The sequence below is a fragment of the Dendrobates tinctorius genome, unplaced genomic scaffold (genome assembly GCF_039654945.1).
Source record: "Dendrobates tinctorius isolate UK_male_01 unplaced genomic scaffold, ASM3965494v1 ptg000151l, whole genome shotgun sequence".
Lineage (NCBI taxonomy): Eukaryota > Metazoa > Chordata > Amphibia > Anura > Dendrobatidae > Dendrobates > Dendrobates tinctorius.
In genome coordinates, this window is record NW_027361818.1 from 620552 (window position 1) to 692640 (window position 72089).

At 45.5% G+C, this 72089-nt stretch overlaps 3 non-coding genes across 3 annotated transcripts; 2 read left to right on the plus strand and 1 right to left on the minus strand.

The window, feature by feature from the left end:
• Positions 1-20322: 20322 nt before the first annotated feature.
• On the minus strand, positions 20323-20396 carry TRNAI-AAU (transfer RNA isoleucine (anticodon AAU)). Its single transcript has one exon. It is a non-coding gene; the product is annotated as a tRNA-Ile (tRNA).
• Positions 20397-28338: 7942 nt separating this feature from the next.
• Positions 28339-28420, plus strand: TRNAS-UGA (transfer RNA serine (anticodon UGA)). The gene has a single exon. It is a non-coding gene; the product is annotated as a tRNA-Ser (tRNA).
• Positions 28421-30007: 1587 nt separating this feature from the next.
• On the plus strand, positions 30008-30089 carry TRNAS-CGA (transfer RNA serine (anticodon CGA)). The gene has a single exon. It is a non-coding gene; the product is annotated as a tRNA-Ser (tRNA).
• Positions 30090-72089: the final 42000 nt, after the last annotated feature.

The window sequence follows — 72089 nt, forward strand, 5'->3', positions numbered from 1 at the left end:
CAGGATCCGATTTTGTGTCCGGGGCCCCTCAGGGTCCGATTTTGTGGCCGGTGCCTCTCAGTGTCCGATTTTGTGGATGGGGCCCCTCAGGGTCTGATTTTGCAGCCGGAGCCTCTCAGGGTCCGATTTTGTGGTTGGGGCCCCTCAGGATCTGATTTTGTGGCCGGGGTCCCTCAGGGTCCGATTTTGTGGCCGGGGCCCCTGAGGGTCCAATTTTGTGGGTGGGGCTCCTCAGGGTCCGATTTTGTGGGTGGGGCCCCTCAGGATCCGATTTTGTGGTTGGGGCCCCTCAGGGTTCAATTTTGTAGGTGGGGTCCCTCAGGGTCCGATTTTGTGGCCGGGGCCCGTCATGGTCCGATTTTGCGGCCGGGGCCCGTCAGGGTCCGATTTTGTGGGTAGGGCCCCTCAGGGTCCGATTTTGTGGGTAGGGCCCCTCAGGGTCCGATTTTGTGAGTGGGGCCACTCAGGGTCCGATGTTGTGGCCGGATCCCCTCAGGGTCCGATTTTGTGGGTGGGGCCCCTCAGGGTCCAATTTTGTGGTCGGGGCCCCTCAGGGTCCAATTTTGTGGGTGGGGCCCCTTAGGGTCCGATTTTGTGGGTTGGGCCCCTCAGGGTACAATTTGGTGGGCGGGGCCACTCTGGGTCTGATTTGGTGGGCGGGGCCACTCTGGGTCCAATTTGGTGGGCGGGGCCACTCTGGGTCTGATTTGGTGAGCTGGGCCCCTCAGGGTCTGATTTGGTGGGCGGGATCTATCAGAGTCCGATTTGGTGGGCGGGGCCCCTCAGGGTCCAATTTGGTTGGCGGGGACCCTCGGGGTCCGATTTGGTGGGCGGGATCCCTCGGGGTTCGATTTGGTGGGCGGGATCCCTCGGGGTTCGATTTGGTGGGCGGGGCCCCTCAGAGTTCAATTTGGTCAGCGGGGACCCTCAGGGTCCGATTTTGTGGTTGGGGCCTTTCAGAATCCGATTTAGTGGGCGGGGCCCCTCAGGGTCTGATTTGGTGGGCGGGGCCCCTCATGGTCCAATTTGGTGGGCGGGGCCCCTCAGGGTCCAATTTGGTGGGCGGGGCCCCTCAGGGTCCAATTTGGCGGGAGGGGCTACTCTGGGTCTGATTTGGTGGGCGGTGCCACTTTGGGTCCGATTTGGTGGATGGGGCCCTTCAGGGTCCAATTTGGTGGGCGGGGACACTGAGTCTGATTTTGTGGGTTGGGCCCCTCAGGGTCCGATTTTGTGGCCGGGGCCCCTCAGGGTCCGATTTCGTGTCCGGGGCCCCTCAGGGTCCGATTTTGTAGCCGGTGCCTCTCAGGGTCCGATTTTGCGGTTGGGGCCCCTCAGGGTCCGATTTTTGGGGCCGGGGCCCCTCAGGGTCCGATTTTGCGGGTGGATCCCCTCAGGGTCCGATTTTGCGGGTGGTGCCCCTCAGGGTCCGATTTTGCGGGTGGGGCCCCTCAGGGTCCGATTTTGCGGGTGGGGCCCCTCAGGGTCCGATTTTGCTGATGGGGCCCCTCAGGGTCTGATTTTGTGGCTGGGGTCCCTCAGGGACCGATTTTGAGGGTGGGGCCCCTCAGGGTCTAATTTTGTGGGCGGGGCCCCTCAGGGTCCGATTTTGTGGGTGGGGCCCCTCAGGGTCCGATTTTGTGGCTGGGGCCCCTCAGGGTCTGATTTTGTGGCTGGGGTCCCTCAGGGTCTGATTTTGTGGGTGGGGCCCCTCAGGGTCCGATTTTGTGACCGGGGCCCCTCTGGGTCTGATTTTGTGGTTGGGGCCCCTCAGGGTCCGATTTTGTGGCCGGGGTCTCTCAGGGTCCGATTTTGTGGCTGGGGCCCCTCAGTTTCTGGATTTGTGGGTGGGGCCCATCCGGGTCAGATTTTGTGGGTGGGGCCCCTCAGGGTCCGATTTTGTGGCTGGGGCCCCTCATGGTCTGATTTTGTGGCTGTGGCCCCTCAGGGTCTGATTTTGAGGGTGGGGCCCCTCAGGGTCTAATTTGATGGGCGGGGCCCCTCAGGGTCTGATTTTGTGGGTGGGGCCCCTCAGGGTCTGATTTTGTGGGTGGGGCCCCTCAGGGTCCGATTTTGTGGCTGGGGCCCCTCAGGGTCTGATTTTGTGGATGGGGCCCATCAGGGTCCGATTTTGTGACTGGGGCCCCACAGGGTCTGATTTTGTGGGTGGGGCCCCTCAGGGTCCGATTTTGTGGCTGGGGTCCCTCAGTGTCTGATTTTGTGGGTGAGGCCCCTCAGGGTCCAATTTTGTGGCCGGGGCCCCTTAGGGTCTGATTTTGTGACTGAGGCCCCTCTGGGTTCGATTTTGTGGCCGGGGTCTCTCAGGGTCCGATTTTGTGGGTGGGGCCCCTCAGCGACCGATTTTGAGGGTGGGGCCCCTCAGGGTCTAATTTGGTGGGCGGGGCCCCTCAGGGTCCGATTTTGTGGGTGGGGTCCCTCATGGTCTGATTTTGTGGGTGGGGCCCCTCAGGTTCTGATTTTGTGGTTGGGGCCCCTCAGGTTCTGATTTTGTGGCTGGGGTCCCTCAGGGTCTGATTTTGTGGGTGGGGCACCTCAGGGTCCGATTTTGTGACTGGGGCCCCTCAGGGTCTGATTTTGTGGTTGGGGCCCCTCAGGGTCCGATTTTGTGGCCGGGGTCTCACAGGGTCCGATTTTGTGGCCGGGTCCCCTCAGGGTCTGGATTTGTGGGTGGGGCCCCTCAGGGTCCGATTTTGTGGCCGGGGTCTCTCAGGGTCCGATTTTGTGGCCGGGTCCCCTCAGGGTCTGGATTTGTGGGTGGGGCCCCTCAGGGTCCGATTTTGTGGGTGGGGCCCCTCAGAGTCCGATTTTGTGGGTGGGGCCCCTCAGGGTCTGGATTTGTGGGTGGGGCCCCTCAGGGTCTGATTTTGTGGCTGGGGCCTCTCAGGGTCTGATTTTAAGGGTGGGGCCCCTCAGGGTCTAATTTGGTGGGCGGGGCCCCTCAGGGTCTGATTTTGTGGGTGGGGCCCCTCAGGGTCCGATTTCGGGACCTGGGCCCCTTAGGGTCTGATTTTGTGACTGGGGCCCCTCTAGGTTCGATTTTGTGGCCGGGGTCTCTCAGGGTCCGATTTTATGGTTGGGGCCCCTCAGGGTCTGATTTTGTGGCCGGGCCCACTCAGGGTCCGATTTTGTGGGTGGGGCCCCTTAGGGTCTGATTTTGTGGGTTGAGCCCCCTGGATCCATTTTGGTGGGCGGTGCCCCTCATGGTCCGATTTAGTGGGCGGTGCCCCTCATGGTCTGATTTGGTGGGCGGGGCTCCTCATGGTCCGATTTGGTGGGCGGTGCCCCCTGGGACCGATTTGGTGGGCGGGGCCCCTCTGGGTCCGATTTGGTGGGCGGGGCCCTTCAGGGTCCGATTTGGTGGGCGGGGCACCTCTGGGTCCGATTTGGTGGGCGGGGCCCTTCAGGGTCTGATTTGGTGGGCGGGGTCAATCTGGGTCCGATTTGGTGGGCGGGGCACCTCTGGGTCCGATTTGGTGGGCGGGGTCAATCTGGGTCCGATTTGGTGGGCGGGGCTCCTCAGGTTCCGATTTGGTGAGCGGGGCCCCTCAGGTTCCGATTTGGTGGGTGGGGCCCCTCAGGGTCCGATTTGATAGGCGGGGCCCCTCTGGGTCCGATTTGGTAGGCGGGGCCACTCTGGGTCCGATTCGATCGGCGGGGCCCTTCAGGGTTCGATTTGGTGGGCGGGGTCACTCTGGGTCCGATTTGGTGGGCGGGGCTTCTCAGGGTCTGATTTGGTGGGCGGGGCTCCTCAGGGTCCGATTTGGTGGACGGGGCCCTTCAGGGTCCGATTTGGTGGGCGGGGCCACTCGGAGTCTGATTTGGTGGGCGGGGCCCCTCAGGATCCGATTTGGTGGGCTGTGCTACTCTGGGTCTGATTTTTTGAGCGGGGCCACACTGGGTCCGATTTGGAGGCCAGGGTGGCTCAACCTCCGATTTGGAGGCCGGGGTGGTTCAGCCTCCGATTTGGAGGCCGGGGTGGCTCAGCCTCCGATTTGGAGGCCGGGGTCACTCAGCTTTCGATTTGGCGCGCCGGCCCTTTAAGACTCATTTCGGTGCGCTGGCCCTTTAAGAATCACTGTGGCACGTCGGCCCTTTAAGAGCCAGGGTGGCTCACTGGGTTTCTAAATCCACTTTGTCGCACATTCTATCTCAGGGGCATGTGTCATGTGATGAAGCTAGATTTGCATTTGTGCTGTGGGTTTCACTTTAAGAGCTGATATTATGTGGCAGAAGCTCTGTCCTTGGGATGTCATGTGACGTTCGTAGGCGTTGGCATAGTAACTGGGTCTGCCTGCGCATATCAATGAGCTCAACTGCCATTTCAATCGCCTCAGGGCACGTTTTGCCATTACCCATTGAAAAGCATTGGAGACAGTGCATTCCAATGACGGGAAAAAAAATTTTCAAACGCAAATTGCGCAAAAACTACAAATCCGATCGACACGAAAAATACTTAGCACACCTCTCATGGACGCTGGCTTCGAAACGACACCTCAACGGAGTCTGTGCGTGTAGCGGTTCGGGCTGTATTAATTGCGGAAATCAACTTAATAATAATAATAAGAAGAAGAAGAAGAATAAGTTAGCAGCGTTCGGATTACAATATAGTGGTTTTTTCAAACCACTATAATTATCAATGTAAATCAAAATGAGTATGTCATGATCAAGTACAGAGTTTATTTTCTGCTGCCTTCACTCTGGACTGGTCATGCAGGGGTTAATCTCCTCAGCCTCGTTCTGGTGCCAGTTGGGCTATTTCAGTCTCTCACAGCCTGCTGACCAGTGTTAGTGATATCTCAAGCTTCCAGTTTAGAGCCTCTGACCCTAGTACCTTGGTGATCCTCCTGCCTTTGACTTGCATCCACGTGTATGCCCTGGATTGATCTGTGACCCCATCTCTTGGTATTCGTCTCTGCTGCTACGTTCCCTCTCTGGCATTTGATTCCCCGGCTTGTACCCCGACCACGTATTTTGCCTCACGTTTTTGGACGCCATGCTCATGTTTTGGTTTTCTGACCCTCGCTTGGTATTTTGACTACGTGTATTTCTGCTGCTTCTGGTACGTCTGCTCCTGATAGTTTCTGACTCGGTTCATCTGACCATTCTCTCTCATTACCTGTGACACCTGTGCTGTTGATCAGTGTTGCTACTCTTAGTGTGTAACCTCGCTTCCCTCACCAGCTCCCCCTGGTGGAGGTTTCACTGCAGAATATCCCATGGACGTCTGGATATGGAATGATACTCAAAATCAAAGTGTAAAATCAAATTACAGGCTGATCCAACTTCAGTGGAAATGCCTCATGACAAGAAAAAGATGCTCATTATTGTGTGTGGCCTCCACGTGCCTGTATAACCTCCCTACTAGAGTTGAGCGATACCGTCCGATACTTCAAAATATCGGATCGGAATGGATCGGCCGATCTTTAAAAAAAGTATCGGTATCGCCGATGCCGATACCAGAAGTCCCATTCAAGTCTATGAGACTTCCGGTATCGGAATTGGAAAAACCCTTTCCTGCCCTTGTACAGCCTCTCAGGGGTCTGTACGGGCCTTCCGGGGGTCTCTGCCGGGGGTCTGTGCCGGCCTGCCGGTGGGCTGTGCGGACTGCCCGGGGTCTACGCACCCTGTGGGGGTCTGTACCGGCCTGCCGGGGGGCTGTGCTGATGTCCGGGAGTCTGTGCAGGCATCGTCCGATGGGACTACAAGTCCCATCGGGCGATGCCTGCTACCATGACAGTGATTGACACATTAGCCAATGATGGGACAGTAGTAGTCCCATCATCCGGCTAATGTGTTAAATGTAAAAAAAAAAAAAAAATACTACATACATACTACATGCATACTACATGCATGCTACATACATACCACATATATACTACATGCATGCTACATACATACTACATGCTACATACTGTACATACCACATATATACTACATACATACTACATACATGCTACATACATACTACATGCATGCTACATACAATACATTCATACAATACATACATAGACATACAGTACATATAACATAGAGTAACATACTTACCAATACTTGTCACATTGTTCCCCGAAGCCATTGTCGTCTACGGAATAAATATTAACATAACAAACCACAAAAATACTCACCCATGATCCGAAGCAGTCCACGAGTGTGTCCCACGACGATCTTGGGTAGAGAACTGCAGCATCAGCTGATGCTGCCGCTCTCTACGGGCTGCAGGAATCCAATGACGGAAGGTAGGTATCCTTCCGCACTGTATTCCTCCGCCACTTAAAAAAAAAAAGTCCCTAGTCTCACTTTATGGTAAAAGCTGTGTGGGACTTTTTTTTTTAAGTGGCGGAGGAATACAGTGCGGAAGGATACCTACCTTCCGTCATTGGATTCCTGCAGCCCGTAGAGAGCGGCAGCATCAGCTGATGCTGCAGTTCTCTACCCAAGATCGTCGTGGGACACACTCGTGGACTGCTTCGGATCATGGGTGAGTATTTTTGTGGTTTGTTAAGTTAATATTTATTCCGTAGACGACAATGGCTTCGGGGAACAATGTGACAAGTATTGGTAAGTATGTTACTCTATGTTATATGTACTGTATGTCTATGTATGTATTGTATGAATGTATTGTATGTAGCATGCATGTAGTATGTATGTAGCATGTATGTAGTATGTATGTAGTATATATGTGGTATGTATGTAGCATGTAGTATGTATGTAGCATGCATGTAGTATGTATGTATGTAGTATGTATGTAGCATGTAGCATGTATGTAGCATGCATGTAGTATATATGTGGTATGTATGTAGCATGTAGTATGTAGCATGCATGTAGTATGTATGTAGTATGTATGTAGTATGTATGTAGCATGTAGTATGTATGTAGCATGCTTGTAGCATGTAGTATGTATGTAGCATGCATGTAGTATATATGTAGTGTGTATGTAGCATGTAGTATGTATGTAGCATGCATGTAGTATGTATGTAGTATATATGTGGTATGTATGTAGCATGTAGTATGTATGTAGCATGCATGTAGTATGTATGTAGTATATATGTGGTATGTATGTAGTATATATGTGGTATGTATGTAGTATGTATGTAGTATGTATGTAGCATGCATGTAGCATGCAGTATGTATGTAGCATGCATGTAGTATGTATGTAGTATGTATGTAGTATGTATGTAGCATGTAGTATGTATGCAGCATGCATGTAGTATATATGTAGTATGTATGTAGCATGTAGTATGTATGTAGCATGCATGTAGTATATATGTAGTATGTATGTAGCATGTAGTATGTATGTAGCATGCATATAGTATATATGTAGTATGTATGTAGCATGTAGTATGTATGTAGCATGCATGTAGTATATATGTAGTATGTTGCATGTAGTATGTATGTAGCATGCATGTAGTATATATGTGGTATGTATGTAGCATGTAGCATGCATGTAGTATGCATGTAGTATGTATGTAGTATTTTTTTTTTTTTTTTTACATTTAACACATTAGCCGGATGATGGGACTACTACTGTCCCATCATTGGCTAATGTGTCAATCACTGTCATGGTAGCAGGCATCGCCCGATGGGACTTGTAGTCCCATCGGACGATGCCTGCACAGACTCCCGAACATCAGCACAGCCCCCCGGCAGGCCGGCACAGCCCCCCGGCAGGCCGGTACAGACCCCCACAGGGTGCACAGACCACCGGCAGGCCGGCACAGCCCCCCGGCAGGCTGGTACAGACCCCGGGCAGTCCACACAGCCCCCCGGCAGGCCGGCACAGCCCCCCCGGCAGGCCGGCAGAGACCCCCGGAAGGCCCGAAATGACGGTGCATCATGATGCGCACACACCGCGCATCATGATGACGTCATTTCGGCTGTCAATCAACTTTGAACTTCCGATTCCGATTCCGGAATCTGATATGACAAAAGTATCGGAAGTCAGTATCGGAATTCCGATACCGCTAATATCGGCCGATACCCGATACTTGCGGTATCGGAATGCTCAACACTACTCCCTACTGTACAAAGCCTGGGCATGCTCCTGATGAGGCGGCAGATGGTCTCCTGAGGCATCTCCTCCCAGACTTGGACTAAAGCATCCACCAACTCCTGGACAGTCTGTGGTGCAACGTGACGCTGGTGGATGGAGCGAGACATGATTTCCCAGATGTGCTCAATCGGATTCAGGTCTGGGGAACAGGCAGGCCAGTCCATAGCTTCAATGCCTTCATCTTGCAGGAACTGCTGACATACTCCAGCCACATCAGGTCTGGCATTGTCCTGCATTAAGAGGAGGAACCCAGGGCCAACCGCACCAGCTTATGGTCTCACAAGGGGTCGAGGATCTCATCTTGGTACCTAATGGCAGTCAGGCTACCTCTGGCGAGCACATGGAGGGCTGTGCGGCCCTCCAAAGAAATGCCACCCCACACCATTACTCACCCACTGCTAAACTGGTCATGCTGAAGGACATTGCAGGCAGCAGAACATACTCCACGGCATTTTCAGACTCTGTCATGTCTGTCAAATGTGCTCAGTGTGAACCTGCTTTCATCAGTGAAGTGCAGAGGGTGCCAGTGGTGAATTTGCCAATCCTGTTGTTCTGTGGCAAATACAAAGCATCCTGCATGGTGTTGGGCTGTGAGCACACAACCCCCATCTGTGGACATCAGGTCCTCAGACAATCCTTATGGAGTTGGTTTCTAACCATGTGTGCAGACACATGCACATTTGTGGCCTGCTGGAGGTTATTTTGCAGGCCTCTGGCAGTGCTCCTCCTGTTTCTTCTTGCAGAAGAGCAGAGGTAGAGGTCCTGTTACTGGGTTGATGGCCCCTCCATGTCTCCTGGTGTACTGGTCTGTCTCCTAGTAGTGACTCTGGACACTATGCTAACAGACTTAGCAAACCTTGCCACAGATCGCATTGATATTCCATCCTGGATGAGCTGCACTACATGAGCCACTTATGGTAGTGGTAATTGTGGATGAGGTTGTTTATTTTGTCGGATGGTAAAGCTACCCACTCTTCTTAGCAAAAAGCTTCCAGTTCCTCTAAATTCCCAGGCTGTCTAGCATAAATTCTGTGCTTGAGATCTCCCCAGAGAGTGGCTCAATTATATTGATGTCAGGAGACTGAGATGCCCACTCCAGAACCTTCACTTTGTTCTGCTGTAGCCAATGACAGGTCAACTTGTGTTTTGGAATCGTTGTCATGTTAGAACATCCAATTACGTCCCATGCGCAGCTTCTGGGCCAATGATTGCAAATTTCCCTCCAGTAATTGCTGATAACGTGCCGCATTCATCTTTCCTTCAACTTCGACCAAGTTTCCTTTGCCTTTGTAGCTCACCCCCAAAATATCAGCAATCCACCTCCAGTAGGAATGGTGTTCCTTTAATCATAGGCCTTGTTGACCTCTCTGTAAGGTTTATGGTTGTGGCCAAAAAGATCAATTTTAGTCTCATCACTCCAAATTACCTTGTTCCAGAAGTTTTGAGGATTGTCTCTGTGCTGTTTTGCATATTCTAGGCGAGATACTTTGTGGCATTTGCACAATAATGGTTTTCTTCTGGTGACTCGACCATGCCGCCTATTTTTCTTCAAGTGCCTCCTTATTGTGCATCTTGAAACAGCCACACTGCCAGTTTTCAGAGAGTCCAGTATTTCTGCTGATGCTATTTGTGGGTTTTTCTTTGCATTCCGATCAATTTTCCTGGCAGTTGTGGACAAAATTTTTGTTGGTGTACCTGACCGTGGTTTTGTTTTTACAGACCCCCTGATTTTTCATTTGTTAATCACAGTTTGAACGCTGCTGACTGGCATTATCAATTCCTTGGATATCTTTTTGTATCCCTTTCCTGTTTCACACAGTTCAGCTACCTTTTCCCACAGATCTGTTGACAATTCTTTTGCTTTCCCCATGACTCACAATCCAGAAACATCAGTGTATGGCTGAAAAATGCAATAGTCTGTCTGGATCCCAGAAACTCACTCAGCTTTTGTGCACACACACTGATTACAAGCAAACAGGTTACAGGTGAGGATGTTACCTTTAGTAGCCGTTCAAACCCATTTGTGTCAACTTCTGTGCATGTTATCAGGCCAAAATCACCAAGGTACAGTGCCTTGCGAAAGTACTTGGCCCCCTGGAAATTTTCAACCTTTTCCCGCATATCATGCTTCAAGCATAAAGATACCAAATGTAAATTTTTGGTGAAGAATCAACAACAAGTGGGACGCAAATGTGAAGTTGATTGAAATTTATTGTTTTTTTTTACATTTCTCCATTTTGCCTGTAAGTCAGTTTAGGTAAAATACACCAGTATTTCGGCAGAAAGAAAACATACAGACCACACATTTTTTGGTGTGGTATCACGGTGCCAACTCATATCTGTGTGGGCTAAAAGTTTGGCCAATTTACGGCTTTTTTCTCTTTTTTACCTGGCTGTCAGTTTTGGTTAAATACACCAGTATTTAGGGCAAAAAAAACCCATACAGGTCACACATTTTTTGCCGTGCTATCTCGGTGCAAGCTCATATCTGTGCGTGCTAAAAGTTTGGCCAGTTTACAACGGTTTTCTTTTTGTGGCCTGGCTGTCACTATCACTATATCCAGCAGTCTTTTATATCCAAAAGATAAAAAAAATATTAATACAGTCTGTTATCTCAGGCTGAGGCCTAGTGTATCTGTGGTGGAAAAACCTTCGCTTTGCAGGAATACTTATCACATCTAATTTTTCTCCAAATCATTATATTTGTATTCAGGTTTTCAAATATTTCAGTAGTCCATTTAAAATGGGCAAGGCATGGGGCAAGGGATGGGGAAGTGGACGTGATGCTGATAGTGCATGCAGAGGACGAGGACGTGACCAGGCTGTAAGTGGGCCACAGCAAAGACCCACATCTTCATACTCGACCTTCCCATCCCAGTTTCTAGGAGACTGCACCACACCACTATTGAGGCCAGAGCAGTTATCCATTTGGAAATTGCGAATTGCGGGCCCTGTGTCAATCAAGGTTGCCCCCACAGTCTACAGCTCCTGCACCTCCTCTTCTTCAGCCTTCATCTCTGAAATGAACACATCAGTCAGAAGCTGGAAGCACTGCAGCACTGCCTCAGCCAAGCAGCAACAGGCTGTGCTGAAGCTAATCTGCAGAGGTGACAAACCACACAATGCAGAAGAGTTGTGGACAGTGCTGAAAGAGCAATCAGATATTTGCCTGACACCACTGAACCTACAGCCAGGCATGGTCGTGTGTGACAATGGCCGGAACCTTTTGGCGGCTCATCATCATCCACCTCTTGTGAATGTGGCTGCTCAAAGATTTGTACATCGCTACATGGAATATCATCTTGTCCCGCTTCAAGTGGAGCGGGTGAGAGGCACGAATCTCCAAATGGATAGCTGAACAGCTCTTTGGAGTGTCCGAGTGTGGTATCAGTTGTCTTAGGGCACTTGGCATGGTGCGTGGAAGGAGGATCAGGGTGAGTAATATCCGGTCAACACTCATGGCTACTCAGACTTGACCGTGTGGAAGACATGGTGGTGGTGGTGGCTAAGTGACTGGAACCATTATCCACTATCCAACCAACAACTGTTTCACACTGCTCTGGCTTCAATAGTGGTGTGGTGCAGTCCCCTAGAAACTGGGACAAGAAGGTCGAGCACGAAGATGGGGGTCTTTGCTGTGGCCCTCTTAGGCTATGTGCACACATTTCGGAATTGTCGCGGAAATTTCCGCGGGAAATATGCGAGAAAACTGCATTTTAATTCCTGCCTATTTCCCATGGAAAAACTAGCGATTTACAAGCGTAATTAGCTTGCAGAATGCTAGTGTTTTCCAAGCGATCTGTAGCATCACTTGGAAAACTGGTTGACAGGCTGGTCACACTCGTCAAACATAGTGTTTGATGTGTGTGACCAACTTTTTACTATTGAGGCTGCCTATGCAGCATCAGTTGTAAAGAGATCCAATGTTAAAAATAATAAAAAAAAATAAAAAATCGTCTTTTTCTCACCTTCCGACGTCCCGCGCAGCATTCCCGATAATAGGGATGCTCCCGGTAGGTCCCATTCCCAGTGATGCATTGCGCCAATGACCTTTGATTATGCCACGGTCTCGTGAGACCACTATGGTATCGCGAGACTGCGACATCAAAGGTCATTGGCGCAATGCATCACTGGGAATGGGACCTACCGGGAGCATCGCTGAGGCCTGCTGACGCTGCGAGTGACATCAAAAGGTGAGAATATGATGATTTTTTTTACTTTAATTCTATTTTTTGCAGGGATATGATACCCAGAGCCTGGAGGAGAATCTCCTCTCCTCCAGACCGTGGGTACCATCTGCAAATGTTCTGCTTACTTTTCACATGTTGGGCACAGCCACATGCGGAAAGTAAGCAGAACAATGCATTCCTATGTGTGCGGATTTTCCCACGATTCCTCACAAAGAATGAGCATGCTGTGTATTTTTATGCGATGCAATTCTGCCACTGGAAAATCCGCAGCATTAGCACAGCATGTGCGGAATGCCGTAGGATTGCATGGGATGCTTTTTTTTTGCATTTTGGCGGCAAAATCGCGCATTTAAAATTGCCGCAAAAATGCAAAAAAAAATGCAATGTGTGAACACAATCTTACCTGGTCACGTCCTCATCCTCTGCATGCACCATCAGCATCATGTCCACTTCCCCATCCCTTGCCTTGCCCATTTTAAATGGACTGGTGAAATATTTGAAAACCTGAATGCAAATTAATTGATTTGGAGAAAAATTAGATGTGATAAGTTTGCCTGAAAAGCGAAGGTTTTTCCACTACAGATACACCAGGCCTCAGCCTGCAAAAAGACTGTATTAATATTTTTTTATTTTTTGGATGCAAAAGATTGCTGGATATAGTGATAGTGACAGCCAGGCCACAAAAAGAAAACCGCTGTAAACTTGCCAAACTTAGCATGCACAGATATGAGTTGGCACCGAGATAGCACGGCAAAAAATGTGTGGCCTGTATTGGTTTTTTTGCCCTAAATACTGGTGTATTTAACCAAAACTGACAGTCAGGTAAAAAAGAGAAAAAAGCTGTAAACTGGCCAAACTTTTAGCCCACACAGATATGAGCTAGCACCGAGATACCACAGCAAAATTTGTGTGGCCTGTATGTTTTTTTTCTGCCTAAATACTGGTGTATGTTAGGCTGGCGGAACGCACCAAATAATAAAATGATAATGAGGTGCATTCGCAGCCTGGGATCCACCATGCAGAGATGTTATACTGCTGCTAGGTAATGGCGGAGTTCTATCTGAACACCAGTGTGTATAGGAGCGAACTCTGTTACTTCACAGAGCCGCTGTAAGTAAACCCAGAGCCTGTTAACCTCACAGGACTCGACTGGGGGAGCGTTGCTATACGGTCACAAGACCCTGCCCCAGAGACAATGGAAAGGGTCCCTCTAGACAAGCAGCATTCGGCGCCAAAGCTGGAAGCACTGCAGCACTGCCTCAGCAAAGTGGCAACAGGCTGTACTGAAGCTAATCAGCATAGGTGACAATCCACACAATGCAGAAGAGTTGTGGACAGCGCTGAAAGAGCAGTCAGATATTTGGCTGACACTGCTGAACCTACAGCCAGGCATGGTCGTGTCCTGATGAAGTGAGCTGGGACTGGCTCAGGAAACGCGTTGGCAATAAAGACATCTTGAATTCTACCACAACAGTGCGGTCTCTTATTGCACTACCAGTCTTCTCTTTGGAAAGAATTTATGAGCAGAAGAGGACAGGTGGTGAGTACCAGCATCAACAAGGCAGTCAATATTTAGTTCCAACTCCACTCATAAGACCTCAGGAGTGGACATGGATGTCAGACATATGTACCATCCTCCATAACTTTGAGGACTTCCCCAAGATGGTGAGTGGCGATGATGCCATAATTAGCATCACCATCCCGCTTCTCAGGATTCTGAAAACCTCTCTGTTCACAATAAAAGAGGGTGCATTGCAGGAAGACCATGAGGACATTCAACCAGGAAACATACCTGGTGATTACACTCAGCCCAGTCTCATGTCGTCGCAACATGGATTGGTAGACAATGAAGAGGAGGAGGAAGAACAGGAGCTACTTTCATGTGCTATAGGTGGTACTACAAGCACAGCTGTCATACTGTCTGTTCAGCAGGGGTGGCCTGAGGACAGGGAGGAGGATGAGGATGAGGAGAAGGAGGACAGCATCGTCAGTTGTCCTGTTGGTGAGGACACAGAAGTCTTGCCCGTTACCAGTCTGGCACACATGGCTGACTTTATGTTGACCTGTCACCCTCGCATTATATAAATTTTCAATGACACTCATTTCTGGTTGGTGACACTTCTAGACCCATGCTACAAGGAGAACTTTCAATCTCTTCTTCCAGAGGCAGAGAGGTGCACAAAAATGTTGCTGTACCATAGGGCCCTTGTATCGGAATTAATGAAAAAATTCCCATGTGAGAACACTGGTAGCAGACGTCAGAGTTTGTTGTACAGCCAAGGAGTCCAAGTGAGAGAAACAGAAGTACAATCCAGCTCAGGCAGGGGAACAATGGCAAAGTTCTGGGACAGTTTTCTCAGACCCTGCCATCGTGCCACCACAGAGGCAAGGGGTGCTGTCACAAGAAGTGCAATGCTTGGGAAGATTGAATCCTCTGTGCCTTTTAATTATTGGGCATCCAAGCTGGACACGTGGCATCAACTGTCTCTCTATGCCTTGGAGGTCCTGGTCTGCCCTGCTGTAGGTGTTCTGTCAGAGCAGAGCTGGTGGAATTATAACAGATAAACGCATCCGAATGTCAACTGACAATGCTGACAAACTGTTTGGTGTTATCCTCCTCATCCTCATTATCCACAACCAGTAGAACACAAGGGTAAACGTATTCTGTGATGCAAAATTCAATCAATTTTTGGCAAAGCTGTTTTTATGACGCCCGTTAATAATTTGAAACCAAAACAAATGTTACTCCCCCAGGTGGAACTGTCATAAAAATGAGATGTTCGTATATTCTTCCCATTTATTCTTATAGTTTCCATTTTTCCTATCTGTGGAACATCCTCTTTTGACCTAGCGTATACCTCTCTAATATAAAAATAGTGAAATCCTGTTATATTATATTTTTATTTAAATCCCTGTCTAAGAGCTGTTGCTAGGGACAAACATATTTTGTTGAACACATTCTGGCTTCATATCTATGAACCGGTGTTCGCCCCTCCCTTTTGTTATTTTCTTTTTTAGGTGGATTCACATTTTTTATTTATTTGATTGATTTAAGTGTGATTTATCATAATGTCTCCTCATTCTCCACCACTAGATCACCAGGGTTAATGGGTTCTGTACTGTTACAGGCAGTCCAATTTTTGCCAAGGGTGTCTATGATGCCCATAACATATTTTAAAAAAATGTACCCCACATGGGGAAATGTTTGTCAGCCCATGCACTTAGTGTATGGGCATTACAAGTATGAGACCCGCTCCTTTTTAATGGGACATTTTTGGTTAAGAGGCCCTCTTCCATGTTTCTTCCAAGGGGGACTGGGGTTATTGGGGTGAATATGATTTGGTAGCAGGGCAGGCCTTGCAGTCAATGCATAAGAAAACAGAATGGGAGTACAAAATGTATAATGTGAAGTGGATTTTCCTGTGCCCATCCAGTATGTGGGTTCAAAGGGTTATTGGGGTGTATATGACTTGGTAGCAGGGCAGGCCTTGCAGTCAATGCTGCCTGAAGTCCCTGTAAAAATAGGCTCTGTGACTTTAAGAGTCCCTCCTTCATAAATGAAACAAGATGTGTCTGCTTATGTGTCACACACCACATGGCCAGCTAGGGTTGTTAAATGTTACAATGACATTTCCCAGTGAATGCATTAGTATTGGTTGGAAAGCAATGTTAAAGTTGAAAAACGCTTCAAAAACGCTGTGTGTGAACATAACCCAAGTGGTGGAGGAACATTTTGGTCTGGGGTTATTTATTTTGCCTTATATACAAGTCATTAACCTGGAAAGGATGTACCTTAACATATTTCCCAGCAAAATCCGTTTTGGTATGTTTTTTGTTGCTCCGGTAAAAATGGCATGAAACTCTGACAACATTGTTTAAAGCTGCGATCTAGAGTCTGGAATGCTTCCAGGGGCGATCCCCATGATGTCCCTGTGTCATTTGGGCAGTGTTCCCATCATTTTCAGACATTTTAAGACCATAAAAGGACCCCTGGGGCGATCACGGTAAAAATGCTCGGGTCTCCCATAGACTTACATTGGGCTCGCTGTTCTGTCCCAGTACCCGAGTATTCCAATTTGCTCGACCCGAACAACGAGCACCCGAGCATTTTCGTGCTCGTCCATCACTTGTCAGAATAAATATATTGGATTCATATGTCAATCTGCCCCCAAAATCTATAAAAACCTTACATGTGCACAATGTGTGGACTAAATGAAAAGCTAAATAAATAGCAGAATCGAAAATAAAAAATTAGGCATCAATAAATACAAAAAATGAAAAAAGGAGATACTGCCAGTGTAAATCGCTGTTTTTAGTCTCAGTTATGCTGAAAAAAAATATGTTCAATATCTGAAAATATTTTTAATGGAAAAAGGAAAGCAATTTAAAATGTTTTCTAGCCATCTTTTGTGGTTATAAAATAAAAATAAAAAATATTAAATAGTCTGAAAATGGATAATATTTATCTTTCCATTTTTATATGCATAAGTTTTATATTTAAGTGAAGAAGAAAGAGTGATGGGACAGGAAAGCAAATATAACATTATCAATTACAAGTGATTGATGACGACGGTAAATAAATCACGGGAGATCATATTGAAAAACCGTACAGTTAAAATTGAAAAAATGCTTTACGGCAGCGGTGGTATTCGAACCCATGCCCACGAGGAGACTGGAGCCTTAATCCAGCGCCTTAGACCACTTGGCTGCTTAGCTAAGCGGTTCCTTGGTGTAATGGTTAGCCCTCTGGACTCTGAATCCGGAGATCAGATTTCGAATCTCAGTGAGCCCTGAGGCTTTTGGTAATTTCTTAAAATTGTGTTGCTTTTATATTAAGAAGTCTTAATGATACAAACTGGCAATACCCTGAAGTAGGGGAAATCGCATCATTTTGTCAGTTTTAAGATTTCTGATGAAATATGTATAAATGAGAATTTCAGCAAATATATTTTAATGGCAAAACACACATTGCATTATCAATTATAAATACAGTTGACGAGTCTGTAATATAATACGTGGGAGGCCATAGTGATAAAACAGAAAAGGGAATGCAATTTAAATTGGTTTTTTTTAGCAGTCATTTGTGGTCATAAAATTAAAAAAAAGGAAATAATGTGAAAATAGATAATATTTATCCTTATATTTTTATATAAATAATTTTGATATTTAATTGTGAAGAGAATGGCAGGAAAACACACATAACATTACCAAATATAAATTATTATTGATGTCGATGCTTAATAAGTCATGAGATACAGCGCCTCGGCCACGCTACCTGTGATAATGCCATGCTACCTGTAATATTCTCACTGTCAGGACTCCGCTCTGCGCGCTCATATCACCACTCATGTGCAGATTTCATACGTATGACCTTTTATTTTGCTGAATTTTTCCAGTGAAAAAAAAAATGCAGAATTTTCCAGTACCAGCAAAGTAAATGAGACTTCCAAAATGTTGTGCATTTGTTGCTTTTTTCCTTTCAGATTTGAATTAATACAGCTTTTCTTTTCTTCAAATCTGCATTATGTTAATTATTTCAGGAATATTGCAGAGTTTTTTTTCACACATTCAAAACCTGCATAAAATAATGAGTTAAACACCATGAGTGAGAGTCCAGCTGTATGTAACCGTCTGCTCCAGGGCACAAAACCATGAGATTAATGATGAATCGTCAGGTTCAGCCTTTATTGGCCGGTGTCAATGTGTAATTCTGTGCGGGGGACACAAAGCAAAGAAAGGGGCTACTGTAATCCTCCCTGCACTTCACTGACTTCTGTCTCTGATATGAATAAAAAACAAATCTGAACTGAGAAAAGTAAGTTAATGTGTATGCACAATGTAAGTGCATATTAACACATGACCATTAACCAGAGAAAACGAAAAGCAAAAAACACAAATATCCTGAACTAAAAGTAAAAAATTCACATTCACACCACTTGGCAAGTGAAAAGGTTTTAAATACTAGAGTAGGGACTGTCCCACAACGGTTGCCGTGACGTGGCGGGATGGCTTGTACATTATTTTGATCAAAATTATGTTTACTAAATACCCTTATTATTATTATTACCTTTATGCATTATTTGCAGTTCATTTTTTACTTTTAGTTCAGGATATTTGTGTTTTTTGCTTTTCGTTTTTTCTGTCTCTGATAGATGGGAGTGTCATATATCCAATCACTCACTTACTAATGTTACTTGCATCTTAAAAACATATCCGGAATCCGACCTTTTCTCTCCTTTGAAACTGAAAAACCTCCTAGATCGGGGTCACACTTACGAGTGTGATGCGAGAAACTCGCTCGAGACTCTCACATCAATACACGGCATTGTCACACTTGGGACCGGAGCGTGCGGCTGCACAGATATACATGCATACATGAATTGATCGCATCACAATGGCAAATGTGACCCCGGCCTTACTGTGGCTCTTATTCATTCTTGTCTGGATTATTGCAGCTCTCCACTGATCAGTTTCCCTCTCACCAAACTTACTCCTCTCTAATCCATCCTGAATGCAGCACCCAGGGTTGTATTTCTGCCCAACCGCTACACCGATGCCTCCACCCTGTGCCAGTCATTACACTTGTTGCCCATTTGCTACAGAAAATACAATACAAACTCATCTCTCACACACTATGTTCTCCACAGTTCCCCACCACCCAATAGCTTCTCCCTCACTTTTGTCTATCACCATTCCCCCTGCTCTTCATTCTGCAACTAATCTAAAATTATCATCCTCTGTAATCCAAACCTCGCACCTCCAAGTCTTCTCTTGTGCTGCTCCCGTTTTCTGGAATGCAAAATACCAGACAATCCAACTAATATCTAGCCACCACATGTTTAAGTGTACTTTAAAAACACATCTCTATAAACAGGACTATCATCTCACTTCACTAATCCTACTCTTTGCTGTATCTGTAGCAAAAGCAAAAAGGTTATATGCACTGCTGCAGCACCTGTGGCCAACACACCTGACTGAGTTAATTCAATGCTGATTTCATCCGACCCCGGGCTCTTGGGTGCCAACCCAATATTTTTGAGTAATACAGGCAAAGTCCGTGAAAAGTGAAGCCAGGGTGGCACGCAACATCCCATTAAAAATCCACTTTATTAAAGCTGCTTAAAATATCAAATGCAGGCGAGTCTAATGTGAAGTTCAATGGATGGCAGCCATTTGGTGCACTATGCGCTTCTACGGGTCCTGAAGGGAAAGGAAATGACGAGGTCCATATACCTGACACCGGTGTAGGACGTCCCCCTTCATGACATCACCTCCATGGGGGAGAAAAAAAAGCTCTCGCCTATTCAATAGATACACAACACACAAATAACAGGGTGTACAAGTTTCTAATAATAAAATCGATTGTCTGTGTTCATTTAGTCATTACATTGTATATTGTACCTTTTGGATTTGCTCTTTTTAGCTATATCTTGTGCGTCTATTGAATAGGTGAGAGCTTTGTTTCTTTGTTTCTCCCTTATGGAGATGATGTCATGAATGGGCAGGTCCTACATCGGTGTCAGGTATATGGACCTCATCATTCCCTTTCTCCCTCAGGACCCGTAGAAGCGCACAAACATCAATTGAGCTTCACATTGGGCTCTCCTGCCTTTGATGTTTTAAGGAACTTTTATAAAGTGGACTTTTTAATGGGACGCTGAGCGCCACCCTTACTTCTCTTTTTAAATTTTTCTCAAAATTTAGTCCCATCATCTATCTCCATATCCTCCATGCACCTAGTAGCACTTGGTGATGGCACTTAGACACATTCTGATGATCGGGTCATGCAGCTTACTTAAAATTCCCTATTTATTACAATTATGGCTGGGCTCTACACAAGCACATTCTACTTAATGTGTCCCCCATATTTCCTTATAGATTGTAGCTTGTGATCAGGACTCTCGCTCCTCCTGTATCGGTTGATTTGTGTGTTATTCTATAATTTCATTATTGTCTGTACAAGTGCCGCTCTATTGTAAAGTGCTGCAGACTTTGTTGATGCTATATCAATGATAAAATTAATACTATAACACTTTATTTATGGTTCTAAAAAAAGTAACATTGTGGCCCGTACGGGGATCGAACCCGCGACCTTGGCGTTATTAGCACCACACTCTAACCAACTGAGCTAACCGGCCATGTGAAGTGATGTTGTTCTAGTCTCTTTGAGGACGTGGGTTTGAATCTCACTGCTATCAGGAGACAATTGTGAGCTGCTTTTTTTCTTTTTTCAGTACAATGTGGTCTCTCGCGATATATTTAGCATCATCACCATCAAGTATATCCCCCAATAAAAATATAAGTTGGCAGCAGATGGTCATTCAATTCCTTGGAAATCTCGGCCAGACTACCTGACAAGTTTCCACAATATTTCATTTGCTGAAAGCGTTGTCCTGTGTGCGAAAAATTGCATATCGGATAAAGTGATTGAAAAGCACATGAGTTCAAAAGTTGATTAAGAAAAATGACAAACATTCCATCACTTTCTTACGCTCTACTTTATGCCCTTGAACTTCTGTCATCCTTTGCCTTCTTGACAGAGAGAAAACAGGTTCCAGTCCCTTTTATAGCAAGATGTTTCATTAGTTCACCAAATGGGTCAAAACATTTTCTACTCTTTTCTATATCGAGATGTCATCCCATTAGCCAAAACAGTTTGCATGAGGAAACAGGAGAAAGATCATCTGAGGATCATGTGATAACTCCATAGATCACTTATTCGGAAGACATTTTGACGCTAAAGGGTGGAAGGATACTTTCCACCCCATCATTATGGCAAAGGACAAGAAAATCAAAGAAGGACTCAAATAGTAATGGCACTTACAGTTCTTAATCAAATATTCCATAAAAATGATTAACAAATGAGGAACCAGCAGGTGGCGCCACATCACAAAAAACAAACAGAAAGAGCAGAAGATAAGGGAAAAACTCTGTTAGTAATAAAAATTCCAAACAAGGGAAGAAGCAAAAGTCAAGATCATGTCATATGAACAATATAAATATGATACCATTAGGATGGCAGATTATATAATTAGAATATGAATCAGAGTCTTATTTAAGCAAAAAAGCACAAAGAATGTATTGATAGGATATAAGTATGTAAAGGGTTATATGGTAAAAAGCCTACTGCTTACAATATGTAGTATGACAGAGTCCAAAATAGCTGTCTACAAATATCTAAAGGGCTGTCACATTGTAGAAGGATCAACTTTATTCTCATTTGCACAAGGAAAGACTAGAAGCAATGGGATGAAACTGAATGGGAGGAGACAGATTAGATATTAGAAAAAACTTTTTGACAGAGTGATCAATGAGTGGAACAAGCTGCCACGAGAAGTGGTGAGTTCTCCTTCAATGGAAGTCTTCAAACAGAGGCTGGACCGACATCTGACTGGGATGATTTAGCGAATCCTGCTTTGAGCAGGGGGTTGGACCAGATGGCCCAGGAGGTCCCTTCCAACTCTACGATTCTAAAATAGCGGAGAGAGCCAAGTAAATGAATAACAAAGTGCTGAGATTAAAATCAGAATATGGCTATGTGCACACGTACGGAATTCCCACGGATTGTAAGCATTTTTGCCACATTTTTTCCGCCGCAAAAATGCTGCCAAAACGCATACAAAAAACAACCCATTGAATTCAATAGCATTTTGCACATGCTGTGCTAATGCGGCATATTTTTCCGCTGCGGATTCGCATCGTGGAAAAATACGCAGCATGCTCATTCTTTTTGCAGAATTGCGGGGATTCCGCACACATAGGCTGTGCACACCATGCGCAAAGTAAGCGAAAAATGTGCAGATGGTACCCAGGGTCTGGAGGAGAGGAGACTGTCCTCCGGGCCCTTGAACCATATCCCTGTTAAAAAAAGAATTAAAATAAAAAATCTTGATATTCTTACCTTCCGGCAGCCCCCGCAGCGTCCCCAGGCCTCAACGATGCTCCCGGCAAGTCTCATTCACAGTGATGCCTGCGACAATGACCTTTGATAACATAGCGGTCTCACATGATGCTACATCATCTGGGGTCGTTGTTGCAAGGCATCGCTGGGAACAAGACTTGCCGGGAGCATCGCGCAGACTGGGAGCGCTACGAAGGTGAGAACATCAAGATTTTTTATATTTTAATTATTTTTAACATTATATTTTTTACTACTGATGCTGCATAGGCTGCCTCATTAGTAAAAGTTGGTCACACTTGTCAAACACTATGTTTGACAAGTGTGACCAACCTGTCAATCAGTTTTTCAAGCGATGCTACAGATCGCTTGGAAAATGCTAGCATTCTGCAAGCTAATTACACTTGCAAAATGCTAGTTTTCCTTGGCAATTCTGCACGTGTGCACATAGCCTAACAGAATAGACATCACCTCCTGCAGAATGTGGTGCGAAACCCCCGACGCGCGTTTAGTAGCAAAGCCTTCATCTGGGGGTTATATCAAACCTTCAGAGGAGACTCTTTATGTGCACAGCTGACCAGTCATAAATAATTAAAGTGCTGGAGAAGGTTTAACAGTGTGTACCTAAACTAAAATCATGAGTGAATGTGAGAAAGAAAATCAATCTAAATGAATATGTGATAGCAATAATAAAATATGAACATATGTCAATATATCAATAGATATGAAAAAAATATATAAACTGTTGTGAAGTGTGGAATGACAAAACATTAATGCGGGAACAAAAAATATATAAATAGATAAACCAATCAAAGTAGTGAAAGTACAAGAAAAATACATAAATCAATATGTATAGATCCATATATAGATATATGTGAATGTGTTATCACTAGAGATGAGCGACTTTGCCCTTTTTAGGGTCGAGTCGGGTTTCATGAAACCTGACTTTCGCAAAAGTCGGGTCGAACGAAATCGGCCGACTATACGGAAAAGTCGGAGGCTGACTGAAACATGAAACCCAATGCAAGTCAATGGGGAAGCAAAGTCGGCAGGGAGTGGAGGACAATAAACACACCTACAGTGCCCATTTCAATGCCAAAAACATCAATTCTTATTACTAAAGCTTGTCAACCTTAATTTACTTAACAATAATAGTTACACACTGAAAACTGGGGGTTATTTGGCTAAAGTTGTGGCGGGGTAGGGCTGGCTCCAGGTTTTTATGTGCCCTGGGCCAAAGAGTGTCAGTGCGCCCCTTTAACACATACCACAACTCATGATGCTCCGATACGGCACAGAAATATATGTATAGTACAATGACACATACTTCACTGCTTACATGACATGACTGATCTATTTTAAATTATACAATAGCTCAAAAACAGGACAGTATATTACTCCATACAGTGTTATGGCCACTACATTGTGTGCCATACAGAATAATGAGCCCCATATATTTCTCCATACAGAATAATTGGTCACATATAATGTTCCATACAGTATATGATGAGCTCCACATAATGGTACAGTATATGATGGTCCCCATGGATGATGCTCCAGTGTGTTATGGGCCCAAATAATGCTCCACATATAATGGGCCCCATTTCTAATGCTCCAGTGTATAATGTGCCCCATAGATGCTGCTCCAGTGTATAATGTGCCCATAGATGCTGTTCCAATGTCTGATCTGCCCCATTTGGAATGCTCCAGTATATGATGTGCCCCATGGACGATGCTCCAGTGTATGATGGGCCCAAATAATGCTCCATATATAATGGGCCCCATTTCTAATGCTCCAGTGTATAATGTGCCCCATAGATGCTGCTCCAGTGTCTGATCTGCCCCATTTGTAATGCTCCAGTATATGATGGGCCTCATGGATGATGCTTTAGTATATGATGGGCCCTAATAATGCTCCATATTTGATGGGCTCCATTTCTAATGCTCCAGTGTATAATGGGCCCTGTAAATGCTGCTCCAGTGTCTGTTGTCCCCAATCTGGAATGCTCCAGTATATGATGGGCCTCATGGATGATACTCCAGTGTATGATGGGCCCTAATAATGCTCCATATATAAAGGGCCCCATTTCTAATGCTCCAGTGTATCATGTGCCCATAGATGCTGTTCCAATGTCTGATCTGCCCCATTTATAATGCTCCAGTATATGATGGGCCTCATGGATGACGCTCCAGTGTATTATGGGCTCCAATAATGCTCCACATATAATGGGCCCCATTTCTAATGCTCCAGTGTATCATGTGCCCCATAGATGCTGCTCCAGTGCCTGATCTGCCCCATTTATAATGCTCCAGTATATGATTGGCCTCATGGATGATGCTCCAGTGTATAATGGGCCCTAATAATGCTCCATATATAATGGCCCCCATTTCTAATGCTCCAGTGTATCATGTGCCCCATAGATGCTGCTCCAGTGTCTGATCTACCCCATTTATAATGCTCAAGTATATGATGGGGTGGGTGGGCAGCCCACTTAGGGAGGTTTAAAATCTTCTCACAGGCTCTCACAGGCTTACATGACAAAAACATCTGATATGTTACTAAACAGTTGGCTGTGATAGCAGAGTGGTTAAGGCATTGGACTCGAAATCTAACGGGGTAACCCCGCACAGCTTCAAATCCTGTTCACACTATAGTGCTTTAAAAAAGGTGCACTGTTCACAGCGTAGCATTTCACTTCGACAAAATCTTTGGATCTTCTCTAAAATAGTAAAATAATATATACAGTATATTAGTAAATGGGCAAAGTGATATGAAAACGGGAGAACTAAATATGTTCCTATCTTTGAGTCTAAATCTGTCTCATGAATGAAATTAAGCAGTATTTAAAGAAATATTACTAGATGTTTCTGATGACATCATTTGCAGATATTAGGAATCTCTGTATCGGTTGCAGAAAATCCTCTACACCAAATTTCTTTCAGCAATAAAAAGTCAATCTAATATATAAAGCTCAAAGTGTGTATGTGTGTGTGTATGTGTATCCGGGATTGGCATCTGCACCGTAGCAGCTACAGCCGCAAAATTTGGCACAGTCGCACATCTGGACCCCGAGAGCGTCCTAAGCTATGTTGTGAGGTGAAATTTTAACCCCGCGCATTCCAATTCAAACAATTTTGCCCCTATCTACATACTGGGGGAAAAGTGTGTGAGCGTCAAGCCCCGCCCCTCATTGTGATGTCACAATGCCCCTATTTGCATACTGGGGAAGCAGTGTGTGCGTATCAAACCCCGCCCCTCATTATGATGTCACAATTGTTGCCATGGCGACGCTGATGTCATCATAGGTTGCAAGCCCTGCCGCCGCTCATTATGATGTCATAATGGTTGACTATGGAATGGAGGGTGTGTGATGGGTATATGGGCACTGGACTATGGGATGGAGGATATGTATGACGGGTATATGGGCACGGGACTATGGGATGGACGATATGTATGACCGGTATATGGGCACGGGGCTATGCGATGGAGGATATGTATGATGGGTATATGGGCATGGGACTATGGGATGGAGGATGTGTGATGGGTATATGGGCATGGGACTTGGATGGAGGATGTGTGATAGGTATATGGGCACTCGACTAAGGGATGGAGGATATGTATGATGAGTATATGGGCACGGGATTATGGAATGGCGAATATGTATGATGGGTATATGGGCACGGGACTATGAGATGGAGGATATGTATGATGGGTATATGGGCACGGGACTATGAGATGAAGGATGTGTGATGGATATATGGGCACTCGACTATGGGATGGAGGATATGTATGATGGGTATATGGGCACGGGCCTATGGGATGGAGGATAATTATAATTTGTTATAACTAACCACAGTTAGTTACTATGCCCGGGCAGCGCCGGGCTCTTCAGCTAGTATCTAATATATAAAGCTCAAAGTGTGTATGTATGTGTGTGTGTGTGTGTGTGTGTGTGTGTATGTGTGTATGTCCGGGATAGGCATCTGCACCGTCGCAGCTACAGCCACAAAATTTAGCACAGTCACACGTATGGACCCCGAGAGCGTCCTAAGCTATGTTGTGAGGTGAAATTTTAACCCCGCGCGTTCCAATTCACCAAACAATTTTGCCCCTATCTACATACTGGGGGGAAAAGTGTGTGGGTGTCAAGCCCCGCCCCTCATTGTGATGTCATAATGCCCCTATTTGCATACTGGGGAAGCAGTGTGTGTGTATCAAGCCCCGCCCCTCATTATGATGTCACAATGGTTGCCATTGCGACGCTGATGTCATCAAAGGTTGCAAGCCCTGCCGCCGCTCATTATGATGTCATAATGGTTGACTATGGAATGCAGGATGTGTGATGAGTATATGGGCACCGGACTATGGGATGGAGGATATGTATGATGGGTATATGGGAACGGGACTATGGGATGGAGGATGTGTGATGGGTATATGGGCACTGGACTATGGGATGGAGGATATGTATGACGGGTATATGGGCACGGGACTATGGGATGGTGGATATGTATATGGGCACGGGACTATAGGATGGAGGATGTGTAATGGGTATATGGGCACTGGACTATGGGATGGAGGATATGTTTGACGGGTATATGGGCAAGGGACTATGGGATGGCGGATATGTATATGGGCACGGGACTATGGGATGGAGGATGTGTGATGGCTATATGGGCACCGGACTATAGGATGGAGGATATGTATGTCGGGTATATGGGCACGGGACTATGAGATGGCGGATATGTATGATGGGTATATGGGCACGGGACTATGGGATGGAGGATGTGTGATGGGTATATGGGCACTCGACTATGGGATGGAGGATATGTATGATGGGTATATGGGCACGGGCCTATGGGATCGTGAGTATGTGTGATGGGTATATGGGCACGGGACTATGGGATGGAGGATAATTATAATTTTCTATAACTAACCACAGTTAGTTACTATGCCCGGGCAGCGCCGGGCTCTTCAGCTAGTTAAAGTATATAAACTGGTTCCAAAAAGACATTGGAGAACCATCAGCATTGGCAAATATTTTGATGGCCGCATAAGACAAAGGACTTGAAATTATCATGTTCCCAGTTTATTGTTTTACCTTTGAAAAGATTGGATTTTGCTCAAGAAATATTGGTGAAAACAAAATATAGAATAAGTTGGGAATAATTAAAAAATGCAGATTAATGCAGATTAATAGCCTGGCAGTGTGCGGTGTCCAACCACAATTTTACCCATGAGAAACATATGGTCAACAAAATCACTGCTTTCCTCAATATAGAATCTATTCATATCCTTCTACTCTTTGATCTCAGACCACTCCTTTCTCTTCAATAAGTCAGTCAAGTTTTAATGCTCACGGCTGTGTAATTCAGTAGATATTCAGGAGAAATATCCAATGGGGTATCTTTACTTGGACAAAACCTTTGGACCTTCTCTAAAACAGTAAAATAATACATACAGTATATTAGTAAAACGGGCAAAGTGATATGAAAATGGGACAACTAAACATGCTCCTATCTTTGAATCTAAATCTGTCTCATGGTTGAAATTAAGCAGTATGAAAAGTAAAAGAAATATTACTTCACGTTTCTCATGACATTGATGACATCATTTGCAGATATTAGGAATCTCTGTATCGGTTGCTGAAAACACTCAACACCAAATTTCTTTCAGCAATAAAAAGTCAATTAAAGTATATAAACTGGTTCCAAAAAGACATCGGGGAACCACCAGCATTGGCAAATATTTTGATGGCTACATAGTTAAGACAATGGACTTGAAATCTTCATGTTGGATGAAATCATGTTCCCAGTTTATTGTTTTACCTTTGAAGAGATTGGAGTTTGCTCATGAAAGATTAGTGAAAACAAATTATAGAATAAGTTGGGAATATTTAAAAGCGCAGATCAATACCCTGGCAGTGCGCGGTGTCCAAACACAATTTTAACCATGAGAAATATATGGTCAACAACATCCCAGCATTCCGCAATATAGAGTCCATTCATATCCTTCTACTCTTTGATCTCAGACCACTTCTTTCTCTTCAATAAGTCAGCCAAGTTTTAATGCTCATGGCTGTGTATTTCAGTAGATATTCAGGTGAACTTAGACCAAAATCTTCTTACAGGCTCTTCCTCTGTGTTCACATGGCAAAAATATCTGATAAATTATTTAACAGTTGGCTGTGATGGCAGAGTGGTTAAGGCGTTGGACTTGAAATCCAATGGGGTATCCCCGCACAGGTTCAAATCCTGTTCACAGCGCGGTGTTTTTACTTGGTCAAAACTTTGGACCTTCTCAAAAAGAGTAAAATAATATATACAGTATATTATTAAAATGGGCCAAGTGATATGAAAATGGGACAACTTTACATGTTTGACTTGAAATCTGCCTCAAGAAAGAAATTCAGCAGTATGAAAACTCCAAGAAATATTACTCGATGTTTCCCATGATATTGATGACATCATTTGCAGATAATAGAAATCTATGTATTGGTTGCTGGAAATCCTCTACACCAAATTTCTTTCAGCAATAAAAAGTCAATGAAAGTATTTAAACTGGTTCCAAAAAGACAACTGAGAACCATCAGCAATGCCATATATTTTGATGGCTGCATTTTTAAGATGATGGACTTGAAATCTTCATGTTGCATGAAATCATGTTCACAGTTTATTGTTTTACCGTTGAAAAGATTGGAGTTTGCTCATAGTGAAAAGAAAATATAGTAAAAGTTGGGATTAATAAAAAAATGCAGATTAATTCCCTGACAGTGTGCGGAAACCAAAGACAATTTTAATCATGAGAAACATGTGGTCAACAAAATCTGCGTTTCTCAATATACAATCCATTCATCTCCTTCTACTCTTTGATCTCAGACCACTCCTTTCTCTTCAGTAAGTCAGTCAAGTTCTCTTGCTCATGGCTGTGTCTTTCAATAGATATTCATGCGAACTTAGGCCAAAATCTTCTCACAGGCTGTTCTCTGTGCTCACATGGCAAACACATCTGATAAAGTGAGCCTATAATTGGTTGTGATGGCCATGAATCCCCACACAGGTTCAAATCCTGTTCACAGTGCAGTGTTTTACTTGGTCAAAACTTTGGACCTTCTCGAAAAGAGTAAAATAATATATACAGTATATTATTAAAATGGGCCAAGTGATATGAAAATGGGACAACTAAATATGTTTGAGTCGAAATCTGTCTCAAGAATGAAATTAACAAGTATGAAAACTTAAATAAATATTACTAGATGTTTCCCATGATATTGATGACATCATTTGCAGATAATAGAAATCTATGCATTGGTTGCTGGAAATCCTCTACGCCAAATTTCTTTCAGCAATAAAAAGTCAATTAAAGTATTTAAACTGGTTCCAAAAAGACAACTGAGAACCATCCGCAATGCCATATATTTTGAAGGCTGCATTTTTAAGACGATGGACTTGAAATCTTCATGTTGGTTGAAATCATGTTCAGTTTATTGTATTAGCTTTGAAAAGACTGGATTTTGCTCATGAAAGATTAGTGAAAAGAAAATATAGTGAAAGTTGGGAATAATAAAAAAAATGCAGATTAATTCCCTGGCAGTGTGCAGTGTCCAACAATAATTTTAACCATGAGAAACATGTGGTCAACAAAATCTCTGCATTTCTTAATATACATTCCATTAATCTCTTTCTACTCTTTGATCTCAGACCACTTCTTTCTCTTCAGTAAGTCAGTCTAGTTTTCATGCTCATGGCAGTGTAGTTCAGTACAGATTCAGGTGAACTTAGATCAAAATCTTCTCACAGGCTCTCCCTCTGTGCTCACATGGCAAAAACATCTGATAGACTATTCGACAGTTGGCTGTGATGGCCGAGTGGTTAAGGCGTTGGACTCGAAATCCAATGGGGTATCCCCGCACAGGTTCAAATCCTGTTCACAGCGCAGTGTTTTACTTGGACAAAACCTTTGGACCTTCTCTAAAACAGTAAAATAATATATACAGTATATTAGTAAAATGGACAAAGTGATATGAAAATGGGACAACTAAACATGCTCCTATCTTGAGTCTAAATCTGTGAAATTAAGCAGTATGAAAACTTAAACTTATAAGAAATATTACTTCATGTTTCTCATGACATTGATGACATCATTTGCAGATATTAGTAATCTCTGTATCGGTTGCTGAAAATCCTCTACACCAAATTTCTTTTAGCAATAAAAAGTCAATTAAAGTATATAAACTGGTTCCAAAAAGACATCGGAGAACCATCAGCATTGGCAAATATTTTGATGGCTGCATAGTTAAGACAATGGACTTGAAATCTTCATGTTGGATGAAATCATGTTCCCAGTTTATTGTTTTACCTTTGAAAAGATTGGAGTTTGCTCATGAAAGATTAGTGAAAACAAATTATAGAATAAGTTGGGAATATTTAAAAGCGCAGATCAATACCCTGGCAGTGTGCGGTGTCCAAACACAATTTTAACCATGAGAAACATATGGTCAACAAAATCCCAGCATTCCGCAATATAGAATCCATTCATATCCTTCTGCTCTTTGATCTCAGACCACTCCTTTCTCGTCAATAAGTCAGTCAAGTTTTAATGCTCATGACTCTGTATTTCAGTAGATATTCAGGTGAGCTTAGACCAAAATCTTCTTTCAGGCTCTTCCTCTGTGTTCACATGGCAAAAACATCTGATAAATTAATTAACAGTTGGCTGTGATGGCCGAGTGGTTAAGGCGTTGGACTTGAAATCCAATGGGGTATCCCCGCACAAATCCTGTTCACATCGCGGTGTTTTACTTGGTAAAACTTTGGACCTTCTCAAAAAGAGTAAAATAATATATACAGTATATTATTAAAACGGGCCAAGTGATATGAAAATGGGACAACTCCAACATGTTTGACTCGAAATCTGCCTCAAGAATTAAATTAAGCAGTATGAAAACTCCAAAACTATATGTTTCCCATGATATTGATGACATCATTTGCAGATAATAGAAATCTATGTATTGGTTGCTGGAAATCCTCTACACCAAATTTCTTTCAGCAATAAAAAGTCAATGAAAGTATTTAAACTGGTTCCAAAAAGACAACTGAGAACCATCAGCAATGCCATGTATTTTGATGGCTGCATTTTTAAGACGATGGACTTGAAATCTTCATGTTGGATGAAATCATGTTCCCAGTTTATTTTTTTTACCTTTGAAAAGATTGGATTTTGCTCATGAAAGATTAGTGAAAAGAAAATATAGTAAAAGTTGGGAATAATAAAAAAAAATGCAGATTAATTCCCTGGCAGTGTGCGGAAACCAAAGACAATTTTAACCATGAGAAACATGTGGTCAACAAAATCTCTGCGTTTGACAATATACAATCCATTCATCTCCTTCTACTCTTTGATCTCAGGCCACTCCTTTATCTTCAGTAAGTCAGTCAAGTTCTCTTGCTCATGGCTGTGTCTTTCAATAGATATTCATGTGAACTTAGGCCAAAATCTTCTCACAGGCTGTTCTCTGTGTTTACATGGCAAACACATCTGATAAAGTGAGCCTATAATTGACTGTGATGGCTGTGATGGCCGCGAATCCCCACACGGGTTCAAATCCTGTTCACAACGCAGTCTTTTACTTGTTCAAAACTTTGGACCTTCTCGAAAAGCGTAAAATAATGTATACAGTATATTATTAAAACAAGCCAAGTGATACGAAAATTAGAGTTGAGCGAAACGGGTCGAAGAAATTGAAAAGTCGCCGACTTTCGCCAAAGTCGGCTTTCATGAAACGAAACCCGATCTTAGCATGAGGTCGGCAACGAGGTTGGCGATTTTAGCGCCAAAGTCACGTTTCAAAAGATGCTTGAGCGCCCTTTTTGCAGTCAATCAGGAAGATCGGACACTTTTGGGCAAAGTGATGACATAGGCAGCGGTCACCACCATTTTGGAGAAGGGCATGCAAGTGATTGGCTTGCTTTGTAGGGCATCACAGGGGGTATAAAAGGGCAGGGACGCCGACCGCCATGTTACTCATGCTGATCCCAGAATAGGGAGAGCTGCTGCTGATTCTGCAGGGAGAGTGTTAGGCAGGAAAGAAGATACCAACTACTGTTTCTGCTGCTAGCGATTTTGCCTGTACAACACACCAGTCACTGTGCAGTGCAAGGGGAAGCTATATTTTGGTGCATCAGCTCTCTTGATTATTAGGCTGCCTTTTAAGGCTACCTGGTAGCTGCATTGCTGTGTGCCCACTGCTGAGAAAACTGCTTTTTTCAAAGCAATCCAGATTTTATTGTTTTGTCCTTGTGAATTACTGAGTGTTCATTTTTCACACACCGTACAGCGGTATATGCTCCTCTCTCAGTACCGTGTAACGGCTGTTATCATGGCCACAGTGAAGCTATTTGTGTGTGACTCTGCAAGGATTAGTCGAGGAGTTGTTCCGTTCTTACAGACCTCCACCTTATAGTTTTGTCTGGTTTTTAAACAGTTTAGTATATTTGCTGTTTGATTATATTCAAAACTATAGAGAGACACTGTGTGTCAGTCCGTATTCTAAAACACAGAGCTTGACAATTTTACATACACTGGACAGTGGTGTACGTGCACGCTCCTCTCTCAGTACTGTGTAACGGCTGTTATCACGGCCACAGTGAAGCTGTCTGTGTGTGACTCTGTAAGGATAAGTCGAGGAGTTGTTCTGTTCTTACAGACCTCCACCTTATAGTTTTGTCTGGTTTTTAAACAGTTTAGTATATTTGCTGTTTGATTACATTCAAAACTATAGAGAGACAGCGAGTGTCAGTCCGTATACTAAAACACGGAGCTTGACAATTTTACATACACTGGACAGCGGTGTACGTGCACGCTCCTCTCTCAGTACCATGTAATGGCTGCTATCACGGCCACAGTGAAGCTATCTGTGTGTGACTCTGTAAGGATAAGTTGAGGAGTTGTTCTGTTCTTACAGACCTACATTGTAGGGAGATTCCAGTTCTGCCCAATTCTATATACACCTTGTAGTTTGTCATACACTAGGCAATTTCTGCCGGTCACATTGCGGTGTTAAATAAACAGGGCGTGACTGAATCCCACAGTGTCCTGAAGTGTAGAGACATTCCAATTCTCCACAGTCCTCTATACACCCTTCTAACAGCATAGAGAATCTGTCTGTCATATTGCGGTGTTAAATAAACAGGGCCTGACTGATTCCCACAGTGTCCTGAAGTGTAGAGACATTCCAATTCTACACAGTCCTCTATACACCTTTCTAACTGCATAGAAAATCTGCCTGTCATATTGCGGTGTTAAATAAACAGGGCCTGACTGAATCCCACAGTGTCCTGAAGTGTAGAGACATTCCAATTCTCCCCAGTACTATATACACCTTGTACCTTGTTTTACAGTACCAGAGAGTTGGTGTAAATTTGGGTAAATTTTTCCAAAAAATGAGGAAGTGTGGTGGAAGAGTCCGTGGAAGTGAGCGGGGGTTGGCAGCTGTTAATGATGGTGTTGGTGTTGGTTGTGGATCTGCTGGTAGTGGCAAAAGCAAAATAGCACCTAATACTGGAAGTGTTGAGCCTGCATCATCGTCTGGCTCCACAAGGCCTCGAAGGCTCCCTTTTCTGGGAGTAGGTAAACCGCTTCTAAAGCCGGAGCTTCAAGAACAAGTTTTTGCTTACATTGCTGACTCAGCCTCCAGCTATATCGCCTCCTCATCTGAAGGTTTAAAAAATAAAAGCACTGAGTCGTCATAGGAGGCTCATGGTCATGAACCACACCTTTCCTTGTGTCCTTCACCCCTACCAAAATTGAAGGATGCGGTAGGCCACACTACAGATTACTCCATGGAGCTGTTTTCACATACCATGCCTGGGTTATCAAGTCAAATTGTGAATTACCCATGCCAAAATGAATCTGACATGGAGTGCACTGATGCACAGCCACTGCTAGATTTATCTGCTGGTACATTCACTCAGAGCACTACATTGTCCTCGCAGTGTATTGAGCCAGAATCTGACCCTGATGAAACTCAGTTGCCCCCTACCACATACTATACCACCATACATGGTGACACAGAAGAAGGTGCACATGACATTGAAGAGGAGGTGATGGATGACCTAGTTGTTGACCCAGATTGGCATCCATTGGAGGCAGAGTGTGCCGCTGCCAATAGCTCAGAAGAGGAGGAGGAGCATCCACAGTGGGCATTGACATCGCAACAGTTGTTATCTGGCAGGCCCGGAGCAGTCCAAAAACGGGTTACAAAAACCCAAAAAAATTGCAGGACAGCTTGGCCAGACGGTCAAAAAAGCACAGCGTGCAAGGCCTCAAACTGTCTTCCCTAGTAGGAAGAGTGCAGTGTGGCACTTTTTTGAACAAAATCCTAATGATCAGGCAAGGGTAATCTGTAAGAAGTGCACAAAGACCTTTAGCCGAGGGAAAAATCTGAGAAATTTGAATACCAGTTGCATTCTAAGACATTTAACCACCATGCACTTGCAAGCATGGATGGAGTACCAAAAGTCACGTGCCACATGTGCTAATGCTCCCAAAGAAGGTAGTCAGCAACACAACATTGTTTCCCCCACTGTAAGTCCACCGGTTAGCACACCACCAGCAGCAAATGTTGAGTTGTCATCGCAAGGGCAAATCATTCAGGGAATCACACTGTTATTGCAACGAAAGACTGAATCTAGGCCATCAGAAAGAACACCAACTCCATCATCATCATCAACCCTCTCTCAGTCCGCCATGTCCACCGTTACTTCCACCATATCCAGCTCACCCTACCAGAGACTATGAGTAGGACAAAAAAGTACTCATCCTCTCATCGGCGTACACTGGCTTTGAACACCCACATTACCAAACTAATCTCGTTAGAGATGATGCCCTATCGGTTGGTTGAAAGCGCAGCTTTCCGTGAACTAATGGCCTACGCAGTTCCACACTATGAACTACCCAGTCGCCACTTCTTTTCTCGCAAAGCCATCCCAGCCCTCCACCTTCATGTGAAAGACCGCATGGTCCATGCACTCAAGCTGTCAGTGAGTGGAAAGGTGCACCTCACAACTGATGCATGGTCCAGTAGGCATGGCCAGGGCCGTTACGTGTCCATCACTGCGCACTGGGTTAATGTGGTGGATGCAGGGTCCACAGGGGACAGCGGTGGTGGCACAGTGCTGCCTAGCCCACGGTATAGGAAACAGTTGGCTGTAGGCGTTCGACCCTCCTCCTCCTCCTCCTGAAGCGAAAGCTGGTCCACAGAGTGCAGTCGCACGAGCACTGCATCCGCAGTTGACAGTGTTGCAAACGAGGTGTCCCCCTATCAATCAGCTAGTGGAAAGCGTCAGCAGGCTGTGTTGCAGATGATGTGTTTGGGCGACAGACACCGCAGAGGTACTGGCCGACTACTTTCAGCAACAAGCTGAGTCATGGCTGGGCAGCCTACATCTTGAGGCAAGCAAGGTAGTTAGTGATAACGGCCAGAATTTTGTGGCAGCCATAGCCCTTACAAAACTTAGACACATACCTTGCTTGGCTCACACTTTGAACCTGGTGGTGCAGTGCTTCCTCACATATTATCCGGATTTATCAGGCCTGCTCCTTAAGGTTCGAAGACTGTGCTCGCACATCCACCGGTCGCAGGTACACTCCAGTTGTATGCAGAAGCTGCAGCGATTGCTCCACCTTCCCAAGCACCGCCTAATTATCGACGTTGCAACAAGGTGGAACTCCACCCTGCACATGGTTGAGCGGTTGTGTGAACAAAGGCAGGCCGTAATGTATTTGTGGGAGGATACACGGGCAGGCACTTTGAGGGCAGACATGAAGTTGACAGGTGTGCAGTGGTCGAAGCTGAAAGACCTCTGGACACCTGGCCTGAATTGGCACAATATGCCTTACAGGAGTTCTCATGCCCAGCTGCAAGTGTGCTATCGGAAAGAGTCTTCAGTGCTGCTGGATCAATACTGACAGAAAAAAGGACCCATCTGTAGACCCAAAATGTGTATGATCTAACCTCCATTAAAATAAACCATGCATGGGTTTCCAAGGATTTTGTCCCACCTTACCCTGATGACACATAGGTTGCCAGAAAAATTGTTTTCTTTGGTCCGCCTGTTCCTGGGACTTGACCAATTTCACCTTTAGCAGCAGGTGAATGTCCCACATCAACATGTGGCATTTTGTAAACCTCCCTAACTGGGCAGCCTCCTCCCCCAATGGCCTGGGTCACCACCTAGCGCACGCAACCGTGCGAGTGCCATTGCCCTGGACAGGTGGGTGGTCCGACTTGTGGGCATGGGCACTGGCACAGAGTCCCTCATAGTGCAATCAAGTGTCTCTGTCGGTGGTGGTGTACACCCACCGTCAGACACAACGCCGTACTATGAGGGGCACAGTGCCAGTGCCGATGCCCATGAGTGTGCCCCCCTTGCTTGGGCAGGGCCCAAGCATTTGAAATGTTTACCTCTCCCTGCTCCTCCGCTGTGTAGTCTGGGCTGTCATATCCATCACTGGGAAGAGGAGGATGAATGAACTTATGGAGATCAACATCCGACACTGCGGAGACACCATCACGTGTTTCTCAACGCAGTGATTCTAGAGCACTGCCCCCATCCCTTATGGGAAATATGCAAAACATGCAAAACAGAAGCTGCGGAGACACCATCACGTGTTTCTCAACGCAAGCAATGACCAGCCAGGTCTTTGTCCGGGAAGGAACAACCACGGGAAGGGCAGTCTCCAATGAAGGAAACCACCTATGCCAAAACATGGTATCCATCCACATACAGCTGTTTCGGTGTATTGCCCCTCATCAGTGTGGAGTAGGAAACTGGCTGGTAGGAGCCAGTTTCCTACTCCACACTGATGAGGGGCAATACCCCGAAACAGCTGTATGTGTATGGATACCATGTTTTGGCATAGGTGGTTTCCTTCATTGGAGACTGCCCTTCCCGTGGTTGTTCCTTCCCGGACAAAGACCTGGCTGGTCATTGCTTGCGTTGAGAAACACGTGATGGTGTCTCCGCAGCTTCTGTTTTGCATGTTTTGCATATTTCCCATAAGGGATGGGGGCAGTGCTCTAGAATCACTGCGTTGAGAAACACGTGATGGTGTTTCCGCAGTGTCGGATGTTGATCTCCATGAGTTCATTCATCCTCCTCTTCATAGTCTTTTTACTAGGCATTGCTCCTACCAGCCAGTTTCCTACTCCACACTGATGAGGGGCAATACCCCGAAACAGCTGTATGTGGATGGATACCATGTTTTGGCATAGGTGGTTTCCTTCATTGGAGACTGCCCTTCCCGTGGTTGTTCCTTCCCAGACAAAGACCTGGCTGGTCATTGCTTGTGTTGAGAAACACGTGATGGTGTCTCCGCAGCTTCTGTTTTGCATATTTCCCATAAGGGATGGGGGCAGTGCTCTAGAATCACTGCGTTGAGAAACACGTAATGGTGTCTCCGCAGTGTCGGATGTTGATCTTCATGAGTTCATTCATCCTCCTCTTCATAGTCTTTTTACTAGGCATTGCTCCTACCAGCCAGTTTCCTACTCCACACTGATGAGGGGCAATACCCCGAAACAGCTGTATGTGGATGGATACCATGTTTTGGCATAGGTGGTTTCCTTCATTGGAGACTGCCCTTCCCGTGGTTGTTCCTTCCCGGACAAAGACCGGCTGGTCATTGCTTGCGTTGAGAAACACGTGATGGTGTCTCCGCAGCTTCTGTTTTGCATATCCATCACTGGGACTGGCACTTCAAGGTGGTGAACTGATAGAAGATGATGGTTAAGACGTAGCTATGTCCTGTCCCGTTGGCCGGGATCCAGCTTCAGATGATCAATGGCTTCCATTTCTTATGGACGTCGACTCACAATGAGATGCAGTGGTGGTTTCTCATCAGCTTTAACAGTTTTCCTACCCACAGACGTGTGACATTCCAGCACACATTTTTAAATGTGCCTTCACTCTCATGCCAGTCCAATTAAATCGTGACAGATCACGATAGGCAGTGAACACCATGTTTACATCAACTCCCTGTGATCAAAATTGGATGGATATGAGTAACGGCGATGGGATCAACGGTAATGCGATACAGCAACACTTTCTCCACAAAGAAAGGTTTTTGCTGTGTCCACACACTAATTAATTGAGGGTCAGCATCGCCTCTGAGAATTGTGACGGAAGTTGTTCCCGTGAATAGTAATTCGTAGATTTCTGCAATCACTAGACTTTAGGTAAATAATTGTATGCATCTAATTTCCTATTGCAGAGAGTCTGGGCTGTCTTACTGAGACAGAAATATAAATGAAGATTTAAAAATACCACCAAAAGTGTATCATGGTGTACGCTTGAAATACATTTCCTTTTTTCTAGTTTTTAGATTGTTGTGTAATCCATGCAGAGAACACGGAGAATTTAAATGTTTAAACTATGCTCTATATACCTGCTATCCAGTGATAATGTACCCTATCTCAACTTTGTACAATCTGGTCTAATCCATACTGGGCCTGAGACCGTCTGAGTCTGCCTCCTGATCAATACACATATGTTTTTAATGTGTAAACTATGCAACATATATACGTGTTATCCGGTGAAACTGTACCCTTTATCAACTTTTTCGAATCTTGTAGAATCCATACTGGGCCTGAGAATGGCTGCAGAGCTGTTAAGCAAGCTACAGCACCTGTGGTTTGGACACGTAATGTTTTGCATTTTTTCTGGAATGGCGGTTAGGCCGAAATCAGGAATTGCTGTTGACCTGCACTTACTGGGAAATCATCGTTCACGGCAAATTATTGGAATCCCAGATCCCCATCACTAACGGTGTTCAGCGGGTTATCTGCACCTGTAAGCGACAAAAGATGTTCCTTTCAGTGTAGCGCACATGTAGCCCCGGACATGGAAGGCCATGATAGCCCTGTTATTGCTCGATCGCGCGTGCCAGAGCCTCACGTATCCTTCTAGTAAGCTTTACGTTAACGGAATAAAGCTGACAAATCGCTAGCACAACTACAAATGGACATACCACACCACACACACACAATCGACAAAGCTTTCAATGTGTGCATCTTTTTTTGAGGTGGCATGGTTGTGGTTTCCCGGGTGGAGTCCAATTAAGCCACGGGCTCCACTCCTGGTGGTGCCCTTTTGGACATTCCTTTAAGGTTCAGCTTTGCAATCATACTGCCCCTGGAAAGCAAACACTTTGGCTTCATGGATGCTGTTTGGAGGTTCATGGGACTAACGCCGCCCGATCGCCAGTTGCCATAATTTATTGGTGGGAAGTACAACGGTATATGATCGTGTTCGTTTTCAGATTTTCTTGACTTCATAAGGGCATGACAAGACTAGATCTGTGTCTCCTCCACCTCCTCCTTTTACTCCTCCACCTCTTTTGTAAATGTAGTTGCCCTTTTCCATATGTTATTTTTGCCTTCTGAGCATTTTGTCGGCTTCGGGACACCTTTTAAGGTGTTTTGTAATTGTTTTCTATGTGTTAGTATGTGTTTGTGTTTGCCTGCCATTGTTTTCAGTGTGGTTCGACGAACATTCGACGAACTTGCCTCCTGTGCGACAAACCAAAACACTAGCGGGGTGTTTCAACACTACTCATGATATATAGACATACATTGTTAATGTTTAAACTATGCTATATATACCTGCTATCTGATGATACTGTACACTTTGTCTACTTTTTATATTCTTGTCTAATCCATAATGAGCCTGGGAGTGTCTCTGTGTGACTGATGGAATATATATGGAGATTGACAATTATCCTTTGACTGAATAGAGCTGTACGCTTCTGATACAGTACCATATATGTGATGTTATTTTGTGTCTATTTTGTGCTAAATTTGGAAGTTTGGTGGAAGAGGCCGCGGACGTGGGCGTGGGGGGGCCAGCTGGTGCTGATGGTGGTGGTGGATCTGCTGGTAGTGGCAAAAGCACAATAGCAGCTAAGGCAGGAGGTTTTGAGCCTGCGTCATGGTCTGTCTACGGAACGCCTGGAAGGCTACCTTTTCTGGGAGTAGGTTAACCGTTTTTAAAGCCGGAGCATGAGGAACTGGTTTGGGCTTAGATTGCCGAAACAGACTCCAGCAAATATGCCCTCCTCTTCTGAAGTTTCAAAAAATGCAAGCACTGAGTCATCAAGTGCTGGCTCCTGGTCAGGAAGAACCCCTTTCCTTGTCTCCTGCACCCCCACCCAAAGTGAATGATGCAGCAGGCCACACTTCACATTAGTTCATGTAGCTCTTTCTATCATACCATGCATGGGTTATCAAGTCAAATTGTGAATTCCCCAGTCCAAGATGAATTTGACATGGAGTGTGGGTGGCCAGGCAGGGCTGTGGGGTTAATCGGTACCGGGACGGTGTCTCCCTGGGATGTGTCACAGTGGTGGTGACCCGTTCCGTGGCCCTGGGCGTCCATGCAAAGGGGTGAATTACATTTATAGGTGAATGATACGTGACACCACCTGTGGTATCTGAGTAGATTGACCAGTGTTGCAGTGGCGCTTCACTGGGACAGAAGTTGTGGTGCAGCTAAGATGTAGAAGCCCTGCACAGGTATGGCCATTGTCGCAGGGCACATGAAAGAGTTGGTAGATGGTGTGCAGTGCAGGATGTAGCAGAGTCGTGCGCCAGGTGCAGGAGAAAGAGGACAGACACAGTCGTGCAGTTCCTTCACCTGTACTTGGTAAGGGCCGTCCAGGACCCAGAGTATAGATGGAGAAGGAGTTGGTCAGCCTGGAAGCAAATTTGGAATTCTCTCTCTGCAGATAGGTAGTGTGGCCTCCATTCTAGCGCTTATCTGAGGTACTCGCAGTGCTGAGTTCAATGAAGTTCCCCCTGTTGACTCTCTCTTGGAACTTTCTCATATGGCAGGCAGCCGTAGCCTTTTCCTTCTGGCTCCCACACGTCGCTGCTGGGGCCTCCGAGCCTTAGTTGGGTACAGAGCATTTACAGCTGCTACTTCCTCCGGTTTCTGCTGCAGGAACGTCAGTGTCCTTACAAACTCGGAGACCGGAATCCGGACCATACGCTCAAGCTAGGAGTGAGCCTTAACTCTGCTCATCCTCCAGCTCCCCTTCTCATGTCCACACACTTCCCCTTCCCTTCACAGACTGCCCTAACTTACCTCCTCCCGACCACAGACAGCAGCTCCTCAGCAGTCAGGTTCAGAGGTCTCCCTGCTGGCCTGGAGTGGGAAATGTGTTGTGTGTTGGTTTAACTGCTAGAGAGATCCTTCGTTGCTCCCAAGCATGACATCACACTCACTAGGAGGAAGGTAATGCCACTGTGGTGACCGTACTCCTGGGGGCGCCACAAGTGCACTGAGGCGCAGCCACTGTTAGATGATTCTGCTGGTACATTGACCCACACCACTACATTCCCCCCACACTCTACACAGCCTGAATGTGACCCAGATGAAACTCAGGTTACCCTTTCCATATACTGTACCACCTTACACGGTGACTAAAAGGAAGGTGCAGCTGAAAGTGCAGGTTCGGCCCACCCACCGTCAGATACACCGCTGTACTATGAGGGGCCCTGTGCCAGTGCCGTCACCCACAAGTGGGCCCCCCCTGCTTGCTCTGGATCACAGCACTTGCAAAGTTGAAATACTTACCTCTCCCTGCTCCACCGCCATGACATCTTCCGCGTTTCCTGACAGTGATATTCTGATCAGAGAGCGCAATGACATCATGTCTGTACGCCCAGACTAGTACAGGGATTCCCTAGCGAGGAGACTTATTTGAGGAGACATATTTAACCCCTTCACTACCAAGGGTGGTTTGCACGTTAACTACCGGGCCAATTTTTACAATTCTGACCACTGTACCTTTATGAGGTCATAACTCTGGAACGCTTCTATGGATCCCGGTGATTCTGACATTGTTTTCTCGTGACATATTGTACTTCATGTTAGTGGTAAAATTGCATTCAAATAACTTGCGTTTATTTGTGAAAAAAATGGAAATTTGGCGAAAATTTTGAAAATTTCGCAATTTTCCAACTTTGAATTTTTATGCCCTTAAATCACAGCGATACGGCACACAAAAAACTTAATACATAACATTTCCCACATGTTTACTTTACATCAGCACAGTTTTGGAACCAAAATTTTTTTTTGTTAGGAAGTTATAAGGGTTAAAAATTGACCAGCGATTTCTCATTTTTGCAACACCATTTTATTTTTAGGGACCACTTCACATTTGAAGCCACTTTGAGGGGTCTATATGATAGAAAATACCCAAAAGTGACACCATTCTAAAAACTGCACCCCTTAAGGTGCTTAAAACCACATTCAAGAAGTTTATTAACCCTTTAGGTGCGTCACAGGAATTTTTGAATATTAAAAAAAAAATGAACATTTAACTTTTTTTCACAAAAAAAATACTTCAGGTTCAATTTTCTTTATTTTACCAAGGGTAACAGGAGAAATTGGACTGTAAGACTTATTGTGCAATTTGTCCTGAGTACGCTGATACCTGATATGTGGGGGGGAACCACTGTTTCGGCGCATGGCAGAGCTCAGAATGGAAGGAGCGCCGTTTGACTTTTTCAATGCAAAATTGGCTGGAATTCAGATCGGGCGCCATGTCACGTTTGGCGAGCCCCTGATGTACTTAAACAGTGGAAACCCCCCCAAGTGACCCCATTTTGGAAACTAGACCCCCCAAGGAACTTATCTAGATATGTGGTGAGAACTTTGAACCCACAAGGGCTTCACAGAAGTTTATAACGTACAGCGGTACAATTAAAAAATCATATTTTTTCCACAAAAATGATCTTTTCACCCCCAATTTTTATTTTTCCAAGGGTAACAGGACCCTAAAAGTTATTGTGCAATTTGTCCTGAGTACGCTGATACCCCATATGTGGGTGTAAATGACTATTTGGGCGCATAGCAGAGCTCGGAAGGGAAGCAGCGCCATTTGACGTTTTTGGCTAGAATTGAGATCGGACACCATGTCGCGATTGGAAAACCCCTGATGTACCAAAACAGTGGAAACCCCCCACAAATGACACCATTTTGGAATCTAGACCCCACAAGGAACTTATCTAGATGTGTGGTGAGAACTTTGAACCCCCAAGGGCTTCACAGAAGTTTATAACGTACAGCAGTACAATTAAAAAATCATATTTTTTCCACAAAAATGATCTTTTCACCCTCAATTCTTATTTTTCCAAAAGTAACAGGACCCTAAAAGATATTGTGCAATTTATCCTGAGTACGCTGATACCCCACATGTGGGGGTAAACCACTATTTGGGCGTATGGCAGAGCTCGGAAGGGAAGCAGCGCCATTTGACGCTTTTGGCTGGAATTGAGATCGGACACCATGTCGCGTTAGGAAAGCCCCTGATGTACCAAAACAGTAGAAACCCCCCACAAATGACACCATTTTGGAAACTAGACCCCCCAAGGAACTTATCTAGATGTGTGGTGAGCACTTTGAACCCCCCAGTGCTTCACTGAAGTTTATAACGTCCGGGCGTGAAAATAAAAAAATCGTATTTTTTCCACAAACATGATCTTTTAGTCCCCATTTTTTTATTTTCCCAAGGGTAACAGGAGAAATTGGACCCCAAAAGTTGTTGTCCAATTTGTCCTGAGTACGCTGATACCTCATATGTGGGAGAAAACTACTGTATGGGCACACGTCGGGGCTCGGAAGGGAAGTAGTGACGTTTTGGAATGCAGACTTTGATGGAATGGTCTGCGGGTGTCATGTTGCGTTTGGAGAGCCCCTGATGTACCTAAATAGTGGAAACCCCCCACAAGTGACCCCATTTTGGAAACTAGACCCCCTAATGAACTTATCTAGATGTGTGGTGAGCACTTTGAACCCCCCAGTGCTTCACAGAAGTTTATAACAACCGGGCGTGAAAATAAAAATATCGTATTTTTTCAACAAACATCATCTTTTAGTCCCCAATTTTTATTTTCCCAAGGGTAACAGGAGAAATTGGACCCCAAAAGTTGTTGTCCAATTTGTCCTGAGTACGCTGATACCTCATATGTGGGAGAAAACTACTGTATGGGCACACGTCGGGGCTCGGAAGGGAAGTAGTGACGTTTTGGAATGCAGACTTTGATGGAATGGTCTGCGGGTGTCATGTTGCGTTTGGAGAGCCCCTGATGTACCTAAACAGTGGAAACCCCCCACAAGTGACCCCATTTTGGAAACTAGACCCCCTAATGAACTTATCTAGATGTGTGGTGAGCACTTTGAACCCCCCAGTGCTTCACAGAAGTTTATAACGACCGGGCGTGAAAATAAAAATATCGTATTTTTTCAACAAACATCATCTTTTAGTCCCCATTTTTTTTATTTTCCCAAGGGGAACAGGAGAAATTGGACCCCAAAAGTTGTTGTCCAATTTGTCCTGAGTACGCTGATACCTCATATGTGGGAGAAAACTACTGTATGGGCACACGTCGGGGCTCGGAAGGGAAGTAGTGACGTTTTGGAATGCAGACTTTGATGGATTGGTATGCGGGTGTCATATGCGTTTGGAGAGCCCCTAATGTACCTAAACTATTGAAACTCCCCACAAGTGACCCCATTTTGGAAACTAGACCCCCCACCGAGCTTATCTAGATGTGTGGAGAGCACTTTGAACCCCCAAGTGCTTCACAGAAGTTTATAACGCCTGGGCGTGAAAATAAAAAAAACATTTTTTTCCGCAAAATTATATTTTTGCCCCCAATTTTTTATTTTCCTAAGGGTAACAGGAGAAATTGGACCCCAAAAGTTGTTTTTTAATTTGTCCTGAGTAGGCTGATACCCTACATGTGGGGGTAAAACACTGTTTGGGCACATGGCAGAGCTTGGAAGGGAAGGAGCACCATTTGACTTTTTCAACGCAGAATTGGCTGGAATTGAGATCAGACGCCATGTTGCCTTTGGAGAGCCCCTGATGTGCCCAAACAGTGGAAACCCCCAATTATAACTCCAACCCGAACCTCAACACACCCCTAACCCTAATCTGAGCCCTAGCCCTAACCCTAGCCCTAACCCTAACCCTAGCCCTAACCCTAGCCCTAACCCTAGCCCTAACCCTACCAGGAAAATGGAAATAAATACATTTTCTTTTAGTTTTATTATTTTTCCCTAACTAAGGGGGTGATAACGGGGGGTTTGATTTACTATTTATGGCGGTTTTTATGTTTGGCGGCTGTCGCACGCTAAAAGACGCTTTTTATTGTAAAAATAGTTTTTGCATCACCACATATTGTGAGCTATAATTTTTCCGTATTTTGACCCACCGAGTCATGTGAGGTCTTATTCTTTGCGGGACGAGTTGACGTTTTTATTGGTACCATTTTTGGGCACGTGACATTTTTTGATCGCTTTTTATTCCGATTTTTGGGACGCAGAATGAACAAAGACCAGCGTTTCATGAATTTCTTTTGGGGGGGTGCGTTTACACCGTTCCGCGTGCGGTAAAATTGATAAAGCGGTTTTATTCTTCGGGTCAGTACGGTTACAGCGATACCTCATTTAGGTCGTTTTTTTATGTTTTGTCGGTTTTTTGCAATGAAAACTATTTTATATAAAAAATAATTATTTTTGTATCGCTTTATTCTGCGAGCTATAACTTTTTTATTTTTTTGCGGATGATGCTGTATGGTGGATCGTTTTTTGCGGGACAAGATGACGTTTTCAGCGGTACCATGCATATTTATATGCGTCTTTTTGATCGCGCGTTATTGCACTTTTTGTTCGGTGGTATGATAATAAATCATTATTTTTTGCTTCGTTTTTTATTTTTATTTTTTAAGGGGTTCGCTAAAGGGGTTAACTAATGGGACAGTTTTATGGGGCAGGTCATTACGGACGCGGCGATACCAAATATGTGTACTTTTATTGTTTTTGTTTTTTTTTATTTTGAAAAAATGGATTTATTGGGGAATATTTTTTTTTTTTTGCTGATTTATTTAGCGATTTTTTTTTTAATTATTTGTAACACTTTTTTTTTTTTTTTTTACTTTATTACCTTGTCCCAGGTGGGACATCACTGTCCTGTGACAGATCGCTGATCTGTCACATCACAGATCACTGTGACAGATCAGCGATCTGTCACAGGCACTGCTGCAGACTTCCTCATGCCTGCGCTTTGCAGGCAGTGAGGAAGTCAGCTCCCTGCAGGCCCCCGTCGCCATCTTGGATCCGGGGGCCTGTAGGGAAAGAGCCCCCCGCAGCAGCGCTGCACATTGCGCTGCCGTGGGGGGCTCAGGGAAGCACGGAGGGAGCCCCCTCCCTGCCGATGCTTCCCTTTAACCCCCGGTACACCGCGATCGCGTTTGATCGCGGTGTGCAAGGGGTTAACGTGTCGGGGGCGGTCCGTGACCGCCCCTGACACATTGTGCCGGGTGTCAGCTATGATAATTAGCTGACACTCGGCCGCGATCAGCGGCGCTCACCACGTGGGCGCCGCTGATCGCGATGACGTAATATTCCGTCCATGGTAATTAGGTCCATGGACACATGGACGGAATATTACGTCAATTGTAGGTAAGGGGTTAATTGTTTTCAATGTTGGGACAGCAATTTTTGGGGAGCACTATACTCTGGAGAATGATATATGGGGCCCACCATACACTGGAGCATTCCAAAGGTGGACATCAGACACTGGAGCAGAATTTACAGGGCCCATTATACACTAGAGCATTAGAAATGGGGCCTATTATATATAGAGCATTATTTGGGCCCAGAAGACAGTGCAGCTTCATCCATGGGGACCAACATATACTGTAGCATTATGTGGAGCTCATCATATACTGTTTCAAACATTATATGGGACCAATGATTCTGCATGGTGAAATATATGGGCCTCATTACTCTGTATAGCGCACTATGCGGTGGCCATAATACTGTATGGAGTAAGATACTGTCCATTTTTGGAGCTATTGGAGAATTTAAAATGGATATCAGTCATGTGATGTAAGAAGTGAAGTATTCTTCATTGTACTATACCGCTATTTCTCTGACGTATTGGCGCATCATGAGTTGTGGTATGTGTTAAAGGGGCGCTTTTTGACCCAGGGCACATGAAAACCTGGAGCCAGCCCTACCCCCCCACAAATTTAGCCAAATAACCCCCATTTTTCAGTGCGTAACTAGTATTATGAAGTAAATTAAGGTTGAAAAGCTTCAGTAATAAGATTTGATGTTTTTGGCATTCAAAAGGGCACTGTAGGTGTGTTTCCTGGCCTCCACTCCCGGCCGACTTTGCTTCCCCATTGACTTGCATTGGGTTTCGTGTTTCAGTCGGCCTTTGACTTTTCACAAAAATCGTCCGATTTCGTTCGATCTGACTTTTGCGAAAATCGGGTTTCATGAAACCCGACTCGACCCAAAAAAAGGCAAAGTCGCTCAACTCTAGTATCTGATATTTTGATATTATGATTTATTTCAGTGTATAAGTCCATACACACATGATATATTTTATGTAGTAGTTATTATCTAGAGTAGAAATATTTGCTACAGTAGAAAATTTCAAAGGTCATTCTGGGCACAATTAATTTGGACCAGCAAACCTACGGTAATTTTGTTTGATTCATTTGATCAAGGGGTGGAAAACAAGCCACCAGGACTGAGTTATATTGAACAAGTTATTCTATCTTGGACTGTGAATATATCATGGACTGAGTTATTTTGGACTGTTGCTTTGGACTGAGTTAGCTCAGCCAAGACTTTGGAATTTTCAAGTATGATGGTGAATTTCACTTTCCCTCGGTGCAGGCTGTGTCTTGTGTGTAGACTGAAGATGTCCAATTGAGCGCTGAGACTGAGCCCAGATGATGCTGACCCGTCACCAGGGTGAATCCTGATGCAAATGGCATATAAAGTGAGGCCCTGAACAGCTGCAGCAATTGAAGATGAAAGGACTCTTATGCTCAGCCATTGGACACCTGCACTGAGGGGTTAATGTCATGAAGGGCAGGGACAGATTGCTCTTTAGAGTCTGTTCTTTTGCTAACCAGGGAAAGTAGTGAAGTCACTCCAAAGTGATGAGGGCATAATACTCCCCGTGTTTCCCTGCAACAGAGACCCATTTAAAAATTGCGGTCAAGAAGATCCGAAGAAAGAAGATTTCTACAGACATTTGATATTTTAGCTCCTGCTGGTCCAATGTTGTTTTTGTTTTGATTTTTTCCGTTTTAAGCCCAGGATGTTGTTTTTTACCAAAACGGTTTTCTATTGGTAGCAATTAAATAAATATATATATAGGAGCAATGCAAATAATGATAAATGGTATAGTTTAGTGGCAGGTTAGTTAATTAGAGTGATTGAAACCAAGGGGTGGAATGTATACTATGAGATATTTTTATATGGTTTCAATCAGTTTAATATAATATACACTGAGATGAGATAAGCAAAAGGTCACTGAAACTTACTTAAGATAAAGGAATGTAAATTACTGGTCATTTGTTAATCCATCAACAAAGGACCACTGATATTCACGGCAACTACCCTAATTAGATTGGGTGTGTTAACTTTCCCCATGGATGTTATCATGTGCTCCGAAGCCCCTCCTCCAGCTTGCTGTATTTCTGCCATGTGGCACACATGAAGCCCCCTCCTCCAGCTTCCTGTATTATATACTGGTTAAAACAGGTATTGAGGGGATCTGTTTATAGCCAATAGACAATAGACTTGTGACATCATTCCCCACATGGTGGGGCTGGACACACCTTTTAGCTGGACATTTAAAAGAACCAGGACACATGTACTCTTTCTCTTTTGGCTCCTGGAGGATGACTGGTCGACGTCTATCTGAATAATGTAACGTATGAATAATGCTTGTTTCTGATTAATGCATATGTATTTATAGTTTTATACTGTTTCTTATTTGGTCTTATCACTTATTAAGTAAATCAATTTAGTAAATTCAATTCTTGTGTGAGCATTTTCTTATTCATTACAATCCATTGGAACCATTACAATACAGTATTGAAAATTTTAAATCTCCGTCTATTTTTTTACAGAGTCACACACATGCTGTCTCTGTATAGATTTGACCATAATCAAACAGCAGATATATGATACTGTTTGAGAAGCGGACAGCTCTATACAGTGTATGGAAAAATTGAAATGTCCGTATATGTATTTATGGAGTCTCACACACACACGCTGTCTTTGTATAGATTTGACCGCAATACAAACAGCAGATATACGATGCTGTTTGAGAAGCAGACAGCTCTATACAGTGCATGTATGGAAAATTTAATATCTTGGTGTATTTTTTTACTGAGTCACACACAGATAGCATGTATATGTCCGTGATACCAGTCGGTACACGGTAGTGTGTGAGGAGCGTACACCTCTATACAGTGTGTGAAAAAATGATCGCTCTGTAACTGAGCAGAAAATCAGAATAAAAGTTTTTTTGCTTTTAAAAAAGCAGTCTGCACAGCAGTGTGCACACAGCATTGCAGCTATCAGGTAGCCTTATAAGGCAGCCTAATAACCACCAGCGCTGCTGCACACACAAAAATTTTCCCCTGTCACTGCACACTAACTGTACAGTTGAAATCGCTATCAGAAGAAGCACAATTTTTTTATTTGTTGCTTAATGCTCTCCCTATTGAGAATCAGCTGCAGCAACCTCTCCCTATGCTAAGATCGGCAGAAGTAAAATGGTGGTCGGCGGTCAGGGCTTTTATAGCCACTGTGATGCCACGCAAAGCAAGCCAATCACACGAATGCCCTTCCCTAAGATGGTGGTGGCCTCTGCAGGTGTCATCGCGTTGCCCACAGTGTGCGTCCTTGATGATTGGCTGAGAAAAGGCGCTGGAAGCATTATGGGAAATGCAACTTTGGTGCACGGGTCGGCGACCTCATGGCCGACCTCACACTATGGTCGGGTTTTGATAGGCGAATCCCGACTTTAGCGAAAGTCGGCGACTTATGAATTTGAAAGACCCGTTTCGCTCTACTCTAGTTATGCCTCTGGGAAGAAGAGGAGCAAAAAACAGAAACCCAAGATGATGAAAGGGTTTGAAGTGTGAGTCCTTGCTGGTCTTCTTCCTCTTGTAATCCTAAATTCAAGTATAGCATGATCATTTCCTCCTAAATCCCTGGTCGCCTTTAATTCCAAATCCATTTCCTTCCTGTTGGTAAGAAAAAGAAGTGGGCAGTGGTGGGATTCAAGCCATGTCTCCAGAGAGACTAGAGCCTAAATCCAGCACCTTAGACCATGCAGCCACGCTACCTTACATGGATGTTTGCTTCTCTTTCAATCAGAATGTTGCTAATGATCTAAGAGGCAGAAAACAATTTATATCCAACTAGACAAAAACAGAAACATTATTATACATGAGCAAAATGGTTATCGGGGATTTGTGTGTTCACCGAGTCTGCCTGCTCTATCTGTGAAGAACCTTTTCCTGTTTAGCCATCGGAATATCCTTTTTTCCATCTGTAATGAGCGCCCCCTGGTCCATAGTATTGTCCTTGGAAGGAATAAGTCCTGTGCCATCCTTTGTATTGACCACACATATATTTAGACATGTAAATGAGATCTTCTCTGAGATCTTTTTCTTAGCTTAACAAGCCCATTTTTTCAATTCTTAAACTTTTTTTTTACAGCACCTTCCCTTTAAAACCTTAACAACCAAACCAAGTTGTAGGTTAATGACAGAGCCCGAGTGTCTCTTTATGAAGATATAACTGGAACGCTTCAAGGGATCCCGGTGATTCTGAGAATTTTTTCTCATGACATATTGTACTTCTTGATAGTGGTAAAATTTATTCGGTATGACTTGGGTTTATTTGTTAAAATATCAGAAATTTGGCAAAAATTCTGAAAATATCACAATTTTTAAACTTTTAATTCTTATGCCCTTAAATCACAGGGTCATATCACACAAAATACTTAATAAATAACATTTTGCACATGTCTACTTTACATCAGCACAATTTTTGAAACATATTTTTTTTTGGGGAAAATGGTTAAAGTTGCCCAGTGATGTATCACTTTCACAACTAAATTAACAAAACCATTTTTTACGGACCACCTCACATTTGAAGTGACTTTGAGGGGCCTATATGACAGAGAATACCCAAAAGTGACATCATTCTGAAAACTGCACCCCTAGAGGTACTTAAAATCACAATCAAAAAGTTTATTAACCCTTCAGGTGCTTCACAGGAATTAATGCAATGTGGAAGGGAAAAATGAACATTTTCCTTTTATTCACAAAAATTTTACCTATTACAATTTTTTTTATTTTTAAAATGGCAACAGGAAAAATTGAAATTCAAAAAGTGTTGTGCAAATTCTCCTGACTACACTGATACCCCATATGTGAGGGTAAGCTGTTTGGGTGCACAGCAGGGCTTAGAAGGGAAGGAGCGCTGTTTGAATGCAAAATTGTCTGGAACGTGGATGCTATTTCTCATTTGGAGAGCACTAAACCATTGAAACCCCCAAAAGTGACCTCATTTCGGAACCCCCAAGGAATGTATCTAGGTGTGTGGTGAGCACCTTGAACCCTCACATATGTTTATAACTTAGGGCCGTGAAAATAAAATAATATAGTTTTTCCCCAGAAAAATGTTATTTAAGTTCCATTTTTTATTTTCACAAGAGTAACAGGAGTAAATAGACTATATAGTTTTTTGCGCAATTTCTCCTGAGTACGCCAATACCCCATATGTGGTCAAAACTACTTTTGAGACAAGTGAAAAGCTCAGAAGGGAAGAGGTGCCATATTGGAGTTCAGGTTTTGCTGGAATGGTTTAAGCCTTTGTTTACACGTAGCTTTTTTTGTGTTTTCGTGGCTTTTTTAAACGCGTGATTTTGCCGTTAAAACGCAAAAAAAAGCATCCCATGCAATCCTATGGGATTCCGCAATGCTGTGCTAATGCTGCGTTTTTTTCCGTGGCCGAATTGCATTACAGACTGACTGACTGATCCCAGCACTCTGAGTGCAGGGACTGACAGCATGGGCCCACACACCTCTTCCATAGCTGCTCAGCTGTCACTAACAGGTGTCAACACGGAACTGTCACTGTGCGTTTACCCTTATTGACAGTTTAAAATAATGACAGACATAACATGTCATGGTGCGGGAGCTGACACCTGGTCATGACATGCTGAGTCCGTCATTGGTTGCAAAGGTGTTAAAAATTAATGATCTATATTTGGGGTGGATGTTCCTTTGGCCCCAAACTCAGTAAACACACTCTGAGTCATGGGTGAGGGACAGAATCTGCGATATGGCTGATTAGGTTGGTGGCTTAGGGCCCCGTCACACATAGCGATCTCGTACCAGTGACAGCGATCAGCGACCGGCCCCCCTGCCGGTATCGCTGATCGCTGTAGGAAACCGCTGGACATTTCTTTTGTCACTGGTCTCGCGCTGGCCAGCACACATCGCTGCGTGTGACAGGCGGGAGACCAGCGATCTGCTGGTAACTAACGCATGTCCCTTGGATACCCGATTTGTACGTTAGTTACTAGCTCCCTGCATCAGCGCCCTGGTAACTAACGAACACAGCGACGCCGCACGCTCGGCGCCGCTGTGCTGATTGCTGGTGGAGCTGTCTGTGTGACAGCTCCCCTGCGATCACATAGCGACTCAGTCACCCAGTGATCCTGAAATGTTGATATCATTGTCGGGATTGCTGGTGAGTCACTATGTGTGATTCCAGCTTAAGAATGTGGTGCTATTACCACTGAGACTTTGGGTTTGATTTTTGTACAGGCCTGAATGTTCCATTTTGAAAAGACAGTAACACATTTTTTAAATTCAATGTCTTCTTAACATTTTAATTTTTATTTTTTTAAACCCTTTTTAAATTTTAATTTTTAATTTTAATTTAATTTTGATTTAATTTAATTTAATTTTAATTTAATTTTAATTTTAATTTTTATTTTTTAAACCCTCGACATTTTAATTTTAATTTTTTCATTTTAAAGATAAAGCGTAAAGAACATAGTCATAAAAATGAAGAAAGCCTCGTCAATTCAGAATTAATAGAATGAGTAACATTGTGGCTCAATCTTAGTTCAAGATGAATGCATGAAATGCAATAAATGGCAAAGAAGAAATAAAAATGAATTAAATGTTAAAATGGCAGCTAATTACTTTTTTAAAAAAAGGAAAATGGGCCGTACGGGGATCAAACTCTTGACCTTGGCATTATTAGTACCACGTGCTAACCAACTGAGCTAACCAGCCATGTCACAGACACTCTGCTACAGTCTCTTTGGGGACCGAGGTTTAAATCTCACTGCTGCCAGCAAACTTTTTTTGTATTTTTTTAAATTTAAATAAAGGACTGTTTTAATTGGATGGTGAGTGCCACCTATCTTCACTTTTTGTTGGACTATATACTAAAATAGCACAAACATTATATACAGAAGATGTAATAATATTTGCATTTACGAATATGAATAAGGTGTTATCTAAGCTATCTCTGGTGCAACCTGAATGACTTCGGTGTGCTCGAATAATATGTTTTAGTGCCTGCGGCTGCATGCCTCAAGGCGGTTCGACAGCCGCATCAAATAAAGGGATTGCATAGCAAACAAAATTGGCTCGGTCATTAAGGGGTTAATATGATCAGGGCGTGGCACTGATTATACAAATAGTACTTCAATAAATAAAATATGAAGTGCAGAACTATAAAAGGGTGAAGAATTCCCAAGTTACCCCATGGGATAATTAAACTGGTGAGTTTGATATTTACGTGTTACGTGACCTATAATTCTGTAAATATTCAAAAACAACTCTGTCGATAGGAAAAAAAAGAGAAAAAGAACAACCACAGTACCTAATATTACAAAGGAATAATTTTTAACATTTCTCCATATCGGTAAAAATACATGTAACAACACTACCGCCACAATGAAAAGCCTAAAAACAGTCATGGAAAAGTCTTCACTTCCTATAGGTTTTTTGTTTTCTCCTCAGGCTGTGTGCGCACGTTGCGTATTTGCTTGCAGAAATTTCTGCAAGGTTTCTGCGTTTCTTGGCAGCAAAAACGATGCGGAAAAATATGCTGTGTTTTTGGTGCATTTTTTTGCATGATTTTTTTTCCTGTGCATTCAGTGGGTCAAAAATGCAGGCAAAAACGCTAAAACAATTGACATGCTGCAGAAAAAAACGCACTGCAAATACGCACGGAAATTTACTGATCATGTGCACTAGAGTTGAGTGACTTTGGTCGGATCGGGTTTCATGAAACAAAATTTGTTTCAGATGAAACTGGTCCGACTAGGGCAAAAAAAAGTCAGAGTTTTGTCCGAAACCCGACCCCAATGCAAGTCAATGGGAAATAAAAGTCAGCATTGAGTGGATGAATGGCTACCAAACGAGCGGTGGATACCGCGTTTAGCCCTGCATACCAGATACCTACATCCACATGCCCCACTGGGTTCTATACAGGCAAATTGCTTAAGCAATTTAATGAAACCTGTCTTTACCCCATGGAACATTCTCTCCATTTAGCACAATCAATATTGTTCCTAGTCGATTTACCAGCACAGTACGCCACAAGGCTAGCTGGAAGCACAGCACACACCTGCACTATACCTTAAAGCAGGAATCCACATAAAAAACTTTTTTCGTGGACTTGTATTTAATTATTATACCGTGACAGCAGTCGGCAGACTGACGAAGGCCGATTGCAGGCTGAAATGTCTTTTCTAGGACTGCACATTAATGAAAACCTCATTTATATAGGATCATTCTGTTGAGTGCCAAGATACTTTATTATTCACTTGGGTCTGGGAAACCTATTTGTGCACCTTGTGGTAGTGCCACGCTGTACTTGGCATCTTTCCCATCAGCAGTAATCTGGGGAACAGGGTGAGCTAGGGCTCCCCTAGCATTAGGGAAAGGGGAAAAGCCCCTGGTCCGGGAACACCCAACAACAGAGTTGTGACATTATTACTTCAGTGTGCAATATAATCATCTGTGAGCCTGAATGTTGCAAAATTCTAATACTGGTCAATCTGTCTCAAAGTCTACAAAATATCCTCCACATTTGACTAAAAAGCAATCATATTTTCCTTTTAATGACTTATTTTAGCTACATAAATAAAAAAAACTCTGTAGGCAATTACTGTTATTATTTATTTACAGAGCACTGTTGTGAGTTCATTTTTCCCTTCACCATTGAGGTCTGATGAACTCCCTCCTCTGGTGAAGGAAGGTAGTGAGGCTGATTACCAAACACATGGGCAGCTAGATGATGACTGGGTGGATGGAATTGAGGACTGGATATAAGGCTGCCGACGCCCTTCTTCCTGGCTGGTGATTTTCCTGCTGGATTCTTGGAGACCAGTCTGATTCCTGCATCTCTAAGCTAAGTTTTTCTGCTCTGCTTTGTACTCTTCAGTTTTGTTTTTTGTTTTGCCTTGTTTTTTGGGAGTTCTGCCATCCCTGGCTGGGGGTGAGCTGAATTCCATTTTTGTCTCAGATCTGTTGATCTTTTGCTCTGTCTTCAGAATATACCTGAGTGCTGATATAGTCTTTTAAAGCCTAGCATCTTCAGGGCCTGTTTTTCCTATCAGTCGGTTGGCTCAGTTTGATACGGGTTTTGCGGATAGCAGACAGCAGCTTTCCTATCCTGTCCTATGTAGTTAGCTTGGGCCCCATCATTTGCTCAACCTATCTTTCTATCTGTGTTAGTGTTTTCATCTTGCTTCACCGTCATTATATGTTGGGGGCTGCCTATTGCTTTGGGGTCTGCTCTGGGGCAGTTTAGTTTTTCCCCTTTCTGTCTTTAGGCTATTTAGTTCTCCGGCTGTGATCGAGGGGTCTAGGGCACCGTAGGAACCCCCCACGGCTACTGCTAGTTGTTGTGGATAGGTTCAGGGGTCTGCAATCCGATAGCTGCCAACCTCTCTGGTTTTTCTGGACTTAGCTGGTATTTTGTTTTTTCCTCCTTCGGTGACTCATCATAACAGAATCACCAGCCATACCGCAGATCCTAGGGTACTCAATAGCAGGAGAGAATTGTAAAAAAAAAAAAAAAAAAAGTGTCAGAATTTTTTTTTTTTTGTGTGCATATTTTTTCCTCTATATCTCTGAGGCCGTAGGGGGAATTTTTCTCTCAATGGAGATGAAGCAATTGTCTGATCATGTGGAGCAGCTCGCTGCTGAAGTGCGGGGAATTTCCACCTATCTTGCTCATTCACATGCTGCTGAAACAAAGATTCCTACTCCTGATGTATTTTTGGGGGATCGGTCTAAATTCTTGAATTTCAAGAATAATTGTAAATTATTTTTTGCCTTGAAGCCTAACTCGTCGGGGAACTCCGCGCAGCAGGTTAAAATTGTCAACTCTTTGCTGCGCGGCGATCCCCAGGATTGGGCGTTTTCTTTGAAACCTGATGATCCTATTCTGAATAATGTGAACGCATTTTTTCAAGCCTTGGGGTTGTTGTATGATGAACCTAATGCTATTGATCAGGCTGAAAAGACCCTGTTGGCATTAAGCCAGGGTCGAGATTCGGCAGAGTTGTACTGTCAAAAATTCCGAAAGTGGGCGGTCCTTACTACCTGGAATGATGGTGCCTTGGCATCCCTCTTTCGCAAGGGTTTGTTAGAAACTGTTAAAGATACTATGGTAGTATTTCCTGTTCCCTCTGGTCTTGACGATTCTATGTCATTAGCCATTCAGGTGGATCGGCGTTTACGTGAACGCAAAGCTACACGAGAGATGTTGCCACCTGTTGAACAAATGTCTGAACCTATGCAATGTGATAGAGTTTTCTCTAGGGCGCAACGTCAGGAGTTCAGAAGGCGTAATAAGCTGTGTTTTTTTTGTGGAGATGCCTCGCATATTATTTCTATCTGCCCTAAACGAGAGAAACGTTGTGCACACACGTTTTCTGTGGGTGATGTTAAACCCAAGTTTCTTCTGGCAATTACTCTGATCTGCTCCCTGTCCACATTTTCCGCCAAGGCTTTTGTGGATTCAGGAGCAGCTCTTAACCTGATGGACTTGGATTTTTCTAAATGTTGTGGATTTCCTATGACATCTCTGCGGACACCTATCCCTTTGAGGGGTATTGATGCTACTCCTTTGGCGAAGAATAAACCTCAGTTTTGGACCCAGGTGGTAATGCGGGTCGCCCCAGAGCATCAAGAAAATTGCAGATTTTTGGTGTTGCATAATTTACATGATACCATTGTTCTGGGGTTTCCCTGGTTGCAAATTCATAATCCAGTTCTGGATTGGAAATCTTTGTCTGTGGTGAGTTGGGGTTGTCGGTGTGCCCTTAGTGATGCTCCTGTTTTCTCCACCTCTCCCCAGTCGCATGATGTTCCTGACTATTTGGCTGACTTTTATGATGTATTTAGTGAGAATGAGTCTGCGTCTTTGCCTCCTCATAGGAGTTATGACTGTGCAATTGAGCTGAACCCGGGGTGTAAATTCTCCAAGGGTCGGCTTTTCAATTTATCTGTACCCGAGCACGAGGCTATGCGATCCTATATTAAGGAGGCATTGGAGAAGGGTCATATTAGACCATCCTCTTCACCCTTAGGTGCTGTTTTTTTTTTCGTTGCTAAAAAGGATGGTTCATTAAGGCCTTGTATTGACTATCGTGCCCTCAACAAAATTACTGTTAAATATCAGTATCCGTTACCCCTGATTTCTGATCTATTCTCCAGAGTTAAAGGCGCTTGCTGGTTTACCAAGCTTGACCTCAGGGGGCGTATAATCTTATTCGCATTAAGCATGGGGATGAATGGAAGACGGCGTTTAATACTCCGGAGGGACATTTTGAGTACCTGGTGATGCCTTTTGGGCTCACTAATGCCCCTTCTGTCTTCCAGTGCTTCATGAATAGTGTTGAGCATTCCGATACCGCAAGTATCGGGTATCGGCCGATATTAGCGGTATCGGAATTCCGATACTTAATTCCGATACTTTTTTCATATCGGATTCCGGAATCGGAATAGGAAGTTCCCATCATGCTATGAGCCTGCTTGCTTTGATTAAGCCAATGGGAATCCTCCGAAGTGTGGGCACATCCTGTTAGGCATGTAGGCATGTTAACTATTGGCATGGCTGTGATTGGCTGCCGAAATGATGTCATGATGCACTATAAAAGCCACCGCAGCCGCCATTTCTGGTCACTCTGCTGTGAATTCAGTTAGGGACAGGCTGCTGTAGAAGACTGTGAGGGACAGTTAGAAATAGCGATTCCACCAAACATCTAGTGCTTTACCCAGGCTACATAAACCACCACTGTAGCCTTCTTTGCCCTAGCAGCAGTGTTCACAGCTGTCTGCAAGGGCTGTGTGAGTGCAGCTCACGCTGTGGAGTGGGTCCTGCAGCCACGTCAGGCTGTAGGCCACCCAGTGTGATCACTGCTGCCTCATACATCTTTTATTTTTTGAGCTGCATTTTTTACATAATTTCAATCTAGTGTGCTTCCATCCGTATCCATATACGTTGGTTGCAAACACTAGTAGTAGACAGCGGAGCCTTTCTGCAGCCTTTCAGTGCTAGTGTCCACTTTGCTGCACTGTTCACGGCTGTCTGAGAGGTCTCTGACTGTGTGTGAGTGCAGCTCACGCTGAGTAGTGTGTCCTGCAGCTACGTCTGGCTGTAGGACGCTCAGCATGCGTCAGTGCCTCACACATATTTTTATTTGAGTGCAGCTCATTTTTTCTTCTATTAGTGTGCATCCATCTGTCTCCATTTACGGTGGTTGCAAACACTATAAAGGAGTACACAGCGGAGCCTTTCTGCAGCCTGTCAGTGCCAGTGCCCACTTAGCTGCACTGTTGACGGCTGTCTGAGAGGCCTCTGACTGTGTGTGAGTGCAGCTCACGCTGAGTAGAGTGTCCTGCAGCTACGTCTGGTTGTAGGACGCTCAACGTGCGTCACTGCCTCACACATATTTGTCTTTGAGTGCAGCTCATTTTTTCTTCTCCTATTAGTGTGCATCCATCCGTATCCATCAACATTGGTTGGTTGCAAACACTATATAGGAGTAGATAGAGGAGCCTTTTTTTCTGGCTTGTGCCCTGCCGGCGCAGCCAGATTAGTATTACCCAATTTTTTTGGAGCCTCATCTTTTGCATTGTAGGTTACCTGCCTGCATTGTAATAGCTCCAAAAAGTTGGTGATACTATCAGTTTCAATTCTTTGTTCACATACTTTGAGTTTGTTTCCAACAAAGAAACCACAAAAAAAGTTCACCAAACACTACATTTTGAACTTGTGTAGGCCACATCAGCTCCTATTAAAGTCTAGTCCACACACACACACACTTCATAAAATTAGTGTTTCTTGTACCTGTAACCAGCTGTTCAGGAATAAGCACACTAAGGCCCCCCTTTGTACTTTTTTGCCTATCTTAAGCAGTCTTGCAAGATGAAGAAGGCAGGGAGTAAGGCGCGTGGGCGTGGGCGTGGGCGTGGAGTTTCAGCAGGGAGAGGACGTGGGGATTCTGCAGGGAGAGGACGTGGGGATTCTACAGGTAGAGGACGTGGGGATTCTGGGCCTGCTGCGGGCACCAGTGGATCAGCATCCCCCAGTTTTAGCAGGCAACAGTCCTTTATGCGCAGCTTTGTAGGACCTCAACGTACCCCACTGCTGCGGGAGGAACAAATTGAAGCCGTTGTCGGATGGATGGCAGCTAACGCATCGACTTCAATTACTTCCGCATCCTCTCAGGGTCAGAGCACCGAAGAGCAACCATCTGTCTCTTCACCACCTGCCAAAGTGCCCAGGCAGTCAGAGAGACATGGACAGGAGCCATCACAGTCTCTACTTCTGTTCTCGGAATCTGTTGGCTTGGAAAGAGGGGGCCAGCCAAGCAGCATTCCTGAATGTGAAGAAGAGGGAGTATGCAGTGATGCGCAACTTCTTTGTCCCTCTGAATCTGAAGAGGCGAGTGGGCCAGTGCCTATGGTCAGCACACCTCAGTACGCATCAGATGATGACGAGACTCAGTTGCCACTTTCTGGTGCGTACGGTGCTGGCGAGACAACCCCGGAGAAGCAGCTGTTTGAAGAGGGGAGGGAAGATGATGAGGTCCTTGACCCATCATGGCGTGAGCAACAGGAAGGTGGTGGGAGTAGCTCGGAGGAAGAGATTCCCCTACCGGCCAAAACAGGAGGCAGAGGGAGGGGGAAGACTTGGTTGCCTGTACCCTCCACTTCGGCACCCGTTAGGAGCATTCCTCCTTCCAAAGGCAAACCGGGCGCTCACAAGAGTTGCAGTGCGTGGTCCTTTTTTGACACAGTTGCAGATGACATTTGCTTTGTCAAATGCAAGCTGTGTCATCAGAGAGTCAAAAGAGGGAGAAATGTCAGCAACCTCAATACCACAAATATGTGGAAACATGTGCGCACCAAGCACGAGTTGGAGTTGCAGAGACACCCTGAAGACGTAGGCCAACGTACAGCACCACCTACCACCTCTTCAGTTCGTGTTGGGCCCTCTTCCTCCAGCTCACACACTGCTGGTTCGGCTTCCTCACAGGATCGCCATGGAAGAACCTCTGCCACTGTTGTCCGGAGACCCTGTCAGATTACACCCATAGCAGCACGTTCCCATCCATCACAGCCATCGGTAGCACAGGCATGGGATAAAAGGCGCCCTTACTCGGCAAACCATCCCCGAGCACAGTCTCTGAATGCTGGCATTGCCAAACTTCTGGCAGTTGAAATGCTGTCATTCAGGCTGGTGGACACTGACACCTTCCGGGACTTAATGGCATTGGCAGTCCCCCAATACAACGTGCCCAGCCGCTTTTATTTCAGCAGGCGAGCCGTCCCTGCCCTGCAGAAACATGTTGAGGGCAAAATAAAACATGCGCTACTAAACGCCGTTAGTAGCAAGGTCCACCTGACCACCGATGCGTGGACCAGTAACCATGGACAGGGACGATACCTTTCCCTCACTGCCCACTGGGTCAATGTTGTGGAGCCGGGTACGGATCTGGAGAGTGGAGCTGTACGTGTTCTTCCGACGCCACGGATTGCAGGACTCCAGTCTGTACACATAGACTCCTCCTCCTACTCAAGTTCCTCAGAAACAGCAGAGCAGGAGCCTGTTACGACCGATATGAGCACAGCCGTGGCCAAACGTCAACAGGCTGTACTCAAATTAATTTCTTTGGGGAATCGAAGCCACACAGCGCAGGAGCTCTGGAATGCTATCAAGCTGGAGAGCGATGTGTGGTTTGGGCCAGCGAATCTCCAGCCGGGCTTGGTAGTGTGTGACAATGGCCGAAATCTGGTGGCAGCTCTTGGCCTAGGCAACCTCACACACATCCCATGTCTGGCACATGTTCTTAACTTGGTCGTGCAGAGCTTTCTGAGGGACTATCCGGATCTTGCTGCACTGTTGCACAAGGTCCGCATAGAGTGCGCTCACTTGCGACGTTCCAGCACGGCAAGATCGCGCCTCGCTGCTCTGCAGCGACGATTTGGCCTTCCGGAACATCGCATCATATGTGACCTACCCACCCGGTGGAATTCAACGTTACATATGTTGGAGCGGTTGTGTGAGCAGCAGGCAGCAGTCATGGAGTACCAGCTGCATCAGGCGCAAACAAGTCGCACTGTGCGCCGTTCACACTTCAGCACCATTGAGTGGGCCTCTATGAAGGACATCTGCCTCGTTTTGCGTGCCTTCGATGAATCCACGCGGATGGCGAGTGCAGATGATGCACTAGTCAGCATGACTGTCCCCCTTATCTGCCTGCTTCAACAAACACTGCAAGCACTAAGGGATGAGGTTTCAGAAGAGGTGGAGGATGAGGAGTCCCAAATGCCATCTGCTTCTGGACAGTCTGCGCTACGTGTTTCCTCACAAAGGCCTAGGCAGGGGACACTTTGTGAGGAGGATGAGGAGGAGTCGATGGAGGAGGAAGACATCTCTCCAGAGGAGGGAGGTACACAAACCTCTACTCAGTATGTACAGCGAGGGTGGGGTGATGCAGAGCAGGCCGAGGTCACGCCTCAAACAGGGGACAGCGGTTCTTTGGCAGTTGGGAGTCTGCAGCACATGGTTGATTTCATGCTGCAGTGCCTGAGAAACGACCGCCGCATCGCCCACATTCTCGTCTCGGCTGATTATTGGGTGTACACCCTCCTAGATCCTCGCTACCGGGACAGCGTACAAAGGCTCATACCAACGTTGAACCGGGAGCGTAAAATGCGGGAGTACGAAGAGTCACTGGTGCAGTCCATAATGTTTTCCATTCCACCCGACAGCATTGTTGCTAGTGCTTTACAAAGCAGCTCTGTGCGTCGAGGCAGTGGAGGAAACTCTGCACAAAGAGGGAGCAGAGGCAGCGCCGCAGCACAAGGCAAGACCACTATGGCCCAAATGTGGCAAAGTTTTGTGTGTCCACCACAATTGTCTACACCATCAGCGACGCCTCGAGTCAGCAGGAGGCAACGCTTCCGTCAGATGGTGTCAGACTACATGTCTTGCCCTGTCGCTGTACTCCCAGATGGCTCTTCCCCCTTCAAGTTTTGGGTCTCTAAGCTGGATACGTGGCCAGAGCTTAGCCAGTATGCATTGGAGGTGCTGGCTTGCCCTGCTGCCAGTGTATTATCGGAACGTGTCTTTAGTGCCGCAGGTAGTGTACTAACAGACCGTCGCACGCGACTATCTTCCGATAATGTTGACCGGCTGACTTTTCTGAAAATGAACAAGGCCTGGATCTCCAAAGACTTTGCCATTCCTCTTACAGACTAAATTAGTGGTTGGCAACTGTATCCAGGTCTGCTGGTGTGTTCATTTTTCTACCACCTGAACTATAATCCCTTTGCTTCAACACAGCCAGTTGTCGCTCAGATGTGTCGTCTGCACAGAGAAACACACTAGCTCCTGTGTTAGTGGGGTTCAGTAATGCCAGCTGATCCCCTGCTGTGTGGACGGCAAAGTCACCAGCTCCATCAACATTCAAACCACTACAGATTTTTAACCGTGCCCAACTTAGGTCTCTGGCTCCACTGTCTCTACTATTTCCCCTGACCTCCAACCCCGCCATCTACATCTCTGAAGTGGCGTCAGCACAATCTACACTTGTTCCTGTGTTCCTGTGGCTCAGTCCCATCAGTTTATCCCCTGATGTGTGTCCGGCAAGGTCTCCTGCTCTGTCCACATTCCCATAACCAGTAGTGGGAATGAGGACAGAGCTGGCGAACTTGCCGGACAAACATCAGGGGATCAACTGACGGGACTGAGCACCAGTAACACAGGAACAAGTGTAGATTGTGCTGACGCCACTTCAGAGATGTAGCTGGCGGGGTTGGAGGCCAGGGTAAATAGTAGAGACAGTGGAGCCAGAGGCCTAAGTGGAGCATGGTTAGAATCAGTAGTAGTCCACAACCTCCATAAAAACCGCTGCCCATTGGCCTCTGCATGCGGCATGCGTAATCCTGGGCTCCAACAGCTTCAGTTGGTGTTCAGAAGTGTCGTCTCCACAGAGCCAAACACATTCGTTAGAGTGTTAGTGGGGTTCAGCACTGCCAGCTGTTCCCCTGCTGTGGAGATGGCAAGTCTCCTGCTGCCTTCACCTGCCAAAATCCAGTAGGCCCCAGCCTGCTCCTCGCCTAATCCTGGGCTCCAACAGCGTCAGTTGGTGTTCAGAAGTGTCGTCTCCACAGAGCCAAACACATTCGTTAGAGTGTTAGTGGGGTTCAGCACTGCCAGCTGTTCCCCTGCTGTGGAGATGGCAAGTCTCCTGCTGCCTTCACCTGCCAAAATCCAGTAGGCCCCAGCCTGCTCCTCGCCTAATCCTGGGCTCCAACAGCGTCAGTTGGTGTTCAGAAGTGTCGTCTCCACAGAGCCAAACACATTCGTTAGAGTGTTAGTGGGGTTCAGCACTGCCAGCTGTTCCCCTGCTGTGGAGATGGCAAGTCTCCTGCTGCCTTCACCTGCCAAAATCCAGTAGGCCCCAGCCTGCTCCTCGCCTAATCCTGGGCTCCAACAGCGTCAGTTGGTGTTCAGAAGTGTCGTCTCCACAGAGCCAAACACCTTCGTTAGAGTGTTAGTGGGGTTCAGCACTGCCAGCTGTTCCCCTGCTGTGGAGATGGCAAGTCTCCTGCTGCCTTCACCTGCCAAAATACAGTAGGCCCCAGCCTGCTCCTCGCCTAATCCTGGGCTCCAACAGCGTCAGTTGGTGTTCAGAAGTGTCGTCTCCACAGAGCCAAACACCTTCGTTAGAGTGTTAGTGGGGTTCAGCACTGCCAGCTGTTCCCCTGCTGTGGAGATGGCAAGTCTCCTGCTGCCTTCACCTACCAAAATCCAGTAGGCCCCAGCCTGCTCCTCGCCTAATCCTGGGCTCCAACAGCGTCAGTTGGTGTTCAGAAGTGTCGTCTCCACAGAGCCAAACACCTTCGTTAGAGTGTTAGTGGGGTTCAGCACTGCCAGCTGTTCCCCTGCTGTGGAGATGGCAAGTCTCCTGCTGCCTTCACCTGCCAAAATCCAGTAGGCCCCAGCCTGCTCCTCGCCTAATCCTGGGCTCCAACAGCGTCAGTTGGTGTTCAGAAGTGTCATCTCCACAGAGCCAAACACCTTCGTTAGAGTGTTAGTGGGGTTCAGCACTGCCAGCTGTTCCCCTGCTGTGGAGATGGCAAGTCTCCTGCTGCCTTCACGTGCCAAAATCCAGTAGGCCCCAGCCTGCTCCTCGCCTAATCCTGGGCTCCAACAGCGTCAGTTGGTGTTCAGAAGTGTCGTCTCCACAGAGCCAAACACATTCGTTCAAGTGTTAGTGGGGTTCATCATTGCCAGCTGATCCCCTGCTGTGGAGATGGCAGTCTCTCCTGCTGTCTCCGCATTACAAAGACAGTAGGCCTCTGCCTACACCCTCCTATTTCCTGGGCTTCAACACAGCCAGTTGTAGTTCGGAAGTGCCGTCCACACGGAAAGAGATACTTGCTCCCGTGTCTCAGTGGGGTTCAGTAACGTCAGCTGATCCCCTGCTGTGTGGATGGCAGTCTCTCCTGCTGTCACCTCATTCAAAATACAGTAGGCCTCTGCCTACACCCTCCTATTTCCTGGGCTTCAACACAGCCAGTTGTAGTTCGGAAGTGCCGTCCACACGGAAAGAGATACTTGCTCCCGTGTCTCAGTGGGGTTCAGTAATGTCAGCTGATCCCCTGCTGTGTGGATGGCAGTCTCTCCTGCTGTAAACTCATTCAAAATACAGTAGGCCTCTGCCTACACCCTCCTATTTCCTGGGCTTCAACACAGCCAGTTGTAGTTCGGAAGTGCCGTCCACACGGAAAGAGATACTTGCTCCCGTGTCTCAGTGGGGTTCAGTAATGTCAGCTGATCCCCTGCTGTGTGGATGGCAGTCTCTCCTGCTGTCACCTCATTCAAAATACAGTAGGCCTCTGCCTACACCCTCCTATTTCCTGGGCTTCAACACAGCCAGTTGTAGTTCGGAAGTGCCGTCCACACGGAAAGAGATACTTGCTCCCGTGTCTCAGTGGGGTTCAGTAATGTCAGCTGATCCCCTGCTGTGTGGATGGCAGTCTCTCCTGCTGTCACCTCATTCAAAATACAGTAGGCCTCTGCCTACACCCTCCTATTTCCTGGGCTTCAACACAGCCAGTTGTAGTTCGGAAGTGCCGTCCACACGGAAAGAGATACTTGCTCCCGTGTCTCAGTGGGGTTCAGTAATGTCAGCTGATCCCCTGCTGTGTGGATGGCAGTCTCTCCTGCTGTCACCTCATTCAAAATACAGTAGGCCTCTGCCTACACCCTCCTATTTCCTGGGCTTCAACACAGCCAGTTGTAGTTCGGAAGTGCCGTCCACACGGAAAGAGATACTTGCTCCCGTGTCTCAGTGGGGTTCAGTTAAGTCAGCTGATCCCCTGCTGTGTGGATGGCAGTCTCTCCTGCTGTAAACTCATTCAAAATACAGTAGGCCTCTGCCTACACCCTCCTATTTCCTGGGCTTCAACACAGCCAGTTGTAGTTCGGAAGTGCCGTCCACACGGAAAGAGATACTTGCTCCCGTGTCTCAGTGGGGTTCAGTAACGTCAGCTGATCCCCTGCTGTGTGGATGGCAGTCTCTCCTGCTGTCACCTCATTCAAAATACAGTAGGTCTCTGCCTACACCCTCCTATTTCCTGGGCTTCAACACAGCCAGTTGTAGTTCGGAAGTGCCGTCCACACGGAAAGAGATACTTGCTCCCGTGTCTCAGTGGGGTTCAGTAATGTCAGCTGATCCCCTGCTGTGTGGATGGCAAAGTCTCCTGCTGCCTACACAGTTGTACCACTACTGATTTTTAACCGTGCTCCAATTAGGCCTGTGGCTCCACTGTCTCTCGTATTTCCCCTGTCCTCCAACCCTGCCAGTTACAGCTCCGAAGTGGCGTCTGCACAATCCACACTTGTTCCTGTGTTACAGGTGTTCAGTCCGGTCAGTTAATCCCCTGATGTGTGTCCGGCAATGTCGCCTGCTCTGTCCACATTCCCATGGGAATGTGGACAGAGCAGGCGACATTGCCGGACACACATCAGGGGATTAACTGACCGGACTGAACACCTGTAACACAGGAACAAGTGTGGATTGTGCAGACGCCACTTCGGAGCTGTAACTGGCGGGGTTGGAGGACAGGGGAAATACGAAAATCAGTGAAGCCACAGGCCTAAGTGGAGCTTGGTTCAAATTAGTAGTCTACAACCGATCTTAAAATTTCTTCAATGCAGCCTAAGCCTGCTCCGTGCTTGTCCCTGGGCTTCAACACAGCCAGTTGTTGCTCGGAAGTGCCGTCTTCACAGAGTAAAACACTAGCTCCTGTGTTTGTGGGGTTCAGTAACGTCAGCTGTTCCCCTGCTGTTTTGATGGCAATCTGTCCTGCTGCCTCCCAATTGACAGCACATCAGGCCTCAGCCTGCTAAGTGCTTGTCCTGGGCTCCAACATCGCCAGTTGCTGCTCATAACTGACTTTGGCACGGGTACTCCCTCCTGCCCAGCTTGGTTCCAGCCCTGCCTGCTGTTTCCGGGAAGTGTCAATGTCAGTTTGCCACCCCAAGTTGCCATGTCGTGTTGCGGTTGGGTTAGCCGAGGCTAGGGTGCCAGCAGTTTAGGTGCTTCCTATGTGGACTGCGGGTTCTGGTAAGAAAGGTTTGTTCCATAGTGCCAGTAGGACAAGCACCCCCTGTAGGACTGTGTGATTCGGTAACTGCGGCCAGCTTGCGGCATGCCAACTTTGCTTTTCAGGGGTAACTTCTGATACCCCTCCGGGTTCCAGCACCGTCAGCTGGTTCTCATCAGAGCCTTTGGCCTAGGTGCCTCCATCTCGGTATCCGAGTTCCGGCAACGTCTGCTGGTCCTTGGTAGTGCTTTGTAGCACAGGTACCTCCTGCTTAGTAACCGGGTTCCAGCACCGTCAGCTGGTCCTCGGTTGTGCCATTGGCTCTTATTCCTTCTGCTGCCCCTCCGGGTGCCAGCACTGTCAGCTGGTCCTCGCTATTTCCATTTGCTCTTGCAGCTTATGCTACCCCTCCGGGTTCCAGCACCGTCAGCTGGTTCTCGTCAGAGCCTTTGGCCTAGGTGCCTCCATCTCGGTATCCGAGTTCCGGCAACGTCTGCTGGTCCTTGGTAGTGCTTTGTAGCACAGGTACCTCCTGCTTAGTAACCGGGTTCCAGCACCGTCAGCTGGTCCTCGGTTGTGCCATTGGCTCTTATTCCTTCTGCTGCCCCTCCGGGTGCCAGCACTGTCAGCTGGTCCTCGCTATTTCCATTTGCTCTTGCAGCTTATGCTACCCCTCCGGGTTCCAGCACCGTCAGCTGGTTCTCGTCAGAGCCTTTGGCCTAGGTGCCTCCATCTCGGTATCCGAGTTCCGGCAACGTCTGCTGGTCCTTGGTAGTGCTTTGTAGCACAGGTACCTCCTGCTTAGTAACCGGGTTCCAGCACCGTCAGCTGGTCCTCGGTTGTGCCATTGGCTCTTATTCCTTCTGCTGCCCCTCCGGGTGCCAGCACTGTCAGCTGGTCCTCGCTATTTCCATTTGCTCTTGCAGCTTATGCTACCCCTCCGGGTTCCAGCACCGTCAGCTGGTTCTCGTCAGAGCCTTTGGCCTAGGTGCCTCCATCTCGGTATCCGAGTTCCGGCAACGTCTGCTGGTCCTTGGTAGTGCTTTGTAGCACAGGTACCTCCTGCTTAGTAACCGGGTTCCAGCACCGTCAGCTGGTCCTCGGTTGTGCCATTGGCTCTTATTCCTTCTGCTGCCCCTCCGGGTGCCAGCACTGTCAGCTGGTCCTCGCTATTTCCATTTGCTCTTGCAGCTTATGCTACCCCTCCGGGTTCCAGCACCGTCAGCTGGTTCTCGTCAGAGCCTTTGGCCTAGGTGCCTCCATCTCGGTATCCGAGTTCCGGCAACGTCTGCTGGTCCTTGGTAGTGCTTTGTAGCACAGGTACCTCCTGCTTAGTAACCGGGTTCCAGCACCGTCAGCTGGTCCTCGGTAGTGCCATTGGCTCTTGTTCCTTCTGCTGCCCCTCCGGGTGCCAGTACCGTCAGCTGGTTCAAGAGGACAAAGAACAGGAAGACAACCACCAAGATGCAGAACAACAAGAGAGAGAAGACAAAGAAGCATAAAAAAAACAAAGCAGAAGAACATTAAGCATAAGACTAATACTCTGAGCAAATGATATTATCTTATTTATAAGCAGAAGAAGACTAAGCAGTGTATGGGGGTGAGTCCGTTCCTCCTCGTGGTGCCCCTGGAAAAGGCCTGCTGCTGCAGGCCAAACTGAACGCGGACAAATCCTGTTGTAAATCTTTTGTGACAGGCAGAACGGAAGGTGTAAACTTCTAACTTTTCTAGATAACAACTACAGTAATGTCTGACACAAACAAGAATATGATGAAGAAGAATAGGAAGAAGATGAAGAAGCTGAATATGTAGAATAATAATTGTTGAATAAGAAGAATATGAAGAATGTAAGAAAAGGAAGAAGAAGAAGAAGAAGAAGAAGAAGAAGAAGAATGTAAAAAAAGGAAGTAGAAGAAGAAGAAGAAGAATGTAAAAAAAGGAATAAGAAGAAGAATGTAAAAAAAGGAAGTAGAAGAAGAAGAAGAAGAATGTAAAAAAAGGAAGTAGAAGAAGAAGAAGAATGTAAAAAAAGGAAGTAGAAGAAGAAGAAGAAGAATGTAAAAAAAGGAAGTAGAAGAAGAAGACATACATGTCTGGCAAAATATAAATGAGGCTAACATAGTCAATATCTTTGTAACTCCTAACATCTTTAAAAAAAAAGTTTAATTCCTGCTATTCCATTTGATTGGGCTAAACCTCTATGGCTTTAATGTCTCCTCCACCTCCCACAATACATTCTACATTATTCTTAGTTGTTTTTCTTCATGTAGAATTAACCTACAAGGAAAGAAAGGGTTTTTTTTAATTCCGATATTTTGGCCCCATTGACTTGCATTGGTTCCCGGTATCGGAATCGGCGATACCGATACATTTTTTAAAGATCGGCCGATCCATTCCGATCCGATATTTTCAAGTATCGGCTGGTATCGCTCAACTCTATTCATGAACGATATATTCCGAGACTTTGTGGATAAATTTCTGATTATCTATCTGGATGATATTTTGATCTTCTCCAAGAATTGGGATTCTCATGTGGAACATGTTCGGACTGTGTTCCGGATTTTGAGGGAGAATTCCCTGTATGTCAAGGGATCGAAATGCCTTTTTGGGGCACAGAGGATTTCATTTTTGGGATTTATTTTGTCTCCGTCAACTATTGAAATGGACCCGGCCAAGGTACAGGCCATTTATGATTGGGTTCAGCCCACTTCTTTGAAGGCCCTCCAGAAGTTTTTGGGTTTTGCTAATTTTTATCGGAAATTTATGGCTAATTTTTCTGGTATTGTCAAGCCATTGACGGATTTGACAAGGAAGGGTGCTGATGTGCTGAATTGGTCTCCGGAGGCTGTTTCTTCCTTTCAGGAGCTGAAGCGAAGATTCACTTCTGCTCCGGTTTTGCGGCAACCTGATGTCTCACTCCCGTTTCAGGTGGATGTGGACGCTTCAGAGATTGGTGCTGGAGCGGTGTTGTCCCAAAAAGATCCTGTGACATCTAAAATTAATCCTTGTGCTTTCTTTTCCCGAAAGTTCTCCCCATCCGAATGTAACTATGATGTGGGGAATCGGGAACTGTTGGCCATGAAATGGGCATTTGAGGAGTGGAGACATTGGTTGGAGGGAGCCAAACACCAAGTCGTGGTCCTTACTGACCACAAGAATTTGATTTACCTGGAGTCGGACAAGCACTTGAATCCTAGATAGGCTAGGTGGGCCTTGTTTTTTTGATTTTGTGGTCTCTTTTCTTCTGGGCACTAAGAATGTCAAGGCAGACGCCCTCTCTAGGAGTTTCCTTGCTGATTCTCCTGTTGTGACTAAGCCTGCTACCATCTTAGGCGAGGGGGTAGTTCTTTCTGCCATCTCGCCTGATTTGAGACATGCTCTGGAAGAGTTTCAGGAGGACAAACCTGAGCGTTGTCCCAGTGGAAAGTTGTATGTTCCTGACCAGTGGAGGAAGAGAGTGATGTCTGAAGTTCATTGCTCTGCATTGGCTGGTCGTCCAGGTATTTTTGGTACTAGAGATCTGGTGAGTCGGTCTTTTTGGTGGCCCGCCTTGTCTCATGATGTCAGGAATTTTGTGCAGTCCTGTGGGACTTGCTCCCGGTCTAAACCTTGTTCTCGCTCTTGTGGCTTGTTGATGCCTTTGCCGGTGCCCAGGAGGCCATGGACCCATATTTCAATGGATTTTATCTCTGATATGCCTGTCTCTCAGAGAATCACTGTTATGTGGGTGATTTGTGATAGATTCTCTAAGATGGTCCATCTTGTACCACTCCCTAAGTTGCCATCTTCCTCTGAGTTGGTGCCCTTGTTTTTGCAACAGGTGGTTCGCTTGCACGGGATTCCTGAGAACATTGTATCTGACAGAGGAGTTCAGTTTGTGTCTAGGTTTTGGAGGACTTTCTGTTCCAAGCTGGGAATTCAGTTGTCCTTCTCCTCTGCATTTCACCCTCAGACAAATGGGCAGATGGAGAGAACAAACCAAACTTTGGAGTCGTATTTGAGATGTTTTATTTCTGCCGATCAGGATGATTGGGTTTCATTTTTGCCCTTGGCCGAATTTGCTTTAAATAATAGAGCTAGTTCTGCCACTTTGATGTCACCTTTTTTTTGTAACTTTGGTTTTCACCCTCGATTTTCTTCAGGGCAGGTGGAGCCTTCTGCCTGTCCAGGTGTGGACACTGTGGTGGAGAGAATGCACCAGATCTGGGACCAAGTAGTGGATAAGTTGTCTCTCTCTCAGGAAAAGGCCCAGCGGTTTTCCAACCGGCGTAGGACCGTTGGTCCCCAGTTTAAGGTGGGTGATATGGTTTGGTTGTCATCAAAAAATATCGCTATGAAGGTGGCTTCTCCTAAGTTTAAGCCTAGATTTATTGGACCTTACAAGATTTTGGAGATTATTAATCCGGTCTCTTTTCGGTTGGCTCTTCCTGTCACATTTAAAATTCATAATGTGTTTCATAAGTCCTTGTTGAAGAGGTTTGTTGAACCTGTAGTTCCTGTGGTGGCACCTCCTGACCCTATATTGGTTGAAGGTAACATGGAATATGAGGTAGAGAAGATTCTGGATTCCCGTCTGGCTAGACGGAGACTCCAGTATTTGGTTAAGTGGAAGGGTTATGGTCAGGAGGATAATTCCTGGGTCTCTGCCTCTGATATTCATGCCGAAAGATTGGTGCGTGCCTTTCATCGGGCTCACCCGGATCGCCCTGGTGGCATGGATGAGGGTTCGGTGACCCCTCCTCAAGGGGGAGGTACTGTTGTGAGTTCATTTTTCCCTTCACCATTGAGGTCTGATGAACTCCCTCCTCTGGTGAAGGAAGGTAGTGAGGCTGATTACCAAACACATGGGCAGCTAGATGATGTCTGGG